Below are 72,089 nucleotides of genomic sequence, written 5' to 3'. Positions count from 1 at the left end.
AGAGTGCTTGCCTAGCATGAATGAAGCCCTGGGTTTGATTCCTCAGTACCACATACACAGAAAAAGCCAGAGGTGGCACTGTAGCTCAAGTGGTAGAGTGCTAGCCTTGAGCAAAACAAGCTCAGGGACAGGGCCCAGGCCCTAAGTTCAAGCCTCAGGACTGGAAAAAAAAATGCTTACACAAATAGACTGTGATGCTGCATATGTGTAATATAGCACCTACAGGAACCACAACTTAAAAAACCTATGCAAAAATGCATTAAAATTCTATTAATAAATCAAACAAAATTCTAAGAGAGTTTAATCTACATAAAGGCAGGAAAAGAGACATAGAAGAATAGAAAATTGAGCAATTCATTCAATTTATTACATTGAGTAGTTTATCAAATTATTATTTATTAAATAATAAAGTGACCTAGTTTTGCTCAATTAGTTCACTAATTACATTCAATGTAAGTGACATACATATACAAATTTTTTTAAAAAGCTTGACAGAATGGATAGCAACAAAAAATATGCAACCAACTATACATTGCCTACAAGAAATTCACTTCAAATATAATTATATATGAAAAAACAGATATAATTATATAGATAAATTGAAAGTTAAGTGATACAATGTATTAAGCAGATACTAATGAAAAGAAGGCAGATGTGATTATATAAATATAACTATTAAATAAGGTGGACCCAAGCAAATAAAAATACCAGACACACAGAAAAATATAGCATAATGATTAGACCAAGAATACATAGCAATTCTAACTGTGTACACACCAAACTACAGTGCCCCCACACATATGTAGGAAAAGCAGATAGAACCAAAAGGAGAAATAAACAAATCCATAATTAGGACATTAGTATCTTTTTTTCAACAATTACAAAAACAACTAGATAATAACTTAGGAAGGACATAGCTGAAGGACATAGCTGAATTCCATTTAAAAATAAAGGTCAATTGACATTTGCAGAAAACTTTACAAGATGAAATCTGTAATCCCAGGCTTTCATCCATATGAAATATAGTCCTGTGTTTTTGCCTAGATGTAATCTGTGTTACTCTGCATAATAGAAGTTCCTAAATAGAAAGGGCGGAATATATTTCAATAAGGGCTGATTTTTTAAATTAATTATTTGCTTGTCCTCTGTGGGCATAGGAAAATTGGGAAAGGCTGTGCCCAACCATTAGTCTGAGAACCTTTTATTGAATAGTGGAATCTCTTAGTGGGACAGACAAATTATTTAAGAAAATAATAGAACTCAGAAGTCACTCCAGCTGCCCGCAGCTAATGCCAGCTAGAGCATGCCTGAGGGCCAAGATCCTGCTAGAGCTACCTGCCAAATTCACATGGATACATCAGAAACAAATCTGGCCCCATCAGACCAGACAGTGAATGCGAAAACATCAGTACTTGTATCAGACTTGGCTCTAGCACATTGTAGGTTCTCAAGGAATACTTGTAGAACAAAGGAATGAATGGGTCCAGCTCTGCTGTTTTAGTCTTGAATGCCCTATGATTATTTTCATACCTCTATATGCACTTCCCCAAATGGTTATAGTGCCTCATAAGGGCACAAGTCCCATCTGAGAAACATACCTGGTATGATGATTAAGGCACTTTATAGTGCTGAAATGTTACCCTTAGACCCTGAGTCATTTAGTGGAGGAGAAACACTTTCCAGTGTTTGTTTAGACTGACATGTGTGTGGGAAGGGATCCACTTGGACCTTCCATTCTCTGGTTCTGAATTTTTACTTGTGATAGGGAAGGGGTAGATAGGAAGAGTATGGACAGAGATTGCTCAGTTCTTTTTTTTTTTTGCCAGTCCTGGGGCATGAACTCAGGGTCTAGGCATTGTCCCTGAGTTTCTTTTGCTCAAGGCTAGCACTACCTCTTGAGCCACAGTGCCACTTCTGGCTTTTTCTGTTGACATGGTACTGAGGAATCAAACCCAGGGCTTCATTCATGCTAGGCAAGCACTCTACCACTAAGCCACATTCCCAGCCTCAGTTCACTTCTTACCTACGAATATATACGCTTATGATTTAAACCACACAGTTCAGGGGTTCCTGAAAGGTGGCCTGTAACAATGTGTGACCTGTCTTTCCTGGTGTCTTCCTTGTAGTTCCTGTTCTTCTCTCTCTCTGTCTCTCTGTCTTTCTGTCTCTCTTTCTATCTCTCTCTCTGTCTCTGTCTCTCTCTGTCTCTCTGTCTCTGTCTCTGTCTCTCTCTCTCCCCTTTGGTTGGTCATGGGGCTTGAACTCTGGGCCTGGACATTATCCCTGAGCTCTTCAGTTCAAGGCAAGCACTCTACAACTTGAGCCACAGTGTCACTTCCAGTTTTCTGGTGGTTAATTGGAGGTAAGAGTCTCTCTCACGTTTCTTTGGGCTTGGCTTACTTCACTTAATATAATTTTTTCCAAGTCTTTCCATTTCCTAGCAAATGGGGCAATGTCATTCTTTCTGATGGAGGCATAGAATTCCATTGTGTATATATACCACATTTTCTTGATCCATTCATCTACTGAGGGGCATCTGGGTTGGTTCCATATCTTAGCTATAGTAAATAATGCTGCAATAAACATAGTTGTGCTGGTAGCTTTAGTGTGGTCTTGTTTGTAAACCTTTGGGTAAATGCCCAAAAGTAGGATTGCTGGGTCATAGGGGAGCTCTATGTGGAGTCTTTTGAGGAACCTCCATACTGCTTTCCAAAGTGGTTGAACAAGTTTACACTCCCACCAACAATGAAGTAAGGTTCCCTTCTGTCCACATCCCCTCCAGCATCTGTTGTTATTAGAGTTCTTGATTTTCGTACGAGTCAAGCAGAAAAGGTCAGATAAGGTGATGTTAGGAAAATGAACGCTAAGATATGTATTTAAATGTTTTTTTCTTTCATGCATTTGTTTCTAACACATTTATAAGATTATTTCTTTGTTGCTTTGTATGTCCCTCCCCCTGCTTTCACTGTATTTGATGTCGGTATAATTTGTGGAGGGGAAGGGGAAAAACAAGTTGTTTAAATAAGGATACAGGTGGACCCGTTGCAACAATGAGAAGTACAAGTTGTCATGTCGAAAACAAACTTTACAACTTTGGTGGGGGGACGGGGAGGATTAGGTGGGGGGTTGGGGGGAGGCTGGGAAGGGATGGGAAGGGGAAACAAAGGAGGAGGCTACAATGCTTGATAAGAAATGTACTCATTATCTTGCCCGTGTAATTGTAACCCCTCTGTACAGTATTTTCACAATAAAAAATAAAAAATAAAATAAATAAATAAATTTTAAAAAAGAGTCTCACGGACTTTCCTGCCTGGGCTGGCTTTGAATCGCAGTCCTCATCTCTCAGCCTCCTGAGTAGCTAGGATTACAGGCGTGAGCCACTGGCACCCAGCTCTATTCTCCATTTTTTTTTTTACATTATCCATTTTGCCATTGTCCAGATTCAAAGTAGAGTGAGTTGATTGATGATTACAACTGATAACTTGGGCTGACTCTCTGAGGAGAGCTAACTCATTTCTCCCCAGGAGGCAAAACAAGAGCCTTTGTATCCCCTTACCCAACCTAAATCACCTAACCTAAAACCAATGTCCAGCAGTGTGTCTTCATCAAACTGATAGAAAGGTGAGAAATGAAGAAAGAGAATAAAAGTATTCATAAGGGAAGCAGCTTAGAAGAGTGTATAGGGGCTACTGACCATAAGCCAAGCAGTGCCCTAAATGTGTTTTATACAACCAAAGGAATCCTAGAAAATATTGCTATTATTCATATTTCATAATCAATCATAATTAACCTGTATTAAAGGCTCCCTGCATGTCAGGCATTATGTTAAGTTTGTTGGGTGCATTATTTCATTTAATTCCAGAATATACTAAACAGTAGGTATGTATTATTTCCACTTTACAGATGGGGAAAGCAAAGCACAGAAAATCTGTGGAATTTCCCAGTCAAACAACTAGTAGAAAGAGGAACCAGGATCTGAACCTAGATCCTCTGGCTCCAGTTCTCTCACTTTAAACCACCTTTCTACAACTTCTTCTATACGAAGAAAGCATTGCTCTGGGCACTTATTTGCTAATAGTCACACAAAGCTATAGAGCCCCAACTAAAACACAGGTCTAATGCAAAGACATGGGCTTGACTATAAGGGGAATGATCCAGCAAATTATTAGATTTCTCTTATGACCCAGGCCTTGGACCTATTATGTTGTGTATCTGTTTAGTCTCCAAACATGGGAAGTAGGCAATAAGACCTACATTTTTCAGCTGACTATACTGAAGTTTTGAATGAGTCAGGCACCACCATTTATTGATGTTGTGTCATCCATTCTCCAGGCTCCCATCTTCCTCCAGTGCTCCAGTGTTTTCTAATTCTATTCCAGGCATAGACAGGCCAGGGGAGAGGCAGCTGCTGTGGTCCTGCATACCCTGCTTTTCCAAACAGCCAGCATTTAGAAAGGTTTCTCAAATCAGTGCCCACCCAAGCCCATTGCGTTGACTGTGATGTGAGCATGTGGCAGAAAGTGAAAAAAAAATTTAAAAAAAGGTCTTGTATCTCTCAGACTATTGTTTTTTTTGGGGGGTGGGGGGGCTGGTCATGGGGCTTGAACGCTGAACCTGGACACTATCCCTCAGCTCTCCAGCTCAAGGTGAGCGCTCTACCACTTGAGCCATAGTGCCACTTCCAGTTTTCTGGTAGCTGATGGAGATCAGTCTCATGGACGTTCCTGCCCAAGCTGGCTTTGAACTGCCATCCTCAAATCTCAGCCTCCTGAGTACCTAGGATTATAGGCATGAGCCACCAGTGCCAGGCTTCAGTTAGACTTTTAACCATGTAATTCAGGGACAGAAGTGGTCTAGGTCAAAGCAAAAATGATGGAATCCCCACTCTGTGACAGAGACAAGACTTCAGCTGTATTGGACTTAGAGGAAAGAATGCATTTCTACCGCTTTGGTAGTGATCAGATCCAAATCAAGTGGCTGTTACCTTCCCCCAGGGCAGGGCTCTCAGCCCAGCCTTGGAGATGTAATCATGAACTGTGGGCTGCCAGAGAAGAATCACAGATCTAGGCTCACACCTGTGCATGTGAGACCTCAGACAGGGTAACATACTTCATCATGATTCAGTTTCCTCACCTGTGAGTCACAACATAACCATATCCACTCCTCCTCCCTCCCAGTTCCCATCTTCAGTGCTTCAGTTGAGAGTCATCATTTCTTACCTACTTACTTTCTTACTTGGTTTTCCCACAGGCAACTCTGTCTCTTAGCTGCCCTTCTGAGTCCTCTCCTAAAGACCCGACCTTATTTATGGGTTGAATTATGTTATTCCAAAAAGATGTACTAAAGTCCTAACTCCCAGGACCTCTAAATATGAGCTTATTTGGAAGCAGTCTTCACAGAGGCAATCAAGTCAAGATCGTGATCATTATTGGGGCACCTTGATCCAAAATGGCTGTTATCAGAGGAAGAAAATGTGAAGAGAAGGTGGAGACATGAAGAGGCTACTGGAAACAGAAGAGACAGGAGTGATGAGCTGCAAGCCAAAGAACAACAGGACGTACTATCAGAAGCTGGGAAAGAGACAAGGAAGGCTTCTATCTTGAATCTCAGAGGAAGCACGGCCTTGCCAATACCTTGATTTCAGCCTCCTGGTCTTTGGGAGAATGCATTCCCTTGGTTTCTAAGCCTCCCACTATGTCATTTGCTTACAGTGGGCCTAGGAAACTAAAATGCCCCCTCCTTTGTGACTGGGCTGGAAAGTCTTCTGTTCTTGAAGGCTTTTCCTTATATTACTACCTTCTCATCACTCATACTCTCACCATCATGCCACTTTGTGCTCCCCCATCAGGCCACTGCCCAACACTCACCAAAAATATTGGGCATTGGTGGCTCATGTCTGTAATCTTAGCTTCTCAGGAGGCTGAGATCTGAGAATCATGGTTCAAATCCAGCCCGGCCAGGAAAGCCTATGAGATTCTTATCTATAACGAACCACCGGAAAACCAGAAGTGGAGCTCTGGCTTTCTTCTTCTTTTCATTCACTTAAAAACTAGGTGTTTTGTTGTTGCTGTTGGTTGTTTGTTTTTGCCAGGTGCACATCTATATAGAGGCAAGAGGATTGTGAGTTTGAGACCAGCCTGAACTGCATAATGAGACTTTATCTACATACACACAGACCCCTAGTATTTGAACAACTGAGTCAAGCATTGTGGAAGGCCCAGAGGATATGCCAGTAAACCATACAGACTATACAAGATGGCATCAAACTATACCTCTACCTTCAAGGAGTTTATTGCTCCCGGGGATGAGGGAGACCAAAGCCCCTAAAGACAAGAAGAAGTCAATAAGTGCATTTCAGAATCTATGAGTGCCATGGAGGAAAGTAATGGGGCAAAAGAAGAATGGGTCCTGGAGAGTAGGGAGGAGAGGAAGATGGGGGAGGAGAACTACAGTAGGATCATCAGAAGTATCTGCAAGTGAGAGGAGCTAGAAGCTAAGTGAAAGACGATCAGCTCTCATTCAACGCAAACAAGTATAGCTTAATGCCTGGGGGCGGAGGAGGGGGATGTAGTGAGAATCACAATGTCAGGCAAACACCAAAGTGCACTTACACAAATGTAGATGGCTGTCCTACTACATACCTAGCCTGTATAGTATTTATATATGGTGTAGCCGAAAGTTCCAAAGGCCACAATGCACAAATGAAATTAAATCAAGCATTAGAAAACATGGTACAGGGCTGGGAAGGTGGCTCAGTGGTAGAGCGCTTGCCTTGCATGCTCAAGGCCCTGGGTTCGATTCCTCAGCACCACATAAGCAAAAAGAAAAAAGCCGGAAGTGGCGCTGTGGCTCAAGTGGTAGAGCACTAGCCTTGAGCTCAAGAGCTGAGGGACAGTGCCCAGGCCCAGAGTTCAGGCCCCACGACCGGACCCAAAAAAAAAAAAAAAAAGAAAACATGGTACAATCAGGATGAGATGTAGTAAACATAAGATTTATGAGACTTCTGACAATGAAACCCAATATATTCTCTGTGTGTGTGTGTGTGTGTGTGTGTGTGTGTGTGTGTGTGTGTGTGTGTGTGTGTGTGTGTGTGTGTGTGCTTGTACTGGGGCTTGAACTCAGGATCTAGTCACTGTCCCTTAGCTTTTTCAAACCACCACTTAAGCCACATTTCTATGGCTGGCTTTTTGGTGGTTAAGTGGAGAAAAGAGTCTCCCAGACTTTCCTGCCCACGCTGGCTTCAAATCTCAATCCTTAGTTTTCAGCCTGTTAAGTAACTAGGATTACAGGCATGAACCATGGGTCCAACTGGCTGATTATTCTATGACCAATGGAAAATTTGTCTGGTAAACCTTAATTGCACAGATTTCACCCTCTTGAGGAGCTAGAATTACAGGCATGAGCCTCTGGCACCAACCTCACAATATTCTATTTGACAGTAACCTTTTTCCTTTACATGAAAATAGTGCGCTCTGAATCAATGGCAGCGATGGGAGGGAGGAATGAGAGGGAAAGAGGGAACAGGTGACACTAAGCAAAAGGAAAGAAACAAACATTTCACCTGATGTAGAAGAAATAGTTGTATTGTCAAATCCCATAGAATTCACAAACTTTATAGACCATGATAAAGACAATTTGCCCCATGAAGGTTAGAACGTGTTTGTGACTTTAACTAAGTATCACAATCTCACAAGACTATGAACTTGGTGCAATTTATGTACTCACCTAATCACAATAAAAAAAATTATGACTGGGGGAGGGAAAGGATAGTGGGACAACAATTAGGGAAGGGGTAACATTGACCAACAAGTAATATACTCATTGCCTTACTCATGTAACTGTAACTCCTCGGTATAGCATCTTTATTATAATAAAATAAAATTTAAAAAAAAGTAGTGTGCTCTGAAATAAAGATATAAGATCTACCATAGTAACTATCCAAACCAGTGCCAAGGTGGTTTATTATCACTATTGAGTATTATATAGGGTATGTAATTGTGTGTGCTGTTCTTACAGTGTAAGAGGTACATTCACCCCAGACTCATCACAAAATCATGAGTGATTTGTTATCCTACTATGTTCCCCAGCTGCCATGACCCAAGAGGGAGGAAATGTTTAGCTCCTTTGCAGTCTTGCAGCACTGATATCATATATGCTGTTCATCCCTCTGAAATACCCATCTATGATGCAAGACAGTATACACTATATGGATTGGAGATGCTGTTCCCAGCTTCTATGACTTCCTTGAACCAGCCACCATCCTCACCCGGAGCAAGTGTTCGGTGAAACAATGGATATGTTATGAGAAAAGAGAAATTGCAGAAAGGGTCTAGTATGCCATAGGTGTTCCATAAATACTCCCCCACCAAAGGCAAGGTTGGGAGTACAAGCAAACTTGGAACATATTGATCTGTAAAAGTTGTTCATCACCTCACCAAGGAGTCTGACAACTCATTCAACATTTCTGCCATTTCTACCCACAGCACCAGACAGAAGTGTCAATGGTTTGCAGTGCAAACATGAGTGATCAACAGTCATGCTAATCATTAAAAAAAGGTCAGCTATGCACTGGTAGGTATGCCTATAACCTTAGCTACTCAGGAAGCTGAGATATGAGGATTACAGTTTGAAGCCAGCCCAAGAAGGAAAGTCTGTAAGACACTTATCTCCAATAAACTACTCAGAAAAAGCTTGACACACAGCACTGTGGCTCAAGTGGTATGGTGCTAACTTTGAACAAGAAAGTTTAGGGACAGCACCCAGGCACTGAGTTCAAGCCCCAGGACATACACATGCTCTCTCTCTCTCTCTCTCTCTCTCTCTCTCTCTCTCTCTCTCTCTCTCTCTCTCTCTCTCTCTCTCTCTCTCTCTCTCTCTCTCTCTCTCTCTCTCTCACACACACACACACACACACAGTGCTGAAGTTTGAACTCAAGGGGCCTAGGCATTGTTCTTTAGTTTTATTCTGCTCAAGGCCAGCATTTTACCACTTGAGCCACATCTCCACTTTCACCCTTTTGGTGGTCAGTTGAAGAAAAGAATCTCCAGTTAACTTTCTTGCCCCAGCGGAACCCTAACCTCAATCCTCAGATCTCAGCCTTCTGAGTAGTTAGGATTACAAGCATGAGCCATTGGCACTGGGCTCTCCATCATTTTTATATATAAAAAAAATCCAAACTAAGAAAAAGGTGGATTTCCCCTAAAATTTCCCTGTAGTAAGTAGTAGAACTCTAGTTCCAAATTCTCTGTGCCACCCCACACCACAAGCAGGCCAGAAAGGAAACATAGTTCTACATTTTCCAAACTGAGGAGGTCTGAGGGGGAAATGTCTCTCAGACAGAAGTTACAGGTGTCTGACATTCAATGATCCTCAGCAAGTTCTGTTGGTCAGTGGTTACAGTTCTGGAAGCTAGGAAGATTCCACCAGATTAGGGTTTAGAAACCAATGGAGGCAACATTCTCCAACATATGGTTTCTATTGCCTGGGGGCACCTCAGAATCTGTTGATTCCTCTTTGGTGTATAAAACAGAGTAACAAAATTAAACAAAACAAAGAGAAAATAATGGAGTTGCCTTTCTCCATCACAGGGAAGCTATGAGGATGAACTGAATCTGGAAAGTGGTCCTTAAGTATAAGTCTTTTATCTCCACACACAGGAGAAGAAAGGAGGAGGAAGAAAAAAGGGGGAGACAGCCAGAGATCCCCTCTTCCAGACAATCCTGAGAAAGAAAAGAGAAGAGGGGCTGGTTCTACAAAGAGCAGTGTTCCGCCCCTCCCCTCCCCCCCCCCCCCCCCCCCCGCCGGCCCATGTAATATAAATTGTAAACCACTGACCAGAACACAGCTGGGATCCCAGGTCAGGGTCAGGAATAGGAGTGGGTGTGGCTCCTCCCACTGTTACCCTGCTTATCCACAGCCCACCTTTTGCCCCATACCTGCAACTTTAGGGGAAATCCATCCTTTTTTTTAGTTTGGATTTATTTTTTTATTTTAATTTTTAAAAATTTTTTACTATAAAAACTGTCTCCACGAGTTCAGTCCTGGTAGTCTTGAGATCTTAGGCCCTAAGGGTGTCACAGGTGACTCTCACCATAGAGGCTCTGTAGAGAGATGGACACTGAAACTCACCTGGCCATATGAACTTCCCACTTCAGAGAATCAACCAACAAAAGGTCAGAGTGCTGTGATTGAGCCCACCTGTCAGGGGAAATCAAGTCAGCTCCACATGGTAGAGGTAGAATGGAGGCTGCCAAGGAGTGCCTTGCAGGACTCCTAGACATCGTGATAGATTTCAGAGAGAAATGTGCACATCACTGAAGATGGAACTGATTGTAAAGACCAGATACCACAACAGGACCAGCTCCAAACACAAAATGGCAAGACTTGTATTTCTCCAATATCTTAAGTAAACTTGCTTGTGTAGATTAATTTTTACAACCCTCTCCCATCCACCTAAGATGTGTTAACAACCATGTTTGTGGCTGGGAAGGTGGCTCAGTGGTAGAGCGCTTGCCTTGCATGCTCGAGGCCCTGGGTTTGATTCCTCAGCACCACATAAGCAAAAAAGAAAAAAGCCGGAAGTGGCGCTGTGGCTCAAGTGGTAGAGCGCTAGCCTCGAGCTGAAGAGCTGAGGGACAGCGCCCAGGCCCAGAGTTCAGGCCCCATGACTGGACCCAAAAAAAAAAACAACAACCATGTTTGTGATATTTAAGGTACAAAATATTAAAGGAGGAGTGTGACATGGCTCTGAGAAGAAAGAAAGACCATCTGTCAAGGAAAGGCATGTATATTTTGTGTTTTACTGCTTGTACTGAGGGGAGGAAACAGAGCATGTTATCAGTTGGGTCTGAAATAGGTAGTTGCATGTTGGGCTTCATGAACATATGACTCATTTCTCTTTGTTAAATTAGGTTCGCAAAGATATCTGGATGCAAATCCCTTTCCTCGCTGTTTTTGGTCGGGGTAGATCATAGGAAAATTGTGCCTGAATTTTGGGCCACACAAGTGCCGTGGTAGAAGTGGTAGGTATAAGCTGCAGGGTAACAGGCATTGCTGTCCTACCTGTGCATTGCCACTTAACTGCTGACAGTCCTGCAGCTGCCCTACTTCTCCTGAAGCTTTTCCAGCTCCCAGCCTGGCATGTTTGAGTCACTGAAAAAGGACACTGGCTGCAGTGCAGGAAGATGTGAGGGGCTTGTTATGAATGGAATTACACGCTGCCAGCATTCTTAGGCTGAAGCCTTACCTCCTATGTGACTATGTTAAGCCCTGGGCCTTTAAAGAGACCAAATCAACAGACTTCAGGGTAGACCCTAACCTGATAGACTGGTGTCTTTGTAAGAAAGATAAAAGGGCTAGTGATGTAGTGTGGTGATAGATTGCTTGTTTAGAATGCACAGGACCCTGAGTGTGATCCCCAGCATCACACACACACACACACACACACACACACACACACACACACACACACACACACACCATAAATAATAAGTAGCTGGGCTCAGGTAGCTCATGCTGGTCATCTTAGCTACTAAGGAGGCTAATCTCTGAGGACCATAATTTGAAGCCAGGCCAGGCAGGAAAGTCCATGGGGCTTTTATCTCCAATTAACCACCAAAAAAGCCAGAAGTAGAGCTGTGGTTCAAGTGGTCCACTGTCAACCTTGAGTGAAAAAGTTAAGGGATAGTGCCCAGGCCCTAATTCAAGCCCTAGTACCAGCACAAAATAAATCATTGGATAAATAAATAAATAAGAAAGAGCCAGTAAGAGAGAGGTGACCTTATAAAAATAGCATGTAAGGACACTGAGAAGGGAGCCAAAGAGGCCTCAGGAATAAACAGTCCTGCCCGTATCTTGTTCTTGGCTTCCAACCTCCAGAAATGTGAATGATCATTTTCTGTAACTTGTGCCAGTTTGGGATTTTTTTTTTTTTTTTACTATTGCAGCCAGAGTAGACTAATGGAGCCTAACATAGGTTCCAGCTCTTGCATAAAGATCCCAGACGGTATTTGATATTCCCTACTAAGTTCATTTCTATTCCAAATACGGTGGCTTTCAAGCTCCAGCAACTGGGAGTCAAGCCTTCTAGAGACCACTAACCTTCCACAATGACAGAAGGTCATGTCTGATAACAAACGCCAAGGTCAGCTTCCTGTAAACCTGGCTGATGGCATAGGTCCATGTAGATTAAAACTGAGCTGCCTTAGAGGGAAGTACCAGCTAAGGATATGGCCTATAGACAACATGTGTTGTAAGTCTCACTTCCAGCTTGGGCAAGAAAGAGCCAGCCTGTCACCAAGACTCTTCCCAGCCAGCTCCAGGAGAGAGAGCAGGAGGAAAGTGATATGAGCAGATAGGGCTAGACCTGCACCAAGTTTGCTGAGCAGATGCTCAGCACTGAAAGCTTCTGGGCCCTGAGAGAACAAAATAACAGCACCTGTGCACTAAGCAGCAGAGCCATAGCATAAAGCACAGCCCCTAGAGCCAACTGCTACCTTTCATTTAACAAAGCCCAGAGTCTACCTCTTCCAGGGATTGGAAAGCACTGCCTTCAGTCACTAAGGGGTTAAACTACTGATGGTTTTCCTCCTCCTTCACAAGTACTTTCATCATCTTTCCCTATGGGTCTTGTCTTCAGAAGGTTCAAGGACTTGGGCAGACTCACCTTTGGGAACTCTAAAGGACACACGGTCTCCGAGATCTTGCCCCAGTCCCACTTCATCTCCTTTACCTTCTCTGGACCATTTCCTGTGAAGCACAGGGTGAAATGTGCTTATAGATACCCATTTGGCCAGAGGAGGCTCAGAGGGCTTGGTGGAGTAGGACTATTCACAATGCTAGAAAGACCATGCCAAGTACACTGATCCAGACATTAGAAGTGAGTTTCTGAGCTAGGAATATAGCTCTAGCAAGATTCTAAATTCTATCTCCAGCACCAGGAAAGAAAAAAAAAAGTTTCTAAGGAAATGGTGCTTCCCTGGCCCTCTCTCCCAGCCAGCTTTGCTCCCGCTGCTCTCCTGAGAGGCATCAGAAAACATCATGCTCCTAATCAGTTCTGGGATGCTGACCTCCTGCGCAGAGGATGCTCTTCATGGGCAGAGGTTTCTGGGTCCAGGATGAGGTGATTGTGCTATCCTTGGATGCCTGTGCTGATTTCTACCCATGCAGTTTCCTTCCATATTGAATCACTAAATGAACACTTCCCTTAAATAATTATAGAGCATTTCCTGTCACCTGTCTCTGCATAACTGTGTGGTCTCACTACTCCCTGGAGATGCCCTGGAAGCATAACATCATTGTTCTCATTTTCCAGGAACACAGCTAGAGAACAGTAGCATTGGAATTTGAACCCCTGTGAATGACAAGAGCAGTGTGCTATACTTACCACTCTACCACTTATGCCACTCTTCCACTTCTGGTTTTCCCCTCACTTCCTCCCCTCCCTCCCCTTCCAGGCTGATTAATTGGAGATAAGACTCTCATGGACTTTCTGCACAGGCTGGCTTCAGACCTCAATCCTCAGATCTCAGTTTCCTAAGTAACTTGGATTACAACTGTGAGCCTCCAGTGCCTGGCTTGTCTGGCTGTTTTGTGTGGAGCAAAAGCACTGATTGGTTCTGATTTGGTAAACTCTTCCTTGTTTCATTTAAGAGGGGTTTATTTGAGAAATAGATTACTTTTCTTTTTTGGGGGGGAGGGGTCCGGTTGTAGGCCTGAACTCTGGGCCTAGGCACTGTCTCTCAGCTCTTCAGCTCAAGGCTAGCGCTCTACCACTTGAGCCACAGTGCCACTTCCAGCTTTTTTTTTCTGCTTATGTGGTGCTGAGGAATCGAACCCAGGGCCTCATGCATGCAAGGCAAGTGCTCTACCACTGAGCCACCTTCCCAGCCCCAAGAAATAGATTTCACAGAGTGGAAAATAAATAAGAAGAGGACTCCATGGGACAGAAAGATTGGGATCTATGCCAGTCCACCAGTGCCAGTCAGAGGCCCCAGTCCACTTTGGATGAGAATGATTTGAGGAAGAGTAAAATGAAGGACTCCCCATGGCAAGAGTTCCTGGGGAGAGCCTGTGTACTATTCCCGCCAAGGTTCACTTGCCTCTCCCTGAACACTTCTAGCTGGAGGAGCTCCTCCAGAGGGTCAGCTCTCATGGGCTGGATTGGTAGAAAGCCTTTCTGCAGGCCAAGTCTCCCAGAGACCTCTCAGACCTCACACCTTTAGCCTCCCTCTGTCCTCAGAGACCATTTGGTGACTCCAGGCCAATCATCTTCTGGATATTTGCAGGCAGGCAATGGAGTCCCGCCAACAGTCTAGAGTTTGTTTTCAGTCTATGGCCCTGGCACCTATCATTACCTCCTCCCTACCCTCAGAATGTTCTGGCAGAGTTTAAAATTTAAAGTTAATTAAATTTACATACGGAATTGCATAACCTCTACCATACTTAAATAACTAAGCAATCATCATCATCATTGTCATCATCATCATCATCATCATCATCATCCCACCACCCAGTCTGTCATCTGAGTAGCACCTCACATCCTTCAGAGCATTCTGTTGTTTGTTATTTCACATGTTCTCCCCAGTGTCTAGAGAGCTATCCCAGTGAGAAACTATTATTTTCATGTCACAGAAGAGGAAGGAAGACACAGGAAAGTCGAAGTGTCCAAACTCACCTGCAGGTGAGTGGTAGGAACTATAACATTAGGAGCTCCACTTCCATGGTGGGTGGGTGCTCTTTCTACTGCTCATTATCAGAACTAATGCCAAGTTGTATTTTGTTTTTGTCTAATTCTCTCTTTTTTGTAAATATTTGTATTGCTATTATAAAAGTGGGATTACAGAGGGATTACAGTCACATTAACTCAGGTAAAGAGTACATTTCTTTTTGGACAATGTCACTCCTTCCCTCCCTCTCTTCCTTCCTCCCTTCCTTTCTCCCTCCCTCCCTCCCTCCCTCCCTCCCTTCCTTCCTTCATTTCTTTCTTTCTTTCTTTCTTTCTTTCTTTCTTTCTCTCTCTCTCTCTCTCTCTCTCTCTCTCTCTCTCTCTCTCTCTCTCTCTCTCTCTCTCTCTCTCTCTCTCTCTCTCTCTCTCTCTCTCCCTCTCTCTTTCTTTCTGTCTTTTCCTTTTTCTTTTCGGTGGTGGTTCTGGGGTTTGAATGCAGGGCCTTGTGATTTCTAGGCAAGTGCTTTACCACTGAGCTATGCACCCCCAACCCTTTTATCCATTTCTGAGAATATACATCCTTGTGTTACAAGGATGATAATCACATTACACACAATTATCTGCCAATGGCTGTTTGCAACCAATGTAAAACTGGTTGAAAATTGTGGAACAACTATCATTGGAATTCTACACAGCTTTTAACACCAAGTAGTGTATCCACAGGAGATATGTGCACGCTGTTTGGCTGATCCACAGAGTGGTAAAAGAAACCACATCTCAACTCTGGTAGCTAGCAGGACTCATCTTCTTGCAGGCTGTCAAATTAAAGGCGTCGAGTAGCCTTCAGTTTCTTACCATGAGGTCCTCCCCACAGGCCAGCAAGCAACACAATGAGAGAGCACATTAGCAAGATGGAAGTTACAGCCCTCTATAGAGTAATCAGGGAGTATTCAGTGCCTTTGTGCAAGGAAAACAATGCCCCAAAACAAAGCACTGTGGAGCTAGTGGTCAAGGGGACCATTAGAGACTATCCTCATGGGGTCGGTCAGTTTTTTTCCAGAAAAAGCTAGAGAATTCCTCTTTTGAGATTTATAGATCAGACAGTATTTGTTATAACTACTCAGCTCTGCTTTTGTAATAGAAAAGCAGGCTCTATGGATTATATATAGACAACTGAATGTATTCAAATAAAACTTTATGAACACTAACATTTGAATTTCATATAATTTTCACATGTCATAAAATACTATGCAATTTTATATGTTTTTGCCACTTAAAAATACAAAAAAAATATTTTTTAAGCTGGCAGACTATACAAAAACAAGTAGTAAGCTAGATCTGGCCCGTAGGCATATAGCCTGTCAAACTCTACTGATTTATCAGTTAGAAAAATGCAGTTTCTGCTTTTCAAGATTTCTTATTTCAAGTTACACTAGAATAGGAAAAGTTGGGCAGGAGCTGTGCATCGAATCAACTTCTGCTGAGTAAGACTGTTCAGTTTAGAAACTATGTAACTGTTGGGTTCTTTGTTTTATTTACAGGGGAGCAGTACTGGGGTTTGAACTCATAGCTTGAGCTTGTTCGGCAGACACACTACCAAGGGAGTTGCATCCAGTCTTTAGCTTTAGCTTTAATTATCTTTAATTATCTTTCACATAGGATGACAGTTTTCACAGAAACCAGACTGCATTGTAATCCTATTTACACTTCCCACACTATTAGTTGACATGAGGTCTCAACTAATACAGACATTTTGCTCATGCTAGCCTCTGAGATTCTGCCAATACAAGCCTTCTGAGTAGCTAGGAGTATAAATGTGAGCCACCATGCCCAGTAACTCTTGATCATTTTAAAGGTGATAGCTATTCTCTACATTCACTGAATCTTAAGTCCCTCTTCAACTTTACCACAGTAGGTTAAGAATGTGAAAAGACTCATCCTAAACTGACTGGTTCAGGGGCTAGAAAGTGACCTTTGATCAGAACAAACAGGCCCCAGGGGAAGACACCCAGGTCCAGGTGCAAGGGCCTAGGAAGGTGCCCCCCACCCCCCACTGCCAAGGATGGGGTTGGATATCCAGCATCTTAACTCCCAGTCCACCATCTTCCTGTCTTACTCTTGTTCATTCCATGTACACGTGTGTGTGTGTGTGTGTGTGTGTGTGTGTGTGTGTGTGTGTGTGTGTGTGTTTGTGTTCTTGACTTACCTCTGATCTTACCTCTAATCCATCAGGCTGATCTGGTGCATACAGAGACGGGCAGAATAATTTCCTGTCTCTTCTTTCTTCTCATGTCTGTTATTTCTTCTCAACTTTGCCAGTAAGATGTTTTAAAGAATAAATCCAGCCAGGAGTGTGTGCCTATAATCCTAGCTACTCAGGAGGCTGAGATCTGAGGATCACGGCTCAAAGCTAGCTTGGGCATGAGACTCTTATCTTCAATTAATCACCAGAAAACCAGAAGTGGTACTGTGTCTCAAGCAGTAGAGCTCCTACCTTGAGCTGAAGAGCTCAGGGACAGGGCCCAGGCCAAGTTCAAGCTACACAACTGACAAAAAAAGAATAAATTAATGTTTATAGGCAATATTGTTATTGCTGCTGTGATATGAAATCAGAGAGGGAGAGGTTCTCATGGAGTCCAAATGAAACCCAATCAGGGATCTATCAAGAAAGCATTTGCAAATTCCTCTTCTATAGAAATGTTTCTTTCCTTCCTACTTGCCTTCTTTCCTCTCTCTCTCTCTCTCCCTCGTCTTCTTCCTTCTCCCCTCACTCCTCCCGCCTCCCTCCTCCCCCCCCCCAACCTCCTGACCCAGGCTGGCCTCAATCCCAAGATCCTCTGCTTCCACCTCTTAATTGCTTGGTTACTTTGGCACAATACCTAGGATATGTCCTGATTTCATTCATTTGTGTATGTGTGTACATGTATTGTTTTGTGTAGTTAAATCACATGTAAACCATCATCACAGTAAACCAGAATCACTCTATCATCATGGGGCTTTCTCACACTACCCCTTTCCCAACCAACCCCTGATCCCTGGCAACAAAGATTCTATATAAATGGAATCATATATATGCTTTGTGTGTGTGTGTGTGTGTGTGTGTGTGTGTGTGTGTGTGTGTGTGTCTGTGTGTGTGTGTGTGTCTGTGGCCCTGGGGTTTGAACTCAGGGCCTGAGCACTGTCCCTGTGGTTTTGTGCTGAAGGTTAGCACTGTACCATTGAGCCACAGCTGCACTTCTGGCTTTTCGATAGTTAATTGGAAATAAGTCTCATGGACTTTCTTACCCAGGCTGATACCACAATCCTCAGATCTCAGCCTTCTGAGTAGATAAGATTACAGGTGTGAGCTACCAGCGCCCATAAATATATAAGCTCTTGAATTTGGCTCCCTGTTTTCACTAAGCTTCATTCTGAAAAGCATGAAGTTCTTCTGAAAATCCATGGATATCTTATGTATCAATAGTGTGTACTTTTTCATTGCTCAGTAATATTGATAGGATAGACATAGTATAGTTGGCTTAATCATTTACCCAGTGCAAAAAACTTGGGTTTCAATTATTCCTTATAGAAGTAAAAAATTAAGCCAGGTATACTGGTACCCACATGGGAAGCTAAGTCAAAAGGGTTTCAAGTTCAGAATCCCCCTGGGTTATATAGCAAAGCCCTTTTTTAAAAAATGAGTAATACGTTTTCTTAGCATCAGTGAACAATTCTTGTCTTACTTTGGAATTGTTCTTTCTCTGATTAACATGTAACATGGACAATGATTCACAGATGATTTATTATAGGGCTGTAACATACCTCATTTCATTGGAGGTTATTAGCACCTAGGCAGTATTCAGATTGGTGTTCTCATTTATGGATGAGCAGGACTGTTTTGTTTTTGTTTTTAACTCCAAATCTTCTGTCTTTCCCTTTGCACCAATGCCACTTGCTTGAGGAACTGTTTGGAAATCCAAAATCAACTTAAATGTATCCCACTGTCCAGACTGAATTCTGTTCCCTCCTCTAGGGGGAGCTGTTACCCACTCCAGCGCCAGCCAACTCCAAGAGGCTAATTAGCACTGCTTTAAAAAAACTCAAAAAACTCAAGATGGACTAAGAGAGAAAAATGATTCTGCTGGTTGTTGCTCATTTGCGGATGTTTTTCCTGTAAAACCACATCAAAGCAAGGAAGCCCACCATGGACTTGGCCGGAAACCAAAGCTCACTGGCCAATCTGAGAAACAACAAGTTCTATCAGGCAGAAAACTATTTTATCTTCTGGGCCCAGATTCCTTGCTTTGAGCTGGTGGAGGTGGAGCATCCCCCTCGTAGTAAAGCTCTTCCTGAGCCCCCAGTTGGCTTAGGAGGCCCTCTGTGGGGGAGCCTCATCCTGCACACGCCTGACTGGGAGGGGAGCAGATCCCAGATGGTCACTGAGTCTCTAGCAGGTGCAGGGCTTTGGGGAGTGGTCTCATCACATTGCAGGGCCTGAAAAAGTTAAAATGCCTTTTAATCTTCTTGAAAGGCATCATGGGACATAGGTTATTATTGATTTTTTAATTGTGCCAGTCCTGGGGCTTGAAATCTCAGAGTCTGGGTACTTGCTGTCCCTGAGCTTTTATACTCAAGGCTAGTTCACTACTACTTGAGCCACACATACACTTTTAATGCTTTTGGTGGTTAATTGGAAATAAGGGTCTCGTGGACTTTCCTGCCCAGGCTGGCTTTGAACTGAGATCCTTAGATCTCAGCCTCCTGAGTAGCTAGAGTTACAGGTGTAAACCACTGGTGCCAGGGCCCAAACCTTGAATTAATTAGATAATTGATTAATTTAGATCATGGGGCTTGAACTCGGGGTCTGGGCACTGTCCCTGAGCTCTTTTGCTCAAGGCTAGCACTCTATCACTTTGAGCCACAGCACCACTTCCAGTTTTCTGGTAGTTAATTGGAAATAAGAATCTCACAGCCAGGCGACGGTGGCTCACGTCTGTAATCCTAGCTACTCAGGAGGCTGAGATCTGAGGTACTTGGTTCAAAGCCAGCCTGGGCAGTAAAGTCTATGAACTCTTATCTCCAATAAACCACTAGAAAACTGGACTTGGTGCTGTGGCTCAAGCAGTAGAGTGCTTGCCTTGAGTTGAAGAGCACAGGGACAGCACCCAAGCCCCGAATTCAAGCCCCACAGACTTTCCTGCCCAGGCTGGCTTTGAACTGAGATCCTCAGATCTCAGCCTTCTGGGTAGCTAGGATTAGAGGTGTGAGCCACCAGCACCCAGCTAAATATTTTTTATTGGGGGTTTTTGGCCAGGAGCCTAGATTATATCTGAAAGAAGGGAGGGGGGTGGAGGAGGAGGGAGGAATGGGGCAGAAGATTGCTGGGGGACAGAAGAACATTTTAGCATGAGGGAAACCTGACTATATATGCTCCCCTTTCTCCAGGTGCAACTGCGGTCAGTGCTGTCTCCTTGGCTAGAGGAGGCAGGTGCTCCTTGGTGGTGAGGTCCATGGCTTCTTTATACCCCAAGTGTCTGGCACCTTACCAGGCACACTGTTAAGAACCAATGCTCTCTGAGTGAATGAATGAATGATAGGTGGCTCACTGTACTTGTGATGGAGATTTGTTGGGGAGCTCTCAGCTGTGAAGGTGACTCCATTTTTCATAAAATTTTAGATCACCTTGTCAGCCTGTGTAAGCCTCTGCTTACTGTGGGTTTAGGTTGGAGTCTTCTTGGTCTCAGAGCACAAGGCAAGCAAGTCCCTTCCATCCTTCCTCCTCCCCAGGTTTATCTCTTGTCCTGGAGATAAAGACTCCATGCCATGCTCTCTGAATTATAGACTAAGTGAGGCAGTGACTTCACATGCACTGTTCCTTACAGAGACTTTCAGACGTGATAAATGTTATCACCACGTGTTAATTCATTCCATGAAGAGTCGTGGAGGACTTTGGGGGTGTAGATATTTGCCAGTTCTCAAGCCTTGATTCTCTTCCTATGCTGGAAGGACTCTCGAGTTGTGAATTTGAGTGAGAAAAGGCCATCACACACTGAGACAGAATTCAAACAAAGCACTTACCCCGCCTTTCTGCTAGTTAGAGTGCTGTGAGGGCCCAAATACTTCAATCACATGCCCCCACCCTTCTGACCTCAATGGAAAGCCAATCACACTTGTCCCACATCATAGCTACCAGTTTATTAGAGGCCAAACACCTCCCAGGGAGGGCAGGGAGGGGCAGGAGTCACTTCAGAAAGTGAAATCCAGAAAACACACAGCAGACCAAAGGACCCCTCCTTCCCCTCTGCCCCAAGTCCAGTAGCTGCAAGCCACCCTGTCCTAAGAGTTGTCCTAAGAGTTGAGTCTCCTTTCTAAGAGACCCAAGTCAGGGGCAGAGCCTTTGATCAACAAGCACACTCCTTGATTCAATCTTTCAGGCTCTGGATAATTCTATAGTAAAGGCTAGAGGACTTAAGAACTTTCTTTCCATGCCAAATTTTTTCCTGAATGTTATAAACTCTTGTGACTGTTTCACAGGCGATGGGAAGTTGGAATCATAATGAAGAAGTTAGAAATCTAGACCCCAGAATATAAGAAGCCATGATTTGGCTCTGAAACTTACTAGCTTTACAACTTTGGCATGTGGTGAGTTCAGTTCACTAGGGAAGGGAGACTGTGGAGTCAGGAGAGAAGAGGAGGAACAACAGAGAGAGGCTGACTCCAAGAATCACAATGCAAGCCTGGCTGAGGGTTGCCGTGGAAAAGGGATTCCATTTACTCTGTGGAGTCCTGAGGGCAGAAGAGGCCAAGGGAGGGAACTTCATGGTGACTAACTTGGCCTCATTCATACAAGACTTTCTCAGAATAATCCAAAGGTATGCCAGAGTTGCTCAGGGGAAAGCAAAGCTCCAGTAAGAGAAGGTTTTAAGCCCAGGCTGGAAAACTATTAGAAGATGTAACCAGATGCCGTACAAGCAATGAAACCTCCTTTTTTAAATGAAATACTCTGGGAAATCACAGCCAATGCTGAGATCCAAAAGGCTTACTTACGCATGCGCAGGACACCCACTTGGTATGAACACATACAGCCACTGAACAAATACAGTAAATATATGTCAATCCCCAAACCTGGAAGCCAGCTTATTCAGTGCCAGCAATCAAAACTGAGTTGTGAGTGGAAGTGGGGCCATGGAGCCCTTGTCAGCACTCAGGCACAGTGCTTTGAAAAGCTTCATCTGTCCCAGAATGAATTCTTTTTTTAAAATATATTTTAAAATTTTTATTTTATTGTAAAGATCCTGTACCAGGGGGGTTACAGTTACATGAGTAAGGTAATGAGTACATTCCTTGTCCAACATTGTCACCCCCTCCTTTGTTTTTCTCCTACTATCCCTTCCTTCCCCCACCCCCCCACTCCCTCATCCCACCCCCACCCCCGCCACCAGAAGTTGTAAAGTTTGTAACAGGCCAAGGCAGCACTGTTGTTGTGAAGCAGAAGCAAGGCCCCCAACCAGCACCCCTAAAGTTCCTGCAGGGACTCTGAGGACCACAGCACATCATGGAGGCCTGTCTGAGTCAGGATTCCTTCTCTGGGGCTGTGTGAGGGTTCTTTCCATCTTTACATGCAGTTTCTACTGTGGTAGTCTTTCCTTCTAATTTGCTTGGCAATCTGTTCCATATGTGTCCCTTGCCTGTTATCTTAACTCTCACTGCCTTTCTTGGGGCATCTCTATTATTCTTATATGACAGATGAGAAAATGGGTAAATCGTGTGTGTGTGTGTGTGTGTGTGTGTGTGTGTGTGTGTGTGTGTGTGTGTGTGTGTGTGTGTATGTGTGTGCTGGTTTGGAGGGCTCTTTTTTTTTTCAGGGCTCTTTTGACTTCTTTGTTAACAGCTGGTGCTCTACTACTGGAGTCATTTGAGCATTTTGCTGGTCAATTAATTGGAAATGGAGTCTCTTAGACTAGCTTCCAGTCTCAGTCTTCAGGTGTGAGCTATCAGCACGCGACTAAAACATTTTTTTTTGCTCATTTTGTTGTGGTTTTTAACTTACAAAGAGAAAAGATTTATTTGCCTCACAGTTATCTGAATCCAGCACCCATTGGTTTGACCTCTGATGTGACAATGGGCAGAGGGCAGCAAAGGGGAAAGGGCCATTCAATTTTTCCTAGAGACTTTCTTTCTAAGATGAAAAAATGGACAAAAGAGAAAGTAACCAATATCAAGTCTCAGCCACAATCCAGTCATAGTCTGTGTGGGTGATCTCCTTTACTTGAAACAAATCCAGTGATGATACTATTTTATCCATAAATGTTTCCTTATCTTCTATCCATCTATTTAATACATTTATTTTTGCTGGTCCTTGGGTTTGAACTCAGGGCACTGTCCCTGAGCTTCTTTTACTCAAGGCTAGCATTCTACCATGTGAGCCACAGCTCTATTTCCAGCATTTCTGGCAGTTAACTGATGATAAGAGTCTTACAGACTTTCCTATCTGAACTGGCTTCCAAACATTAATTCTCATATCTCAACCTTCTGAGTAGTGAGGATTACAGGCATGAACCACAAGTGTCTGGCTTCCACATATATGTATTTTTTAATTAATTTTTTTTGGTCAGTCGTGGGGGCTGAACTCTGGGCCTAGGCATTGTCCCTCAGCTTTTCAGCTCAAGGCTAATGTCCTACTACTTGAGCCACAGTGCCACTTCTGGCTTTTTTCTGCTTATGTGCTGAGGAATTGAACCCAGGGTCTCATGCATGCAAGGCAAGCACTCTACCACTGAGCCAACTTCCCAGCCTTCACATATATTTTTAAAGGTGAGGATTCTCTCTCTCTTACACACACACACACACACACACACACACACACACACACACACACACACACACACACACACACACACATATACACATACCCAGAGCCACAGTGCCCACAAAATTAAATATAACTCTTTAATATTATCATATATCTGGTTAATGCTCACATTTCCAAATTGGTAACTGCACATCTTTTCCCATTAAAAAAATATAAAATATAAAAATAAAAATCAAGAAATAACACAGCAATTTGTTAGTTAAGGCATTTTGTGGTTGGTTTTTATGCCAGTCCTGGGGCTTGAACTCAGGGCCTGGCCATTGTCCCTAAGCTAGCACTCTACCACTTGAACCACACCTCTACTTTTGGCTTTTTTTTAGTTTTATTGGAGATAAGAACCTCACAGGCTGTCCTAGCTGGCTTTGAACTTGGCTTTGAACCACAATCCTCAGATCTCAGTTTCCTGAGTAGCTAGGATTACTTGTGTAAGTCTCTAGTGCCAGCCTGTTGGTAAGTTTTAAAATAAAACTCTGTGATACCTCCATGGGCATCACCAACCTATGGCAAATATTCAGAAGTACAAGATTGAACTACATTTCTACTGTAATTCACTGTTTCTTTCTTTTTTTTTTTTTCTTCTCAGATCACGCTTTTTTTTTTTCTTCTCAGAATTCACTGTTTCTTGTATCCTAAGTATTTCTTCTATATCATATCAATCTTCATGAATCCAGAAGAAGGAAAATTTCTTTTTGAATCAACAAATAATGATTATATAGTTATGTGATACTATGTGATGTTTCATATATGTTCATATTGTGGTATGTTTATCACCTCACATACTTAGATGTTGAAATATACATATTATTAACTCTAGTCAGCAGCTGTGTAATCTCTAAAACTTACTCCTCCCTATAATTGAAATGTTTTACCCTTTGGACATTTTCTTACCTCTCCTTACCCACTCTCAGCTGTTAATAACCACCTTTCTGCACTCCTCTGCTATCAGTTAGACATTTTTCAGAATCCACATATAAATGAAATCTTTATGTGCCTATTGGTTTAAGTGTCTTTGTATGCCTAAATTATTTTTATTAGCATAATATCCTTAGATTCGTCCAAGTTGTTGGCAATGAATTTCCTTTTTTGCCAGTCTTGGGGCTTCAACTCAGGGCCTGGATACTGTCCCTGAACTTCTTCTGCTCAAGGCTAGCACTCTACCACTTGAGCCACAGAGCCACTTCCAGCCTTTTCTGTTTATGTGGTACTGAGGAATGGAAATCGGGGCTTCATGCATGCTAGGCAAGCACTCTACCACTAAGCCACATTCCCAGCCCAGAATTTCCTTCTTTTTAAGGCTATATAGTATTCCTTTGTATTTCTTCCACATTTTCTTCATTCATTTATCTATCCACTAATCTATCAGTGGGCACTTGGGCTTATTTTACATTTTGGCCATTGCACTGGACATGAGAGAAAATATCTCTTTCATACGTTGATTCCAATCCCTTGGATATGTTCCCAGAAGTGATTGCTAATCATATGATAGACCTAGAGGAAGGTTTTAAAATAAAAATCTGGTTATGTACTTCTAAGCCATGTCTCAATCATACAACTACAAAGCCATATCGCCTCCAAATGAAGAAAGACCTTTGGCTTCTAAAAAGTTAGGAGCAGGAGCTGAGGATGTAGCTTAATGGTGAAGTGCTTTCCTAACACATGCAAGGCTCTGGATTTAATCCTCAACACTGAAAAAAAAAGAGAAAAGAATAGGAAAGAGAAGAAATAAGTTAGGAGAATGATCTGAACAAAATGAGATGATCAATTGCTAATAATAACAATAGAGTACTACATGAATATTGCAAAATAGGAAATTGTTTCTCCTTTGCTATATATACTTAACTTGCAACACAAATAAAATACACAAGTGGATTTGATGTTGCACTTGATAGCAAAGATCAAGACAGCTACCTCGACCTTACAATCAAGTGGAAAAATAGTTTTAGGTTATTGCCAAAAGAATTACTTCAAGCCAAGTGTGATGGCACATGCCTATAACACCAACACTCAGGATGCTGATGCAGGAAGATCTCCAGATGGAGACCACACTGATCTACATAGCAAGACTCTGTCTTCAAAAGCAAACAAGTAAATCCAATTAAAAACCTCCCTATAGATCATACTTCACATGAACACATATAGAGTGCATATTTAGTTAGCTATTAACAAAACTTAGTTTTACTTCTAGAATTTCACAACTCTATTCTAAACATAGAAATCGCCCTTTGATAATTCCTTGCTGTAATTTATCTAGGAGGCCATGTTTGGTTGCTTGGTGTACTCCAAGAACAGCCTTGGTCTTTTAACCATTTTAGTGTTACTCAACACATTTTACTCATTAGAAGCAATTCACGGTGATGTAACTTGGGGGAGGGGTTCATTGCCTGGGAAGCTGTGGGAGGGAAATGGGCCCATGGGGTCTGAGACAGCAGAAGGAGGCCTTCCTATCTGCCTCTTCCTAAATGTGAGCACTGAGGCAGGTTCCTCCACCTCACCAGGTGTCCGCTGACTTGAGCATATGGGCAGACCCCCTAAGCCCCCTTCTTAGGGGAGGAGTCAGTAGTTCTAATATACCAAGAGGCAGCATGAAGGAGCAGCCCACAGTGTGTAGGGCTTTCTTACTGCTCTGAATTTCTCCTTCATGGCCCCTGAAACCTGTTTCCCTGACTACCAGAGTTGCATGGGGAGCCCTATTTCCTCCATTTGTCATCTGGCTTCTCCAGGACTTCTGACAGCAACTGACCATCTCTTTTCCAACCCCTTGCTTGTGCCATCATAACTTAAAATACATAGACAGACTCCAGCAATCCTCTCTCTCTCTCTCTCTCTCTCTCTCTCTCTCTCTCTCTCTCTCTCTCTCTCTCTCTCTCTCTCTCTCTCTCTCTCTCTCTCATGCTCTCTTTCTCTGTCTCTCTCTCTCTGTATCTGTCTCTGTGTGTATGTCAGTGTCTGTGTCTGTGTATCTGTGTGTGTCTATCTGTCTCTCTCTCTCTCTCTCTGTCTCTTTCATGCTCTCTCTCTCTGTCTCTCTCTCTCTCTGTATCTGTCTCTGTGTGTATGTCAGTGTCTGTGTCTGTGTGTGTCTCTCTCTTTCTCTCTCTCTCTCACACACTCTTCCAGCTTTTGGGGGTTCTGCCACAGACAGCTCTCAGCCCTCAACCCTGGTAGAAATTGTCTCAGCTAAACAACATCATCTAACCAGGGTCCACCTTGTGCAGAAGCACACAACCAATGCCTGGCTGATCCGGGATAAATGCTACCCCCACACCTGTTTTTTTGTCCTTTCTAGGAAGACCATCTAGATTCCCCATTCTCTGTTGCCCACCCATTCACTCACTCAACTGCCCTGCCCCACCCCCACTGAGCAGCTCTGTTCTTCCCATGGGGTGTATGTGTTTGTGTGCGTGCATGCATGTGTGAGTATGAAGATATTGCACACGCGTGCGTGTGTGTGTGTGTATGTATGTGTGTGTGTGTGTGTGTAAAGATATTGGAGCTTGAACTCAGGGCCTGAGTGCTCTCCTTTAGCTCGAAGCTGGTGCTCTATCACTTGAGCTCCTCTTCCAGCTTTGTGGTGATTAATTGGAAATGAATCTCCTGGACCTTTCCCCACTGATGCTTGCTTTGAACCACGATCCTCAGATCACAGCCTTCTGAGTAGCTAGGATTACAGAAGTGCGCCACCAGTGCCAGGCTTCCCACATTGTTTTCCAAAAGACTCCCAAGTCCAAACCTTCCTTCAACCTTTCTATGCCCAAGCTGCTGTTTTGTTGAGTATTTTTCCACCTCCTTGGGGAAAGGAAAAGAGGGAGAACCCAGAAGAGAGGCAGGGCAGGAAACATCCCAAAGAATGGGAAAAACATACCCGTGCATTTTATAAAGCCCACTCTAGGTGGCCAAAGGGATTTAATCTGCCTTGTTTTAGAAAAGAAGAGCTACTTCTCCCTCTAGGCTGTGAAACTATACGGGGCCTTCGTTTTCCTTTTGCTCCTTTGCTTTCCTATGTTGTCAGAAATGATCGTTTTTAATTAATTTATAAAGAACAAATTACTGCAGAGAACAAAACTAAAATCATCTTAAAACATTTTAAAAACCATATTTAAGAAGGAAGGGAGACCATAGGCTGGAGGTCTTGACTCTTGGTCCTCCTCCAGCCCCTCCCTCTCCTTAGCTCCCCACTCCTTTGCCCCCAGCAGTCCAGTCCTGGGTGGCAGTGGGCAGAGGAAGTAGGGCTGGAGCTCAGAGGCAGCTCAAAGCCCAGGATTTCTGGCTGAGCAGATCCTCCCATTCTTAGCTTCCAACCCCAAATCCCATGCTTACTTAACTTCACAGCTTCTACTTTTAACCTGCCAAATGCCACTAAATCTGCACATTAAACCTCTGATTACAGAATTTCTTTTGATGTTAAAAAAGGTGGGGATTTTTAAATGTAATTATTCATACACTAAGATTTTAATTGTGCTTCTTCTCCCTCTCCCCTCTCTCCCTCCTCTCCTCTCTCTCCTTCTCTCTCCTCTTTTTTTTTTTTCCTTCAGGTGAGGTGATTCCCCTTCATTGGGCCTGTCAGGGCAGCACCAGGCCCCCGGTGCAGGAAGGAGGCTGCAGGAGTTTGTCCATCTAGATGCTTCATTTCAGGGAGGTGGGAAGGGGCTGGGCTAGCAGCTGGCCATCCCAGGCTGACACCTGGAGGCCCCCCCCCTCAAGACCCCACCTCAGCAACAAGTAACAGCCAAGTGCAAAGCCACAGCTTCGGATCCCCCCTAGGGAGCAGCCTTGCTGCAAGGAGCTGTGGGAAAAGTCTGGCTCCTCCTCTCCTCTCTCTCCTCTCCAAAGATCAGACAGATCTCCTTGGTTTTCAAATTGTCATCAACTAGATCATCAACCCTCCCCTCTGGTACCAGCCATGTCCAGCTCTGTGAATGCACCCTGTAGTTCTAGGTGCCTCACTTAAGCAGAATCATGCAGTATTTGTTCTTTCATGTCTGCCTTTTTCCCTCAGAGTTCCACCATGTTAGAAATGTCTTCTTTTTTAAGACTGAATATTATTCTACTCTATACACCTATACCCAACGTATCTTATCTTTTATCCATTGATAGACACTTCAGTTGCTTCTATCTTTTGGCTATAGTGAATAACACGGATAGGAACATGAATGTATACATATCCGTTCGAGTCCCTGCTTTTAATTATTTGTACACATACCTAGAAAATGAGTAAGCACAAACTGATCATCATTTTTATTAATATTATTAGAAGTACTAGGTTTGAACTCAGGGCCTTCTGCTTGCTGGGTAGACACACTACCACTTGAGCCATGCCCCCAAGCCATTTTGCCTATATTATTTTTCAAATAGGATCTCATGTTTATACCCACGCCAGCCTGAAACACAATCCTATTTATGCTGAATAGCTGGAATGACTGATAGGTATGTACCACCTCACCCAGCTTTCTCCTTGCTCTAGATGAGGTATTGTGAACTTCTTCCCAAGGGTTGGCCTCAAACTATGATCCTCCTGATCTCTGCCTTCTGAGTAACCAACATTATAGAAGTAAGTCACTGCATCCTGCTCAGATTGATATTTTAAATGTAAAAGTTAAACCATTTTATTTCACTGTTTAGAATAAAACTCAAGACCCTCTTGGAGTCTACCAGGGTCTGTGTGATGGGGTCAAATAAGGAACTCAACCCATCCCCCTATCCTTAAGTACACAACCAAGCTTCCCTCCTTTAAGAGCCTCCAATACCCCATGTCTTCCCCTCCCATCGACTTCCCCCTGGAATGTCCTTATGTATGGTTCTCTAATTTATCAGAGCCCCAATCACCACATGGAAAGCTGGTCCTGCCCTCTACCCCATCTCCATCACATGTTCACCCTCTGTGTGCATACCTTCACAGCTTTAGGACAATCAAGCTATTTATTTCCTTCTCCACACAAGGAAAGTCCTTGAGGAGCAAGAGTTCACCTGTTGAGTCCATGTGCCTACAGCTGTGCTTGCTTAAAGCCAGGGCTCTTTAAGAAGGTTTGTTAATGTGAGAATGAATGAAAGAAAGAATGAGTCCAAGCCCATGCTTTTCTAAATGATTGGAATGGGGAAAATAGAGGTAGGGGCTATACTAGACCATTGATATTTTTAGGTGACATACATTTTTATTTAAAACCTTGAGGAAACCAGACATGGATGGCTCATGTCTGTAATCCTAGCTACTTAGGAGGCTGAGATCAGGACTTTCCAGCCTGGGCAGGAAAGTCCATGAGACTCTTAGCTCTGATTAACCAACAAAAAGTCCAAGTAGAGTTGTGGCTCAAATGATAGAGTGCTAGCTTGAGTGATAAAGTCAAAAGACAGCATTCAAGCCCTGAATTCAAGCCCTGAATTCAAGCCCTAGCACTGGCAAGGAAGAAGAAGAAGAAAGGAGGAGGAGGAGGAGGAGGAGGAGGAGACAGAAGAAGAGGGAGGTATAAATATACATGAATAGCTTAAATGCAGAGAGCCTTGATACTTACTTAACCCCCATTAACCACAGCACCACCAGGACAGTTGGAATATGTGGTCATGTCTCATCCTGAGACCAGGGAGCCAGTGCCTTGTCTTTGGTCACTTGACTAGCCTCAGCAGAGTGAGAGCAAGGACTCAGAATGCTTTCACTTTGGTTCAGATGGGGTTTTGTGAACTTTTTCTTTTTTCTTGTGAACTCTTGCTTCCTTACCCAGGGCACAGGCCCTTATTGAATGGAAGTAAGGATCCCCAGACACTGAAGTGGAGAATTGAACACAGACTCCTGGCTGTGTTGCCTTAGAAGATAGAAATGAGGAAGGCAGGATGGGTGGGGAAAAATGGACCCTCACGGAACCACAGTAGAGTCTGCAAACACTCCACAGGGAGCACAGAGTTGGGGTGATTCTTCAGAGTTGTCCTTTGCTTCCTAGCCTGGGCTCCTGACCTCCCAGGAGCCATCTTAGCAAAGGCAATATCCAGCAAGGGACGCAGCTATAGGTGGGCAGCTGGCACCCCTAGACATTGGAGGAGGTAGATAGAGGTATGGACAGACCTCAGGTACATAATCCCTGAAGAAGGTTCTGGACAGAACGCTCAAGATATGTCCAGAACAAATGAGAAGCGCTCAGGGTAAGCTCTCTTGGATATAGATTTCCAAGACTAGCATGGGCAGAGGCCCCATGGAGAAATACCAGATCTGCCCAACTGGGCGGTGGTAGTGATGACTGATGAGACAGTGTCACTTCATGAGGAGAAATTCTTTGTCACCTGGTGCTGGAGGCTACAAGTTCAAGAGCAAGGCATCTGCAAAATTGCTTGCTGCTGAGGGCTGTGAAGTAGAACCTGTTCTTGTGGATGGCTTTTTCCTCCCTGTTCTCACATGCTTTTCAGTCTGTACACGTCGATGTCCAAATTGCCCTTCTTATAAGGATATCAGTCATAGTGGTTTAAGGCCTTCCCACAATTATTATTAGACCTCATTTTACTCTAACTGCCTCTGTGTGTGTGTGTGTGTGTGTGTGTGTGTGTGTGTGTGTGTGTGTGTGTGTGTGTGTGTGTGTGTGTGTGCATCAGTACTAGGGCTTGGAATTAGAGCCTGAGCACTATTCCTTAGTTTCTTTGCTCAAGGCTGGTACTCTACCACTTGAACCCCAGCTCCACTTCAGGCTTTTTGTTTCTCAATTATGGGGCTTGAACTCTGGGCTTGGGAGCTATCCCTGAGCTCTTCAGCTTAAGGCAAGCACTCTACCACTTGAGCCACAGTGCCACTTCCGGTTTTCTGGTGGTTAATTGGAGATACAAGTCTCATGGACTTTCCTGTCCAGGCTGGCTTTGAACCATGATCCTCAGATCTCAGCCTCTTGAATAGCTAGGATTACAGGTGTGAGCCACCAGCAACCAGCAACTTCAGGCTTTTTATTGGTTAACTAAAAATAGAGTCTTATGGACTCCTCTGGCCAGGCTGGCACCCAACCTTGATCCTCAGATACCAGCCTCCTGAGTAGTTAAAAATATAGATGAGAGCCACCATGCCCTGGCTTACATTGACTTTTTTGAGGGGTCATTCTGGGGCTTGAACTCTGGGCCTGGGCGCTGTCCCTCAGCTCTTCAGCTCAAGGCTAGCGCTCTACCACTTGAGCCACAGTGCTACTTCTGGCTTTTTTCTTTTTGCTTATGTGGTGCTGAGGAATCGAACCCAGGGCCTCAGGCATGCAAAGCAAGTGCTCTACCACTGAGCCACCTTCCCAGCCCCGATGTGCCTGGTTTATAACCAAAGCACTAGAAATGGTAACTCTCAAACATCTGTTTCCTACACACGAAAGAGTATCGCTGTGATGTCTTTAAGTACATGCAATAAAATACACGGAACGAAGACAGAAAACCAATGCTATGGAAGGACAGTTAACAAAATATTTTAAAATGCTTCTAGCATTGAAATGCATGTCCTTTTATTGGTAGTTAAATAACACTATGTCAAGCCTAACAATATTTCAAAGTACACATAAATGTTCACAGTATTTTGACATATTGCTTGTCACGTAAAAATGTCTGTGAAGTGGGGTATTGGTGGCTCATGCCTGTAATTCTAGTTACTCAGAAGGCTGAGATCTGAGGATCGTGGTCTGAAGCCAGCACAGGCAGGAAAGTCCGTAAGAGTCTTATCTCCAATAAACTACTCAGAAAAGGATGGAAGTGGTGCTGTGGCCGTAGTGGTAGAATGGTAGCCTGAGCAAAAGAGGCTCAGGGACAGTGCCCAGGCTCTGAGTTCAAGCCCCAGCACACACATACACAAAGTCCCAGATACTTAGCAGATGAACTGATTGTGGCCAGTATGCATGCATGCATGTATGTATACATACATCTCTATATATGTTTATATGAATACATGTAGGTTATACATACATATACATATATGTATGTACACAATACACATATGTATATATATATATGTATATCTGGCTTGAATTCAGGGGCTGGGTGCTGTCCATGAGGGTTTTTTTTTGCTCAAGCCTCATGCTCTTCTACTTTGAGCCATAGCTCCATTTCAAGTTTTTAGGTGGTTGATTGGAGGTAAAAGTCTCACGGACTTTCTGTAAGGCAAATTAAAGTACATAGCTAGTCGACAAATGGGAACTCCATGTGGTATTCAGGCAGGAGAGAGAAGTTTTATTATCACAGAACTGCTGCCCATGCCGTGTGTGGTGGGGACCACATGGCTGTAAGGGGTGTGCCAATGTCCCACCTGGGTTAATTAGGGAAGGGGTGGGGAGAAGGTGCAGGCAGGTATGGCCAGGCTGGGGGGAGGGGAGGCCACACTCAATGCAGATGTGACCTCAGAGCCCGGGACCCTCTTACGGTCTGATGGGAGACATGACCAGGCCGGCCCAGGATGTGAGCTGGGAGGAAGGGGAGGTAACTGCTTCCAGGTGTGCCAGTTACCTAGGTGACTCAGGAACTGGGCAGAGACTTATGCCGGAGGTAGGGAGACAAGGGCCTTCAAGGCCCGGGGCAGACCTTACACTTTCCTTCCAGGCTGGGTTGGAGCAACCACAATCCTCCAAACTCAGCCTCCTGTATAGTTAGGATTACTGGTGTATAAGTCACCAGCACCCAGCTCCAGTATGTATATTTTGAAGCAGAGTAAAGATGCAGTTTTTCCCTTCAAGTTCTTAGACACCCTGAGTTCCATCCATGGACTGAGTTCTATCCCCAGGACTGGCAAAAAAAAAAAAAAAAGTTCTCCATCAATGATGTGGGTTTTTTTTTGTTGTTGTTTTTCGTATGTGTGTGTGTGTGTGTGTGTGTGTGTGTGTGTGTGTGTGTGTGTGTGTGTGTGTGTTTGTTTGTGTGTGCTGGTCATGGGGCTTGAACTCAGGGTCTAGGTGCTGTCCCTGAGCTATTTTGCTTAAGGCTAGCACTCTACCATTTCAACCACAGTTCCACTTCCAGCTTTTTGGTGGTTCATTGGAGAGAAGAATCTCATGGACCCTTCTGGGTTGGCTTCAAATCTTGATCCTCAGATCTCAATCTCCAGAGTGACTAGGATTACCAGCACATGATGATCATGTGTTTTCTGTGTGATTTTCGTCTGAGTAGTTTTTTTTTAAGTCTATATCATCAGTCTGATCACCTTAAATTACGTTTAGCTAGGCTCCAGCTGCTTGTAATATAATCCTAGCTAACCAGAAGGTTGAGATCTGAGGATCAAGACTTGAAGCCAACTCAGAAGAAGGATCTATGAGACTCCATCCATCTAAATCTGGGTCTGGCACTACTCAAGTCGTAGTTGTGAGTGAAAAGTTTGAGTAAGAGTGCAAGGCCTTCAAAACAAGCCTCAGTAAAGGCCCAAACAACAAACAAAAAAATTCCCACAAAGCAGCAATTATGTGCTGTCTTTGTCCACAATGTCAGCATTTGCATTTGCATTAGAATTGATGATTACAGGCAAAAACATCATGTTTAATTTCCTAAGACAATAAGAGGACAGGACACACACATACAGGACACACTGGTGCCAAGCAATGAGACATCACATCTGCCACAGCAAGGATGCTTCCCCAGAGATGGAACACATAATACATGGAGGAGGAGCATTATATATGCAGCACATAGGGGAGAAGAATGCACTAAACACAAGCAGCTCTTGTTGTAGGAGGGAAGTGACAGTCACTGGGCCAGAGAATGGAGGGCTATGGCTATATCACAAACAGTCTCTTTTGACTTGACCTTGTTTGTTGATTTGTTCAGTGGGAAAGTGCTTGCCTACCAAGTGTGAAGTCCTAGGTTCAATCCCCAGCATGGAGGAAAGATGGAAGGAAGGAAGGACGGAAGGAAGGAAGGAAGCAAGCAAGCAAGCAAGCAAGCAAGCAAGGAAGCAAGCAAGCAAGCAAGGAAGGAAGGAAGGAAGGAAGGAAGGAAGGAAGGAAGGAAGGAAGGAAGGAAGGAATTGTTTCCATCCTCACACACATCTATCTTCATGGGTTCTAATTTCCAAGAGCAAAACAGAGCTCAGACTCGCATACATCTCAGGTTTGGGATGCATATAGGACCAGGAGGCCTTTCACTTCCAAGGGAGGCCTTTGAGTGTGTTCTGCTGCCCTCTGCTGGCCATGTGGATCATGGGCTGGGCACGTCCTGAGCTTTGGAGGGAAAATGGAGCACTTGTTTGTCCAGAAGGGAGCAGGAGGTAGCAACCCACAATGACTTTTGTTTGCAGGAGAATTGTAGATCTGATTGCCAATTCATCTCACCTCCAGAGTCATAAGTAAGTGCTGTCCCCGCTTGGGAGTAAGCCTTGGATGAGGGATGTGGAGAGGGCAGGGATCCAGGTAAGAGGAAGAGGTGATCTTTCACAGACACACACACACACACACACACACACACACACACACACACACACACACACACACACACACACACACACACACACACACACACACACACACACCTGAGAAATAAACCAGCCTGCCTTAAACTTTGTTGGTTTATTTTTTGCTGTTATTAGGGCTTGAACTCAAGGCTTTGCAGTCTTGCTTGACTTTTTCATTCACTTGAACCCTACATCTCCACGTCTGGTGAATTGGAGATGACGCTCATGAATTTGACTGCCTGAACCGGCTTTGAACTGAGATCTTCATACCTCAGCCTCCTGAGTGGCTGGGATTACAGGTGAGAGCCACCATCACCTAGCCTGCTTTGGTTCTTGACTTTGCACCTGCTATAGACTCTTCAGCACTGGTTACATAGCTCCTCAGCATCCATCTGAGGAAGGAGGTCCATTCCTCAGCTGCAAAGGCACTTCTGACTGCAATGGGAAATTCCACTTGGTGCCTGCTCCCGTGCTTCAGTTTCTAGCAGGGCTTTGTCACGATTAACCCATTGGGGGTTGAGAAAACTAGATCTGAATTTAGAAGGCTCCCCTTTGGTGCCCAGCGGGCCCTGGGACCCAGCTCAGTCCTCTGACACACTCTCAGCCTCCATCTGGGCCCGGAAGCTCCTCTAGTAGCTAGGTTCCCAGCCCGTGTTAACTGGGAAGGCCATGTTTGGGGGATAGGGTCTGGGTTTATGGGTATTTGACAGTGACTTCTGGGAAATGCCTAGCTAGAGGAGAGCCCAGTCCTAAGCTGACTGCTGTAATACCTGGTCAGGGATGAGATACAAGGGAATGGGGATGCTGCAGAAGGCTGTCTGGGTGCCCGTATGAAAGGACCACCCCTCACAGACTTGGGCAGGACTGGACATCGCCAAAGTTTCCAGCTTCCAGCTTCCACACAGACACTCAGACACACAGACACAGACACAGACACACACACACACACACACACACCCCTCCCCGCTGCATGTCCTAACCTTTTCCATCTCTGTAGATGCTGTCACCATGTTGTCACCACTCTCTGCCCAGCCCCTGACACCCATTCAGACCATGGCACAAAGGACTGACGGGTAGATCCAGAAAGGATGTGTCCGGAAATGAACTTTCCTGGGCAGAGGCAGCAAACTCCAGGCACAGAGGGGTCAGCTCTGTCCTCTTTCCAGGAGGTGAATGGTTCTTTCCTTGTATCTGTTGTAAGCTGAATTGTCAGAGAAGCCACATATTTGGCAGATGGAAGTTTGGAGTGTTTATTACACAGCAGGCCATAGATAGCCAGTTATTCCAAAGGCCTGCAGCTCCCAAATACACATAACACAGGTTGGAAACATGTTAGAGAGGGGGACAAAAAGAACAAAAACAATACCAACAAGCCAATTCAGCTCTGATGGAGAGCTGAACTGGGATGCTATGATGACCAGAGATGAGCCACGAGACAGGACACAGGACATAATCACGGAGACACATGTGGCCTGGCGTCCTGATGCCTATGCCGTTCCATGCCTAAATAGGGTCAGGCCAGGGGGCCTGGTAACAGGACATTCACAGTCCCAGACACTGTACTGACAGGTTCAGTAACCTATCAGTCAAGTGCCTGCCCCTGCCTCCAGGGATCCAGGTATGCCCAGCCCCTAAGGGAGGGGGCATCGCTCTCCCCACCATGAAAACAAGGTAACATCTGCATTCTCTGAAGCAGAGCCCTCCTAGCTCACCTTGAGCCAGGCATCTGCATCTCAAAGGATGGCTTGTCTCACCTCTAGGCCTTGGAGCTGGGTGGACAGCGCCCATCTCCTGCCTAGACACCAGCATGGCTACAAGAAGTTATCTTGGCTCAGCCACCCTTACTTCCTATCATTTACCCAAGCTTATTTAGGAAACGGCAAACAGCAACGGGTTCCAGGGCTCCCCACCTTCCTCACGCAGATGCTCAGCCCAGCCTGTGGGTCTTCCTGGTGGGGCTCAGCAGGCTGGGCCTCCTTACCAGCAGCTGGGAATTCCACAGAAGCTCTGTCACCCCCTCTTAGCGACATCCACCCCCCTGAGGAAGCATGTGCTTCCAGCCATCCCTGAAGCGAGGCTCTATGTGGGAAACCAGAGCCAGTTTCATGGTTCCATGCGTCTTCTCCAGAGTAGCCATTTATCACCTGCTCTGCCCTCTTCCCACCCCTCCCACAAGCCTTCTTCCCCAAACCTCACACACCACCATCTCCCCATCTGGCTTACATGCTGTCACATTCATTGATTTGGAAAAAGGAGGCAACTGTCCTAGTAGTAGAACACAGTGATTAAGTCCTCAGACTCTACATTGTGCCTCACGGCTCTTCTCTACTACTCACTGGCTGTGTGGCATTGGACAGTTGCCTAACCTTTCTGAGCTGTGCTTCTTCATTACTACCATGAAGATCCCAATAGAACTTGCTCGTATAATTCCCATGGGGATTAGAGGAATCAGTTCTGGAAGGTGCTTTACAATGGGCTATCATCGATGCTCAAGAAAAGGAGAGATTTCCCTCATTGTTTTCATCACTGCAAATGAACCAGACTTCTTAGCAGGCTAGCAGTGCCACAGGTGTTTAGTCTGTGCCATTTGGCATCCAGATAACCCCAGCAGATTCTGTTGCTGGGCACTTTGGCTGGGCCAGGTCCATTTCCAATCCTGTGCCCAAAGCTGCATTAGCATTTTGAGGGACCACAAAATAACTTTATCCCCAAGGAAGAGGCAACCTCCTGGCAAGAGAAGACTCAAGGTAATTAGTTTAAAATAACACAGGATAGTTTAAAAGTACTAAATTGTTCGGTGCAGGCTATAATTGTGTTAATAGGAAGAACCATTTGTATAGCATTTGAGAGTTTACCCAGCACTTAGAAATCCATTAGCTCATGTAATCCTCAAAGCAAAGCTGCAAGGTAAGTATTCTGATAAGCAGGAGAGGAAACTGAGGCTCACAGACATGAAATCACTTACTTGTACTCACACTGCCAGGAAGTGGATGAAGTGGAAAAGACTTCACTGGAGTCTAATTCACTTGTTCATTTCCATTCAGTGGTATGTGTGTATTATGTGTGTGTGTGTGTGTGTGTGTGTGTGTGTATGTGTGTATACAAGTATACTAGTCAGCTTCAGCTGACATAGCAGCATATCACAGACTTCAACAAGCAGACGTTTCTTTCTTCAGTGTTGTGGAAGTCCAAGATCAAGTTATAGGCTCAGGTGGCTCTCTCCCTCTCTCTCTCTCTCTCTCTCTTCTCTTTCCTCTTTCTCTCCCCTCCTTTTCTCTTCCTCCCCCCTCCCCTCCCCCACCTGCTGGGGACATATTCTCTGGGACTTCACTGTCTTTCCTGGTGCCTGCACCCATCTGGGCCCTCATTTCCTCTATTTATGAAGACACCAGTCTGGTTGGATTGGGGTCCACCCTAAAGACATACATTTAACTTCACTACCTTTAAAAATTCATTGTGCATTACAACAGCAACAGAGTCATTTGGGGACACACTTCACCCCATCATGGGGTGTGTGTGTTTACAGGGTCAGTGAGTCTTCAGACTACATCTCCAGGCCTCCTCCTCTGTGTCCCACAAGACTCCGTTAGCAAGTGTACCCCATATTTCCTGTTTCCAGTCACTTTCTGCTGTGTCCACCGGCTTTATTCTGAACCCCTTTCACAGGTGTGGAGGCCTCTCAGAGGCCCAGAATCATCCAGAGGACAGGGAGGTTCCTGGTAGCCTTCAATCCTGCCCTGAGGTCCCCAGAAATGTGGCGGTGAACAATGGGGAGCCATAGCTAGGTCTGCCTGAATCACAGACCAGAAAAGCCCTGTGCGCCCCCCTCCCCCTCCCCCCTCTCCCTGCACCATGTGAGCCTCCTAGAGAGACACCACCATGTTCCCAACTCATCCCAAGCCAGGGATGGAGGGGAAGAACCAGGAGGGGATCATGCCAGGAAGGGTGAGCGAGGCTGACAGCAGAGGGCGCTCCGCAGCAATGCTAGGGTCTATACAGGAGGAGCTAGGATGCAACTCCTAGCCACAATGCTGTGTCGTCTCTCCACTCCCTAACAGTGGCACCCTGGCAGATCACCTCACCTCTCAGGGCCTTGGACTCCTCACCTGGAGATAGGGAAACAGAAGGGCTCACTCCACTTGTCATCATCAGGATTAAATGATTTTTTTTGGTAATGTGTCAACTGGCCGATAGTAGGCACTATTAAGGATACATAATGACTTTCGTGGGCCTTTTCCTCTATTTTTTTTTTTTTTTTGTCGGCGTGGGAATTGAACTCTGGGCCTGGGCGCTGTCCCTTAGCTCTTCAGCTCAAGGTGAGCATTCTACCACTTGAGCCACAGTGTCACTTCCGGCTTTTTCGGTTCATATATGGTGCTGAGGAATTGAACCCAGGGCCTCATGCAGGCAAGGCAAGCACTCTACCACTGAGACACCTTCCCAAACCTGGGCCTTTCCTTCTTTTTTTTTTTTTTCCTTTCCTTCTTTAAAAAACAAAAAAAAATTTTTTTAAAGTATAGTGGCTCATACCTGTAATCCTAGCTACTCCAAAGGCAGAGATTGGGAGGATCATAGTTCAACAACATTCTGGCAAAGACGTTCAAACAACTCCATCTCAGCTAATAAAAGCTGGGCACGGTGGTATGTACCAGTCATTCCAGCTACATAAAAAGCATAAACAAGCTGGACACCAGTGACTCACACCTGTCATCTTAGCTACTCAGGAGGCTGAGAGTTGAAAATTGCAGTTTGAAGCCTGCCCAGGCAAGAAAGTCCAAGAGACTCTTATCTCCAATAAACTACTCAGAAAAAGCTGGAAGTGGTGCTGTGGCTCACGTGATAAAGCGGTAGCCTTGAGCAAAAGAAGCTCAAGGACAGCTCGCAGGCCTAGAACTTAAGCCCTAGACTAGAAAGTGTGTGCACATGCATGTACACACATGACACAAGCACACACACACACATGAACACACTTGCGAGTGCATGCACATACACATACACACACACACAAAGCATAAACAGGAGGGAGGATCCTAAATCAGACCAGTTGGGGCAAAAAGCAAGACCTTACTTTTTTAAAAAATGAAATATATAAAAACTAAAAGCAAAAAGGGCTGGAAATATGACAAGTGGTAGTACAAGTGCCAGGCCCTGACTTCAAACCACAGTATTACCAGAATGTATATTGTACAACAGTGTCAGTTTATAAAAATTAAAACATCTTCATTGGCCTTGAACAGTATGTGACCCCCTAAGCATTAGGCCTGTTGTACCTTAGCATAAAAGGCTCCAGGGGTTCCGTTGTTGTCTGCTACTGTGGATGTCAAGGTCTTTTAGAAACTGTCAAGTGTTATGGCCTGTAAGGGGTCACTGTCATCTGGAAATGACAGAGGATCAAGTGGTAAAGCACCTGCCTTGCAAGTTCAACCCTAGTACTGTAAAAGGAATAGACTCATCCCACCCTCTAAGACCCAGGACACTGCCCACCCCTCATGGTGCTGAATTCCAAGCTTTCCAGCTTCTCCCTTCCTCTCTGGACACCACAGAGACACCAGGCAGAGATCAGATCTGGGACAGGGAAGGGTCTTTTAGGCCAGAGTTTCAGTAGGTAGGATCACAGCAGCCCTAAGGATGGGGCAACAGCATCTTCAGTAGCAAAATCAATCAATCAATAAATGATAGATGGATCAATAGATAGATGATAGGTAAACAGATGATAGACAGATGATAGATATGAAGATAGATGACAGATAGATAGATAGATACATAGATAGATAGATACATAGATAGATAGATAGATAGAAGATAGATAGATAGATAGATAAATAGATACCTTCACCATAGATAGATAGATAGATACCTTCACCCTTTCCAGAGGTCCAGGACCCCCAGCATCCAAAGCACAATCCTGACATTGATATTCATGGGTTTTCGCTTGGCCTAAAATGCTCCTTGGCATCCACAGGATTTCAACCTGAACCCAGTAACATAAATAAGCAGCTGCCAGCCAGCAGCTGACAAAAGAGAGGGCAACCTGACTCACTTTATCAACTTGACTTGCATGTCACTGAGGCTTTCTGTCCACACAGCATGGATCTGGGGATCCCCACTTTAATCCTTGTCCACATCACAGGCACCGGGACCCCCTTCTCCCACCTGCTCCGCTGCCTCCATAAAGCCAGGCAACCTGAGCAGCCACACACCTCAGCAACGCCACTCCACAGCCACAGGGCTGCAGAGATCTGAGAATCTCGTCAGACTGAACAGCACACTTATTCTTGAGATTCTCATCATTTCTGCTGACAAGACAGCTTGCACATGGCTTGGGAGCCAGATAAACTCAAGAAGATAGGCACAAGGCCTGTGTTAACAGCCTCGGGAGAAAGGGTCCCAGGTAGCTCAAGGGCGCCCCCTCCTGGGAACAGAAAGTCCAAAGAAAACCAACTCCAATTAAGACTATTCCTAGGGCATGACTGCCTGACCCTTCCACCTCTGGCTCAGGGCCTCGATGGTGTCCCGAAGCATCTGTGTCCAGTTATCCTCTCTCCGCATTGGGGTACAGCGTGTCTCCTTATGCTCCAGGGCTAGGATCTCCGCAGGTGGGCTGGGGCTCAGCCCTGCAGCGAGGACTGCTTCTGGGAACTTGGCTGCAGAGGCAGGGGCCAGGCAGCACCGGGGAACGCTGTCAAGGGATGGGGCAGGCGTGGGCAGGAGGATAGGTGAGAGACGAGCCAGAGGACAAGGAAGGAGGAGGCAGAAGAGAAAGAAAAGGAATGAGGGACACAGGAGGAGGGGAGGGCATAAAGGGGAGACCAAGGGACCGTTAGTACCTTGAACTTGCCCCTACCTGGCAAGGTGCTCTTGGTTGAAGGCTTAGCTCACCAACCAGCACACACACACACACACACACACACACACACACACACACACACACACACACACACACACACACACACACACACACACACACACACACACACACACACACACACACACACACTGTCCAAAGCCATCATCCACAGTTCCATCCCATCTCCTCACCTGGGAAAGAGGAGACCCCTGAAACTCAAAGCCTTCCCCCCCCCTCCCCCCATGTACCCAGACCCCGCACGGGATCTATACCTGGGCTGTTGCCTGTCTGTCTGCTGGTAATGGTAGCTCACAGCCACGGCAGAATGAGGGCACAGCTGGTACTGGTTCTCCTCCCAGCAGCGGGCCATGGCCCTGGTGATGGCTTCATCTGACACCGACTCAGATGTCACCGCCTCTAAAAGCTGAAGATTACCAGGGCCAAAGAGGTGGGTGTCAGGGCTACAGAAGTAGGGAAAGAGGGCTAAAAGCCCGTTCTACACAACACAGACCAACACCGGTAACACAGCTGAAACCGTCATACTAAATAGCTGACTCTGTTCAGGATAAAAATCAGTTGCCTGATGTCTGGGCTTTTTGGTTTGTTTTGATGTTTGAGATAGAGACTTGCTATGTAGCCCAGGCTGGTTTTGAACTCAATCTTCCTGCCTCCACTTCCTGAGTGCTGGGATTACAGACAGGAGCCACCATGCCTGGCTAGTTTCCCAAGTCTGAGCTGATTCATTCATTGAGTTGTAGGTCAATGTATCTAGTTGGAATTTGGCTCACAAATCCAATTAGTTGCCAATAGTCTGACATGGACTAGGTCAAAGGCAGTCAAACATTTTCACCATTTAGTGGGAATATGGTACTGAAAATTAAAGGTACTTTCAGAAATCCTATATTTTATACATAACTAACCATCAGTAGGTTGTATTGAAATAAAAGCAGTCCTTTCTAACCAGATTCCTAAAATAAATCAATTTATTTATTTTCTAAATAATAAACTCTCATTCTGAAAGAAAGAGAGACAATGGAGAGGGTGGAAGAAGAGTTCCACAGGAGCAAGTCTGCTCAGACTGGAGGGGCACAATGGCTTTGAACTTGTTTGCCAGTTGTAATTACTGGAAATAAACAGCCACAATAAATAAAAACAATGTTACTGGATCAAGTCATGAATTACCAGGCACTCTACAAAATGCCTCACAGGTATTATTGGGCTTAAAGCTCCCCATCATGAGACAAACATTTTTATCCTTGTTTTATGATGAGGACGTGGAGAAGCATAGTTTAAGGAAAAGTCCAACATCTCCAGCTGAATTGAGGTTAGGTCTGGCTGACTATAAACCACATTTCTATTGCCTCTTCATTACATGCCTGTAATCCTAGCTACTCGGAAGCTGAGATCTGAGGATCCTAGTTTGAAGCCAGCAAGGGAAGAAAAGTCTGTGAGACTCTTATCTCCAATTAATCACTACAAAGCCAGAAGCAGAGGTATGGCTCAAGTGGTAGAGTGCTAGCCTTGACCTCAAGCTAAGGGGCAGTACCTGAGTTCAAGCCCCAGTACACCCACCACCACCACCACCACACACACAATCAACACAAATAAGGTGACTGTGAAAGTGTTTGTTTCATAGTAGATGTAAAAAAACATTAGATATCCCCTTCCCTTACCCTAACTTCTAACCTCTCAGTCCATTGTATGGCTACATCCTTTGCTTTCCCTATGCTGTATAGATAGGGACCAACCTTGCTGTGCAGTTCCTTGGGTAGAAGCAGAGTGTGGGTGCTTTCAAATTTCTCCATGAGGCTTCTTGTCACCTGGCTGTTACAGCCGGAGTACAGCCAGAAGATTCTCTCCATGTTGTAGGGTACCTGGGCAGAAAGGCAGAGTCCCTCCCAGGTCATGCTGATTTCAGCTTTCATCCAGTCCCACCCCACTAACACTTGAGTCAAGCTGTCCCTTCCCCGTCAGCCCACCTGGATGTCCATTGCTGATGCCAAGGTTGGTGTGACCGCTTCAGACAGAGAGAAGTCTCCCCGCTGGATGGTCCTATGGATGATGTCATTGTGGTTCACTCCCACCACCAGGCGGATGGGCAGGCCCATCTTCTGAGCAATGCACCCGGCTTGAGACAGCACAGGAGACAACAATGTTTCAGAAACAAAAACAAAAACAAAATTGGTTAAATTTGGTTTCATCAAAATGGAGAGACTTTTGTTAGACTTGTGTTTCCAATGACAGTTATTCTGAAAAATCAAGGTACAGATTGGGGAAAGAATTGACAAATCATATATCTAATCAGAGATCTATATCCTGGATATATAAAGGACTCTTACAACTAAACAATAAAAATACAAGTAACTCAATTTAAAAAATAAAAGATCTGAAACAGAAATTTCTCTAGCCTAGAGTCAGGTGCCAGTGGTTCATGCCTATAATCTTAACTACTCTAGGAGGCTGAAATCTGAGGATAGTGGCTGGAAGCCAATTTGGGTAGTAAAGTGCACGAGATTCTTATCTCCAACTGACTACCAAAAAAAGCTGGAGATGCCACTGTGGCTCAAAATGATAGAGTGCTAGCCTCAAGTGAAAAAGCTCAAGGACAGCATCCAAGCCCCAAGTTCAAGCCCCAGGACCAACATCAAAAAGAAAAAGAAGAAAAAAGAAAAGAAAAAGATAAACAAATGATTTTCTAGATGCTGGTAGCTATATAATGCTGGTAGCTATATGCCTATAATCCTAGCTACTCAAGAGACTGAGGTCTGAGGATTGTGGTTTGAAGCTAGCTGGGACAGACAAATCTGTAAGACTCGCTCTTACCTCTAATTAACCAGCAAAAAATTGGAAGTGGAGGTGTGACTCAAGTGGTAGACCACTGGCCTTGAGGGAAAAGCCAAGCAAGGGCATGGCCCTGAATTTAGCTCCAGTTACCAACACACACACACACACACACACACACACACACACACACACACACACACACACACACACACAATGATATACAAATGTTCAAGGAGCATATTCAGCATCATTAATCATCAAGGAGACACAGACCAAAACTATGACCTATCACAGCATACTCACTAGGAGGCTTATAAAATAAAAAGCCATATTGTTGGTGAGGATGTGGAAATACTAGGAACTTCCCTAGTAGGGAACTGTTCCCTACTAGGAACCGGTAGGAGTATAAAATGGCATACTCCTTTGGAAAGCAATCTGGCAGTTCTTCAGAATATTCAACACATAGTTACTATATGTGTTGTGGTTCTCCTAGTAGGAACAAACTCAAAGGAACTAAAAGCACAGGTCTACATAAAAACTTATACGCAGGTGTTCACAGCATCATTAATCACAGCCAAGATGTAAAACAATTGAAATGTCCTGCAACATACAATAAATCCATGCAGCAAAATAAACAGTGACAGGGGCTACAATGTGGATAAACTTTGAAAATACAATAAATAGATTAAAGAAAAGCCATCAAGTATGGGAGTCCAGTTCTATAAAGTATCTAGAACAGAGAATTCAGAGAGACAAATAGCCGGGTGGTTGGCATGGGCTGATGTGGGGCATGGTCAAGGGCACATGGGAGTAGCTGTTACCGGGTTCAGGGATATAAATGTTATACAGCTGATTACAGTGATGGTCACACAACTCTGGAATATACTAAAAGCACTGTACAGTTTAAATGTGTGAATGATACACAAATCAGAACAAAACAATGGAGGAGAGAGGGACAGAGAAAGGAGAGAGGAAGGGAGGGAAAGGGGGAGAGAGAGAGACACACACAGAGAGCATATCACCCTATCCCACTCTATGTGCCAGCCACCTACCAGGTACCAATGCACATGTGCATTCCTGTGAGACAACCCATTTGTGGAAGCGGAAATGAAGGTACCAAGGGACTGGAATGTCCTGTCCAAAGACCTTCTGAGTGGCAGCATCCAGGTTCAAGGTTCATCTAAGTCCTAGCCATGCATTTCCCCTAAATCAACCTCACAGAAGCTGTGGCTGTGGATGGGGCCTAGAGATACACTGAGGAAGGACAGAGTGGCACCTCTTGTTTGCATGGAACTAACAAGGAATTCCTAATCCTGAGCAATGGAACACCCTAAAATGTGGCTTAGCCTTAGGAGGGCGGAGCCTTCTTCCATGGGTCTTCCTCTGGGGACTGGTTAGGGGAGTTAAGGATACCCACACCACCCCAGTATCACGCTCAATTTTGCAAAGCACATTCATATTCTTATTTCTTTTGATCATCATGAAAACATATGACATCCTTAAATAACAAGAATAAATGGAAGGGCTAGGAATGTGGCTTAGTGGTAGAGTGCTTGCCGAGCATGCATGAAGCCTGGGTTCGATTCCTTAGTACCACATAAACAGAAAAAAGCCAGAAGTGCTGCTGTGGCTCAAGTGGTAGAGTGTTTGCCTTGAGCAAAAGAAGCTCAGGGACAGTGCCCAGGACCTGAGTTAAAGCCCCAGGACTGGCAATAAATAAATAAATAAATAAATAAATAAATAAATAAATAAATAAATAAATAAATAAATAAATAAATGGAAGCTCAGCTCAAGAAGCTCCAGAATGCTGGGTGTCAGGGGCTCATGCCTACAATCCTCGTTACTCAGGAAGTTGAGACCTGAGGATCCTGGCTGGAAGCCAGCCTAAGCAGACAAATCCAAGAGATTCTTATCTCCAACTAACCATCAAAATGCTGGAAGTGGAGCTGTGACTTGAGTGGTAGAGTTCCAGCCTTGAGCAAAAAAAGCTAAAGGATAGTACCTAGGCCCTGAGTTCAAGGTCAAGGCCAATCTACGTCCCCACCCAAAAGAAGGTTACAGATGCTAAAAGATAACCAGCTTCCAACAGAGCAATTCTAGGCAGGAACATCCTTGGCAAATGTTGGTCATATGTTTTCTTTATGCCAGGTGCTGTGGAGGGTGCAGGGCTGCAGAGAACCTTAGCTTCACAGCTGTAAGCAGCACTAGGCGCTGAAGGGTAATATGAAGGAGAAGGGTAGACTTCACCCCATGGGTGGTAAAGAAGCCTATGGCCCGTGATTAATCCCCACTCCACTAGTGGAAAAAGTGGAGGAGTTTCCTAACCACTAAGTTGCTTTCATGGTATCACCTCAACTATCCCAGGTGCACCCTCTGAAGAAATGCCAGAGACAGAACTACCAAAAATAGTAATACCATAAGCCTTGTGGGCTGTTGAGGACATATGCTCTAAATCACCCAGGCTGTAATCCTGGCACTGCTACCGACCAGCCATGGTACCAGGGACTAGCTGACCTTGTCTTCTCCTCTAGTTCTTCATGAGAAAGTAGAAATCAAACTATATCTGTGGGCTCTGAATCTTCAGATTCAACCAATGATGGATGGAAAATACTCAATAAAATTGTCTGAACATGTAGACTTTTGTTCCCTATACTATATTATTATTATTCCCTACACTATAAAAGTATAACAATGATTTAGATAGAAGTTCTATGCTGATAAGTTATCATAACTCATCTAGAGATGATTCCAAATGTACACACACCTTAGATAAAGGACTTGAGAACATCAGTGAATTCTGGTACCCATGGGGGTCCTAGAACCAATTTCCACTCATAACAAGGAGCGACTCTCTCATCTTCCTTACAGGTCTGCATTTTGTAAGGATGAATTCATTCATTACAGGTATTTAGCACTGTTCTCAATATATATACAAATGTTTATGGATATTTATTATTACATGGGAAATTTATTTTAAGGGTATGCAGCTATAAAGTTTATCTTTACAAAGTTCATTCACACACCAAGAATCTTGTTTGCTCCCCGCAGAAGTCAGAGATATATGATAAGTGATTCACTCTTTTTACAGCCCCAGAGCATCTGAGGGACCGCCATATCGCCAATCAACTAGCAAAGGGCAGATCTGGGGCCAGAATCCTAAGTCCAGAATGCTTTCCACCTCACGTGGTATCTGGGTAGTGTCCAGGAGAGGGAACGCATCATGCCACGTAGCCACCGCCCCCACAGCAGGCAGCTGACTGGGCTGGGAATAAAGTCCATATTTCTGGGAGGATATACTGCCAGACTCCCCAGCTGAGCCTTCACTTTGTTTCTCCACACTCTGCTGAAGGAGAATGCAAGGTCAAGTTGCTAAAGCACCCTGGGGTAAAGCCAAGGCAGCAAGAGTCTAGGGTGTCTATGGGGCAAGCACACACACACACACACACACGCGCGCGCGCGCACACACACACACACACACACACACACACATATACAGAGCAGGAAAATCTGAGACATTCTTTGTGGTTTCCTGTCACTTTCAGAACTAGGACATGACCTTCATGCTCTTTATATTTTCAGCCAGAGGACAGCAAGAAAGACTGAATGTTTATCTGAAAAGTCTCCCTGCTCCCTGGGGTCTCCTTACCTGCAAGGTTACCGGCAGCCCCTGTTGGCACAACCACTTCCACAAGAGGGAGGGGGTGAGTGTCCATGGAAGGGGTGCACTGGAAGTAAGCGAAGAAGTGGTGAGCTATCTGCACAAGGACCCGAGACCAGTTGATGGAATTCAAGCTCATCAGGTTGTGCTTCTTGACAAAAGCCACGTCGGCGAACACATCCTTAATGGGCTCATCCAGTTCATCGCTGTTTCCCTCCACTGGGGGAAGAGAGAAGAGGGTGGTTCTCAGAAGCAAGAAGCCACCATAGGCAGTCAGCACTGGACTACACTAGTACCCTGGGAGCTGAGCCCACCCACCTGAGACCATCGCTAAACCTCATGGCTTAGCCATGACTTTCCAGACTCAACAAGAAGCTTCTCAGGGATACTAGCTATAGCTCATATTCTGGTGATCCTAGATATCTTCCCTTGCTTATGATAAAAGAAAATGTAGCCAGAACAGTTTGTAATAGTTCTATCATTATATAAAGTAAGATATAACATGGCAGCTTTGGGGATAGTGGAAAAAGTATTTTGCTTCATATTCCATGCTCACTTCTCCCTGACTTCTGTGAAGGAAGAAAAGTGTTAGCCAATGGGAAGAGTCTGAGACTCTGAGAGGAAGGTCCTTCACTCTGTACTTCTCCCTGGGTTGGAGGGAAACGGTCGCTAGTCCCCTGTGGTCTGCCCTCATTTAGGTCACAAGAGTGAGTGTCCTTTTTTCTGTTCCATGTATCAGATAAGCTTGCTTGGTAAAGACTTCTCTCTGAACTGTTATACATTAGCTTAATTTTTTTTCGGGGGGGGGTCCAGTCGTGGGGTCTGAACTCTGGGCCTGGGCGCTGTCCCTCAGCTCTTCAGCTTAAGGCTAGCACTCTACCACTTGAGCCACAGTGCCACTTCCGGCTTTTTTCTTATGTGGTGCTGAGGAATCGAACCCAGGGCCTCGAGCATGCAAGGCAAGTACTCTACCACTGAGCCACCTTCCCAGCCCCATTAGCTTAATTTTTTTGTGTGTGAGTATGCCAGTCCTGGGGCTTGAACTCAGAGCTTGGGCATAATCCCTGAATTTTTATCACTTGAACCCAGTTCCACTTAATTGGAGATGAGAGTCTCATGGACTTTCCTATCAGGGCTGGCCTCAAATCCTGCTCCTCTGATCTCAGCCTCCTGAGTAGCTAGGATCATAAGCATGAACCACTATCACTCAGCCATTAGCTTCATTTTAAGTGAATCATTAGGCAAATTTGTCAGTGACTTGTTCTCTAGTTTAACAAATGTCCCCCAAGATAGCAGAACCAGTAATTAGCCAATACTGATTCTTATGTGACACTTGGGCCTTTCTCCATTGGATCCATCCAGGAAGGGTAGGGAGTGAAATTGGCTGGGGGAAGTGCTAGAGCAAGCAACAAGGTTGTGAACCAGTCTCCCCTAACCACTGTGTAATAGCAATGAGGCTGGGGGACTGACTTCAGGTTCAGATGTCAACCCCCAAATGCTGGATCCAGTTATAGTACTCCTTTATCTTTGCCAGGACCAAGCCAAGCATTTTTGTGAAACCAGGAACTGGCACCAAGATGGACATATGATAAATTCAGGCAGCGAGAGGCGAAGGGACATATACATGAAGTTCTAGAGAAAGATTCACTGCTCCTAAGGAAGAGTCACTGCAGCTCCCAGGCCCTGAGTTCAAGCCCCAGGACCAACACACACATGCATGCTTATGTGCATGCACACAAACACACACACCTCTATATTTCTGAAAATATGCTTTATAACCATCTAATACTTCCTGAATAAAATTAACTATAATCAGAGAAAAAAGGAAGAGCCATAGAAAAAGAGAGAATTGGTTACCCAGAATCACCATCATGTGACCACAACAGGAACAATGCTCAGGAGTGGGAAAGGTAGAGAAAACAATTGCAAGAACTGGTTTCCTAAGGTACCACTGAGCTACTGACTCAACCAAGGAAGAGCACACACCACCTCTGGAGGACAAGTTATAGAATCTAGGAATTATTCTTCTTTAAGTTGGTTTGTATTTTCTGTTATTTCCTGCCAAAAACATCTTGAATAATAGTATTAATTGAGATCTAATTCTTGCTGTTTTAACACATCATGTCCACACATAATAAGCCAGCTGATCCATACTGACTGCTCACCAGCCTAAGGGAAAGCATTTATTTGTTGTTAGTTTCTGAACTTAGACACATTCTCCTTGAAACAAAAACAGTAAGCTCTGGAAAGGAAAATTTGAACAGTGATGTTTATAAGCAACTTTGATTTGGTTATGCATTATTTTCTTTTTTTTTTTTTTTCTGTCGGTCGTGGGGCTTGAATTCTGAGCCTGAGCACTGTCCCTCAGCTCTTCAGCTCAAGGCTAGTGCTCTACCACTTTAGCTACAGCGCCACTTCCGGTTTTCTGGTGATTTATTGGAGTTAAGAGTTTCATGGACTTTCCTGCCTGGGCTGGCTTTGAACTGAGATCCTCAGATCTCAGCCTCCTGAGTAGCTAGGATCACAGGCATGAGCCACCAGCGCCCAGCTGCATTATTTTCTTAAAATTCGAAATATATCCTCAGCGGACACTGGTAACTCATACCTATAATCTTAACAATGCAAGAGGCTTGAGATCTGAGGATCAAGATTTGAAGTTAGCATGGACAGATAAATCCAAGAGACTCTTCTTTCCAATTAACCAGTAGAAAGCTAGAAGTGGCTGGGCATGGGTGACTCATACCTGTAATACTAGCTACACAGGAGGCTGAGATTTGAGGACAATTGTTTGAAGCCAGCCCAGGCTTAACACATTTGTCAACGACTTAGAATAAAATCCAAATCATTTGGCTTAGCTGCAGCTCTGCCTTATTTCCTACACACAGGCCACTAGCAGGTAAAACCTACTAGGAGGTGGCATTCTGTGAGGTATGGCATTAAACCTGCACTTTCTAGGTTGAGCTGTTATGAGTTCATGCATCTGTCACCTCTAGTAGTTGAGAAGATTGCTGAGTCAGAAACCTTCGCAGAACTACACCAATGCATTTATATCACCTATATCAGAAAAGGACTGATAGAGAGAGAGAAAGAGGAGTAAGAAAGATGCTCAGTAGTGTGTCCTAGGCCATCTGCAAAAACAGACTCAGCCAAGGCAGGACCTGATGCTCTGGAGCCTCTGCCCAGCACCACCCACCTCCAAACACGTGAACATTGTCCTTCACCACTGTTGTCATCTGGAGTTCCTGGATCTTTGAGCAGTGACCTTTGGGCAGTAGAACAATGATGTCAACATTCTTTGCCCCTTGGACACTCTCAATGGCAGCACTCCCAGTGTCCCCAGAAGTTCCTGGATGGGAAGAAAGGAGACATCTCCCCTTTAGAAGAAGGGAGAGGGGTAGAAAAGGAAATAAGCGGCCCTTAAAGTATTGTTGCCAAATTCAGTAACAATTCCATTTAGGATCCACTGATCCATAGCTAAAATGTGTGGAGTGTGTGTGTGTGTGTGTGTGTGTGTGTGTGTGTGTGTGTGTGTGTGTGTGTGTGTGTGTGTGTGTGTGTGTGTGTGTGTGTGTGTTTAGAAGAAGGGAGAGGGGTAGAAAAGGAAATAAGCGGCCCTTAAAGTATTGTTGCCAAATTCAGTAACAATTCCATTTAGGATCCACTGATCCATAGCTAAAATGTGTGGAGTGTGTGTGAGTGTGTGTGTGTGTGTGTGTGTGTGTGTGTGTGTGTGTGTGTGTGTGTGTGTGTGTGTGTGGATTGGAAATAAAAATCTCACAGACTTTCTTATCTGAGCTTGCTTCAAACCTTCTCAGATCTCAGCTTCCTGTGCAGCTAGGATTACAGGCGTGAGCTACTGGTATACTCCTCACAATCTTATGTATTCTTAAAAACATTACTAGCTGGGAATTGGTGGTTTACACCTGTAATCCCAACTATTCAGAAGGCTGAGATCTGAGGGTCATGGTTTGAAGCCAGCTTGAGCAGAAAAGTCCATAAGACTCTTATTTCCAACACCTACTCAGAAAAAGCTGGAAGTGGAGCTGTGGCTCAGAGTGGTTGAGCACTAGCCATGAGTACAAAAAGGCTCAGGGACAGTACCCAGACCCTGAGTTCAAGCCCCAGGACCAGAAAAAAAGAAACAAAAAATATTATTTTGAGAAGCAGCCATAACCTCTACTAGCATGACAAAGGGTTCCCCAGTGCCAAAACAGATTAACAATCTTGTTCTAGAATTGATTCCATAAGAGACTCAATTGAGAGCATCCTATAGGTGGACACTACCATCAGCACTAAGGGACCCCCACTACATACCTACAACCACAACGACATGCTTCTCCCTCTTTTCTAGGAAGTACTGCAGAAACTGAGCTGTGCAGCTCAGGGACAGGTCCTTAAAGGCAAATGTGACTCCATGCCACAGCTCCAATACATTCAGCCCATTCCTCAGCCTGCACAAATGAACCACCTCTTTGTGGTGGAATCTGCTGAAGGCACGGTCAATCAGATCTGTTAGGACAGTGGGTTAGACAGTGGATGAAGGGCATTATATCTTCCTTAAAGTTTCCTTTCGGTCTCATTAGCATTCCAAATTTAAAGATATCATCTGCTGCTACCAAACCAAAAGAAAAAAAAACAAACAGAAGCTCTTTATCTCAACATTTGTAACATAAATGTTTTGTTTTATCTGAACATTTATGAATACAACTTCATACACCTTGGAAAAAATCTGGGAAGACATGAGCTAAACTGTTTATAGATTCCTCAGAAGGATCCTCCAGTGACCAGAACTGGTTTTTGAAGACTTTCATTTTTCATTTAGTACACTTTATCAGAGCCTGGATTTCTTGTGAGCATATATTCCAATAGAGGCTAATTAACTAGTTGCATTTTTTTAAGTCAGTGTCTCATTCTTCTTATTTTCTTTCCTACAGGCAGAAAGATTTCATTTAGTTTTTGAAATACTGTTTTATATCATGCTGCCAGGACCTGAGCATGACTGATATACCATGACATCTATGGCAGAGTAGTCTAGTACAGAACTTCTCAAACTTTCATTGGCGGACCAAGCACCTGGGATGTGGTTAAAATACAGAATCTGTGGTGGTGCCTATTGGATCACATGCTGAATGGTTCACTTCTCCCAGCCCCCCAACCCCAAATACCCATATTATGGATTTCATTTTTGCTATCCAGTGTGGTCCATCGACCAACAGTACTAATCCTATCTGGGAATGTGAGAGAAATATAGAATTCTAGACCCATCTTAAACTATTAAAGGTGTCCAGGGGAACCTATTGGCACATTATAGTTTGTGAGCCACATCAGTACAGGGTATTTGGTAATATTGTCCTTTCTGAAATCCATTCAGGAAGAGAAAATAGCAATCTGAGGTTCTGGTGATTTATACACAAAGAGAAAATACCTTAATATTAAAGCCACTCAGGATGACTATAACATCTCTAGTCATAATAAAAAAAAATTAAATAAAGAAGTGCTCTGCAGATCATGTGGGCATTTAGCTCACTGGAGGTGGGAAATGGATGGAATAAATGAACTCTGTCAGGATAGTTCCAATTCTGAGATTTTTTGAGTCAGGGAAAAGTTCCAAGATGGGGAAATGCAACTAGAGACTTTCTAGCATTCAGGTGATGGGTTTACAGCTCTGGAGTAGGACTGCTGAGCTGGCAGAGACAGAGGGCATGGGTGCTTACCATGCAACTCAGCTCTTGGAATGAGCTTAGGGCCAATGAAGAGGGAGCAGAGCTCCTTCACCAGGCTGGGATAGGAGAGCTTGCTCCAATGATGCAAGGTGTCTCTGTCCAGCTGTGGGAGCTCCTCAGGCACGTAGAGACCCCCATCAGGTGCATAGCCAGAGAAGAGGGCTCCTTCAAAGTCGACCTGTGGGGCCATCCCCCTGGTGCTGGTATACCACATGATCCTGGAGGCCTGAAGAGGGAACAGTTGTAGAGGACCTGGTCTTCAAGCCCCAGCACACCACAGGGTAAAACTCGAACAGCCACAGCCCCCTCAGCTGGTCTCTGAGCCACCACTAACTGAGCTGTCTGTCCCAGACCTGCAGACAACAGATCTAACTTGAGTCTCTGGTACTATTCAGATTATGAACTTGATTCACTACCTTAGAGAACAGTACTGGGAAACGCTGGGAAAAGAGAAAGCTCAGTCCACACCAGTAGTAAAGTCTATCTCCAAGTACAAAAATACAGGTTGGTATAGGATATTTGAAGAAATAGGCAGCTTTCCCCTGACACCCCCAATACTGGAGTGTAAACTCAGTCTCGTGCTTGCTCAGTTGCTTAGTGCTTTTCCACTTGAGCCATGCCTCCAGCCCAGCTTTTTGTGCTCATACTGGAGCTTGACTGAGGGTCTGGGCGCAGTCCCTAAGTACTTTTGCTCAAGGCTAACACTCTACTACTCGAGCCACACCTCTACTTCTGGCTTTTTGCTGTTTAATTAGAGATAAGAGTCACATGGACCTTCCCGCCTGGGCTGGCTTCAAACCAGGATCCTCAGATCTCAGGATTGCCAGCATGAGCTACAAGCTTCAGACTAGCCACCTTTTGATGATTATTTTGGAGGGAGAGGGTAGAAATCTTGTAAGAGCATAAGCTGGCACTGGCCTAGAATAATTCTGGCTTTGTAGAAGATGTCCTTGACACCTGTGGAACCAGTGTGAGTTCTACATGGACTGTCATATGCCAGTCCTCTGGCATATGATATATGGTTCACCCAATTTAGAGCAGAGATGAGCTTAATCATCCAAGCCAGGAATCTGTAGACAGTGAAAAGGAACAGGGGGCATAGGCATAAGATATATGACCCCCTAGTATAGAAGTCGTTGTTAAAGAAAGGAAGTCAAGGTAACACCAAAAGACTACTGCAGTGGGTACGCAATGCAAGCACAATGTCCACACACAGAAGCAGGGTGGGGAAGTCAGGGGCTAGCAGTGCCTTAATAGAGGAAGGTAATTCTTGGCAAGGGTTAGTGTCCAGCAAGCTGTCTGAGAACCTGGAGTAGCAGGAAGAAAGTCTTGTGAGTTCCCTTGATAGAGCTGGACTAAATAAAACCATGCAAATGAGCTGCCCAAAACACTTCTGCACACGTGTGGCCAGGGGCAGGGGCATGTGGGGCAATAAGGATCAGCGGCAGGAAATCTTTTCAGAGCACCTGAGTGGAATGGACCACATGTGCTCTTGCTCTGAGCTCCCCGCTCAGTAGGATGCGGGCAAACTGTCCAAGAACAAAGGTCAGGGTTGATTCCAGCTCTGCCCGTGGGAGCACAGTGCTGGACTGATTAGCCACGAACCCAGGCTCTTTACCAAGCTGGGAATTGTCCATGTTCTGTCCACCTGCCGCAGAGGGTAAGCATTCCCAGGCCAACATAGCAAAAACTACAGAGCAACACCGCAGTGCACTGCAGAAGCCCAGGGAGAGAATCTGCTCCCGCAGTGGCGGTGAAGTTGAGGAAGAATGGACTGATTTATAGGACCTGCAGGCACCGGCGGCAGGACTGGCCTGGGTAAACCTTGGGGCTTACTGTGGTAGTCATCTTCCCTGCTACTCCTCTGGAGCTTAATCCAGAGCAGAAACAGAGCAGAAAACTGCAACAGCTGTAACGACCAGGGTGAAGAAGAGGCCAAAGCCTCTGGAAGGCCGCAGCGAAGTGGGGAGGGGCGCGGACGGGGGGGGGAGGGAGGTCCTCCCTTCGGGGACAGGCCTGCAGGAGCACGTGGGCCTGGGTGGAAAGTTGGTCCCGGGAGGCCTGAGCTGCTCGCCGGGGCCTAAGCCTCCGGGCACAGAGCATCTCCCCAAAGTCGGGGTTCACAGCCGAACCCCTACAAGGCAGGCGGCGCCCCCTCCCTCACTCCCCCCTATCCCCCCTCCCGGCTGCTCCAGCTTGGAGGTCACAGACGCAGCTAGCGCGGACTTCGAGCCGGGCAGGGCCGGGCTGCGAGGGCGGTCAGGGCCCAGACACGCCACCCAGGGCCTCAGCGAGGGGGCAGCGGGGCCGCGCGCGGTTACCGGGAGCGGCGCGCGGCGCAGGGGCAGCGGGGCTGGGGCTTCGAAGGCGGCGCAGCAGCCCGGACCCACAGCGCGACTTCCGGGAGGAGCCCGGGATTTACGCATTCAATGCCCAGAGCAGGGGCGGGGGTGAGGGGCGGGGCGATGGGGCAAGGGGGCGGGGAAGGGGGTGGGGAGAGGGGGGGAGAGGGGAGAGGGCGAGGGGCGGGGCAAGTGGCAATGGGCGGGGCGGAGGCGTGTGACTGGGAAGATGATGATGAGAGTTGTCTGCAAGAGAGAAATCTCTCGCTGGTGACTCTGCTAAAAGCTTTATTCACACCCAGGCTCTTAATCTTTGCCAGGAGGCTGAATAAGGGTAAAACCCTCATTTTTCACTTTGATAAAAGAAGGCAAGATAGTAGGAAGGACTCTTGGTCTCTGTCTCTCTAGCTGTGTGTGTGTGTGTGTGTGTGTGTGTGTGTGTGTGTGTGTATCTCCCTCTGTCTCCCTTGTATTGGTTTTAGGGCTGAATTCAGGGCCTGGGCCCTATCCCCGAGCTTTTTTACTCAAGACCACAGCTCTACCATTTGAGCCATACCTCCACTTCTGGCGTTTTGCTGTTTAATTGTAGATAAGACTCTCCTGACTTGGCACCCGTGCCTCAAAGCCAGTAATCCTAGATACTCAGGAGGCTGAGATCTGAGGATCACAGCTCACAGCCAGCAGGGTAGAAAAGTCTGTGAAAGACTCATCTCCAATGAACTAAAATAAGGCAGAAGTTGGACTGTGGCTCAAGTTGGTAGAGTGCTACCCTTGAGCACAAAGAGGCTCAGGGACAAAGCCCAGGTCCTGAGTTCAAGCCCCAGGACTGGCAAAACAACAACAACAACAATAACAACAAAAACAAGAGTCTCCTGGATTTGTCTGGGATGACTTTGAACTAAAATCCTCAGATCTCAGCCTCCTGAGTGTCTAGGGTTCCAGGCTTGAGTCACTGTGGTGTGGCTGGCCCTTCTCTTTGGGTTGCTCCTCTGAAACATCAAATAGCTGACTAAACTGGGACTAGAATCCACTGCATGGGTGCCCTGACTTTACTAAAAAAGAAAATCTGTACATAGACCTATTCTAGGCAAAATTTTGCCTCCCAATTCATTTTGAAGAACGAATGCTAGAACCTAGAAAAAAATATCCTCCTGATACAGCCCAATTCTCGGGATTCACATTCACACTCTTCTGCCCCATTCAGGCAGCAGTTTGAGTTTCTGTGCTGGACAGGTGCTGTCTAAAATTTATTCCTGGGACTGGGCTGAACTTAGTCACTATCCCAGATGGACCTGTTTCCTCCTTGCTTCTACGGATGACATTTCTCTAAAACTATGGCCTCTGTTTGATCCAATTACCTACTATCCAAACTTTGGCACACACATGGTGTCCACCCAGCATGCCGCACAAGTCCATGTGGCCACCACTGCCTGATTGCTCTGGTGAGGCTCAGATTCCAAGGTAGGGAGATACCAAGGGACTGTCACTGCTCAGTTATTGGACTGGCTTTTCAAACACAAGCTGAAGATAGAGACTGGGCACTGTCACTTAGTCTTTTCACTCAATGCTGGTGTTCTACCACTTGAGTCACATCTCCACCTCCAGCTTTCTAACTCAGAATCCAGGGAAACTGAGGCCTGTGCCAAAAAATAACAGATTTAATCGTGTTTGCTATACGACTGTGTGTGCAGGTGTGTGTTGGTACTGGAGCTTGAAGGTAAGGCCTGGGCACCTACTGCGACTACATTTTCCACTCAAGGCTAGAACTCTACCACTTGAGCCACACCTCCACTTCTGGCTTTTTGCTGGTTAATTGGAGATAAGAGTCTCATGAGTCATACAGACTTTTCTGCACAGCTCAGCTACAAACCACAATCCTTGCATCTCAGCCTCCTAAACTGCTAGGATTACAGGCATGAGCAACCAGTCACAGGCTTGTTACAGTATTTATAACCAAGCCAATAAAGTCTTCTTAACCATCCAAGGGCCACAGAGCTTTCCTCAGGGCTCTTTCACCAGGCTCACATAATCCTAGAACACTCCACCATCCTATGGGCAGAAAGGCAGCAGAAGCACTTCTGTGAACTGTAGTTTGATTTCTGAAAGAAGGCTAGGACAACAGGGTTAATCATTAGGAGTTGCTGCCTAGAACACTGAGACTAGCCGGTGCATAAAATACAAAACTTCTGCATGGCCCAAGAGAAAGAAATCTCAGTGCAATCAGGAATAGTAGGGGTAGAGAGTTCTCAGACACTTCTGCACTGTAACAACATGTAATTTTTGTGAGGATAAAAATCCCCTTGAGGGGCTGGGAAGATGGCTCAGTGGTAGAGTGCTTGCCTTGCATGCCTGAGGCCCTGGGTTCAATTCCTTAGCATCACATAAGCAAAAAGAAAAAAGCCAGAAGTGGCACTGTGGCTCAAGTGGTAGAGCGCTAGCCTTGAGCTGAAGAGCTGAGGGACAGCGCCCAGGCCCAGAGTTTAGGCCCTACGACCGGACCAAAAAAAAAAAAAAAAAAAATCCCCTTGAAGCTGGGTGCTGGTGGCTCATACCTCTAATCTTAGCTACTCAGGAGGCTGAAATCTGAGGATTGCAGTTCAAAGCTAGCATGGGCAGGAAAGTCCTTGAGACTAGTATCTCCAATTAGCCATCAGAAAACTGGAAGTGGAGCTGTGGAGCTGAAGAGCTGAGGGACAGGGCCCAGACCCAGAGTTAAAGCCCTATAACTGACCACAACAAACAAACAAACAAAAAACCTAAACCTCCCCTTGACATTGATTAGAATGTTTAGCTGCCTGTGGCTTTGAAGCCAGACTTTGAAAAGCCAAAATAAGCTTGAGGGGAAAACCCACAATTAGAAAACTGATATGTCTCAAGTTCAAAACCAAGTGTAGAATAAAAATGACATAGTACTAAAGTAAGTGTAAGAGGTGCTTAAAAGCTGCCAGGCTCTAGTGGCTCAAGCCTATTCGCCACGCCCCTGAAGTCTGCATGAGAGATTGCTCCAGGCAAAGCATAAGCTTCAAGGAAGCATGCCTGCAGGAAGGGGGTGTTGGTTCAAGTCTTCCTATACACTTGGCTGCACCTTTATTGCCTCCACTTTTATTCTTATTATATCCTTCTTGGTAGTACATTAGTTGCCTTTATTCTTGTTTTGGCTATTTTTCTATTGATCCACAAATAGAGCTTGTTGTTTCTTTCCAGTCCAATAGAGACGGCTTCTCTGAATAATAAAGACTAGGACTAAAGATTAAATGTGGACAATGCCCCAATCAATATATCATCTGATATGACACTGCCTCCAGAAGCTCCTGCAACTTCACAAGCAGTTTTGCTGCTCACTCATAGTAAATTTAGATTTTCCAGATATGTTACAACAGGCAGAATTAATAAATTAAACTAAATCAGAAGGAGTTATCCCAAAAGCACAGAGAGTTCTAGAAAAAGGGACCCCTGATAATAAAAGGAAAAGAAAGATTCCCCCAACAGTTATGACTAAGTTTGGTCCAGCTTACATTATAGGGACATCACATTTCCTGAGCCGACCGATGAACCATTGCCTTATACAGGAGTTTATAAAGATAAAAATAGATGGATTAATGTAAAAGGAAAAAGACTATCTTGGTACTCATTAGATTTTATGCAAAGACTAGGTAGATCTAGACCATTATGGTGTTTATTATTAAAACAACAACAAGATAGTTTAAAATAACAATTAGAAATTTATGTGAACAAATATTGGGATTAAAATCATAGAAAACAAAGAATGCCTGACTCAACCAGGGAGTGGTTTTTAGGATTGTTTCAAAAGGACTTGAAAATATATGGAAAAAATAAAAAGAGTACAATATAAGTACAGCGCTGTCTTAGGTTTGTTAATTATTAAACATAAAAAGGCTGAATAGATGATGCATTGTATTAAACAATATGCTAGACTTGTTTCGCACCACTTAGCTTAAACAGTTGGTGGGATAGTCATCAATTTTCATGTAATCCATTAATGCTTTGCTTTTCTTAAAAATTGATTATGTGCTTAAATAAACAAAGAATCTATGTCACAATCACACACTGTATAAAAATGTTAATTCTCCTCAATAAAGATACACTCAGATGCAACTCTTTTGAGTCTGTGTCTGTCACTTCACCAACTCCTTGCCCACCTTTCCCGAGATCCCTGTCCCATCAGTCCCAGTGCTCCGGCTGAGCTGGTCCGTCACACCTATCATCCTAGCTACTCAGGAGACTGAGATCTGAAGGATCACAGTTCAAAACCATATGGAGCAGAAAAGTTTGTGAGAATTCCATCTCTAAAATCACCAGCAAAAAGCCAGGTTTAGACATAGCTCAACTAGTGAAATGCTAGCCCTGGTAAGCAAGGTGAGTAGTATGCGCAAGGTCCTGAGTTCAAGCCTTTTAGGCTGCTAGTACTTCTATCTTCTCTTCCTCCCCTTCACAGAGAGATTATTCATGAAGCAGATCTCTTCCAGGGAAAGGGGGACTTAACTATTCAAATTTCTTGGGAAGTCTCTTTTAAGTAGATGCTTTCTCCAGTTTCCAGGCCTTGGTAATTCAAACATTCACTTTGTTTAAAAGCCCTGAACCATTAAAAAGTATAGAATCTTCATAGAGAGATTTGTCCCAACTCTTAGGGGCTTGCATCTTGAGGAAGAAGGCCACAAACTACTAGGCCACAGGTGGCTCACACCTATAATCCTTGCTATTTAGGGAGGCTGAGTTCTGAGGTTGGTAGTTCAAAGCCAATCTGAGCAGGAAAGCCCAGGAGACTGTTATCTCTAATTAACCACCAAAAAGCTGGAAGTGGAGCTATGACTCAAATGGTAGAGCACAAGCCTTAAGTGAAAAAGCTAAGGGACAGTGCCCAGGCCCCTAAGTTCAAGCCCTACTACAGGCACACATACACAAAAGCCACAAATTAATAATAGAGAGCAGGAAAGTAGAAGGGCTTGGACCTTTGTGGTTTCTTTGAGCAAGCTCAGTACTTTTGCTTAAACCTTGGTTTTTCTGGCTAGATGCTAAACAGTATACTAACCCATAAATTTCTTCTATCAGAAACTGACAGGCTTCAAGAGAGGCAAAAATAACAATATGAGAGGGATAATTATTGCAAAACTAGAAGATGGAAAGAAGAGGTAACTCTATGTGACATTCATTATACAGAACTCGCCATTCTCTTCTCTCCCATACCCCTCACCCCCGCCCCGACTCTTCCTGCTTTTTGAATGGCACTACCCTTGGGCTCAGTTGCTCAAACTCCTAAGAAGTCACTCTTAATTTTACCTTTTCCCTCATCATCCAAATCCAGTCCATCAGCAAGCCCTCTGGCCCCTAGCTACAAAATCTAAGGTCCATTTTCTACAATTCCATCTTCACCTACTACCATGCCACCAGCTGCCTCTTCTTGGCCCTTAAGGCCTGTTCTAATTCCAACCCACCAGTGACGAAAACCTTAGCAATTCTGATGGGAATAGTCTCAAACCCATGTGACCTGGAGGGCTTTCTCAATTCTCACCTTCTGTGATGACCAAGCCAAGACTTTTCCTATCTCTGGATACCAAAGTTCCTCCTGACCAAATGTCACTCTCTCCATTTCCCGCCATGTCTGAATCTCTCTCAAAACTGAGGTATTGACACTAATATTAACTTTCCTGATCCATCTTCCTTCTTTGTTTCACTTTATCAAATAGTTCTGTTGCTATACAGAAGGTTTTGTTTTTTGTTTTTGTTTTTGTTTTTGGTGCCAGTGCTGGGGCTTGAATTCTGGGACTGGGCATTGTCCCTGAGCTTTTGTGCTCAAGGCTAGCACTCTACCACTTGAACTATAGCTCCATTTCAGGCTTTTTTTTTCTGGTTGGAGATAAAGGTCTTATGGATTTCCCTGCTCAGTCTGGTTTCAAGTGGCAATCTCCAGATTTCAGCCTCCTGAGTAACTAGGATTATAAGAGCAAACTGGTGCTTGGCTCTATACAGCATTTCTGAGTTTGAACTTGTCACACTTATTGTATCAATATGTCCACCTCACTCCCATTGGACTATCATCTACTTGACCCCCAGCCCCATTCACCAGGGCCTAAGCTTCTGGGCCAAGTCCCAGCCATGGGAGCTGTTAGTGTTGGTTGATTTGGGTGTAACAGTTGCTGTTTTTTTTTTAAGGAAAGAGACAATAGCTGCCATTCTACAACTTCAGAGGTCCTTGGCACACTCCAGGAGCAGCCTTCCATCCCTCACTTGAACCTGTCACCATCTTACTATTTTCACAGCACTTAGTGCCGTCAGACTCTTGCACTCATTGGCTGTTCTCCTTTTCTATTCTAATGAGGCCACTCCCCTATACCAGTGTCTGGCAACATTCAATACCATCACGCCTTGCTATGTGTGGGAATTGGTTCCAAGTCCCTTGTAAATACTAAAATTCATAGCTGCTCAAGTTCCTTATTATAAAATAGCATACTGTTAGTGTGTATCCTGTGTACATCCTTTCATGTCTCCACGTTGCTCAGAAAGTCCATTGCAATGTAAGTACCATGTAAATAACGGTCATACTGCATTGTTCAGGGAATAAGAAAGAAGTCAATACATATTCAGTACAAATGCAATTTGGGTGAGAAATAGAGTGGAGCACAGGAAGAGGCCAGGCAAGATGAGCCCCCAAGAACATCATGTCCACCCACCCAATCAGGCCCCATATTCCACAATTCTACCACCTCTCAATAGTCTATTCAAATTTTGGACCTATCAGTGGATTAAACTATTAGCTCTAAGTTCTCAGGATCTAATAGTCTCTGGAAAGTCCCTCACAGACACACCAGAAGTGTGCCTCCTAATCTCCTAGGTATTTCTCAATCCAATCAAGCTGACAAAATTGACCTCAACACCCACGTAAGAAATTGGGTCAGGGGCTGGGAAGTTGGCTCAGTGGTAGAGCGCTTGCCTTGCATGCCTAAGGCCCTGGGTTCAGATTCCTCAGCACCACATAAGCAAAATGAAAAAAGCCAGAAGTGGCGCTGTGGCTCAAGTGGTAGAGCACTAGCCTTGAGCTGAAGAGCTGAGGGACAGCACCCAGGCCCAGAGTTCAAGCCCCACAACTGGACCCCCCCCCCCAAAAAAAGAAATTGGGTCAGCTATTCCAAACACAATGTGTTTGAAATATAAATATATAAGAGATATGTCCAGGATATTCTGGACCCAAAGATAAAATGTGTATAAGACACTTGACAGAAAAGACATAAGGGAAATAAGGGAAGACTTCACAGAGGCTGTGTCTAGAAGGATGAATAGGTTAATGGATCTGACCAAAGGGAAATAGGTAAAAGGAAAGCATATGCAAGGCAGAGAGGTGTGACAGTAAAAAGTTCAAGCGACTCCAGCAGTGAGGAAAGGATGGGAGTGATAATAAAGCTAGAAAGTAGACCTAAGTCCAGTCAAGAGAATTTCAGGTATCCCTTAACATTCGTTCTGAAGGTCCCCTCCTCTCTGAGTTGAAGTGAGGTAGATCTGCAAATCATCTCCATCTAGAGTTCTAGTCTGTGGTTGTTCCTAGTTTCCAGTCTCCCCAGTGAAGTAATAAGAAGTCTAGTGAAAAATGAAAACCTGCACAGGATGCAGGAGGAAGGTAGTTAAGCAATCATGCTTAGCCCAGCCCTTCCAAGATCTTTATTTTGCAACCAGGATTATCTTTCAAAGTATCTTGGTTGCACAAATGTTAAAATAGGATAAGAACACCAAGGACCATATGGTCATAATATGCCATAAATAACAGCAGCAAAGCAGAAAAGATGAAGTCTCAGCACAGAGACTATGGCCTACAGCACAGGCCACCTGCCTGTGATGTTCTACAAACCCCTCTCAGTGTTAAGAGTAGGTATTGTAGTCTGGGAATGAGAATGACAGCAGAGAGCAGGGTGTGATAAAAATAATATCTTGGGCAATGGATCCTCACATGTGTGCCCCATAGCCAAACCATCCTCTCCCCGTCATCAGCACCCCTTGTAGCCATCCACTCCTGTGGACTGTGGTCAGGAATCCTGTGGTAGCATACGTGTCCTTGTGATTGGCTCTCAGCTTCAGTTTGCTCTTCCTAGCTAAGAACTTGGCCCTGTGACCATTGACCATAAGCTTCAGATTCTGCTAATCACATTGTGATTAGGGAAGCAGCACAAACCAATGGCTCCTTTGATTAGGCCTCCACGGATTTGCAATCAGCACTTAACCCAGAGGTCTCCCATGACATTGGAGATATTGGGTGGCTTCTATGCGAATGAAAGGTCACCTCAGGTTTGACAAAGATGACTGAGACCTTTGGACGCTTACACCTGCACAGTTTGTCCTACTTTTTCCTAGAAAACCAGAGTTTTCCCACTCCACACTTTTTGGTGTATGAGCCCATAGAGAGGAGAAGGAATTAACACCATGGACATTATAAAATTCATTAGGTGAGAAACTGTACTTGTCTAGAAAGGTCATTTTTTTTCTGTCTTTTGGTAGAGCTCAGATCACTAAACCAGGCTGATTCATTTAAATATCTTGATAGTGTATGAATTAAGTGTAACACTTTTGAGATGCTACTCTTTCTTATTTTCCTGGATGTTTTTGGTACCGTAACACTCCCACTTAATACTGGTGAATGAGAGATTTTCATCCTGCTTATATCTGTGAAGCTAGTGACCAGCTAAAAAGTTGTGTGAAGTGTCTGTTCAAGTATGAACTCAAATGAAACAGAAATGGAACAGGGGAAATGCACGCAAGCCTAATAGTTCCCCAGCTTATTGCCTTGAGGGAGCTTCTATAACAGGAGGAAACTCAGTTAGGATGATAGATTATCTGAGTTGAGGAAAGAACAGAGATCCCAAAAGACCAAATCTTCTCAAGTGTGAAGAATAGAGTACTGGAGAGGAAAGGGCTACAGGGTAGTGGACTCCAGAGAGCTGAAGCAATTGTTCTTCAAGCAGTCAGCAGAGAACTGACTGGCAAGGGGTCTACCCAGGCCAAGGAAAGAACCAAACAAACAAATTAGAAGAAAACAATGCCTGACTTACACACACAAGATCAGGAGCAGTGCCTATTCTTACTAGTCAGGATGGAAAAAAACCTCATGATTTCTGGAACACTGAATATATTGCACTGAGTAATGTATTAACTCTAATGAAATCACTACTCCAGTCCTGCTTACCAATTCTCAAGAATAAGACCCGCAATTATCAAAGTATTCAAAGTGACTAAACTGCATCCCAGAACAAAGGTAGAGATACTTCTAATATTTAGCCAGGTGCTATTGGCTCACGCCTGTGAGCTACACAGGAGGCTGAGATCTGAGGATCACGGTTCAAAGCCAGCCCAGGCAGGAAAGTCTGTGAGACTCATCTCCAATTAACTACCAGAAAACCAGAAGTGGTGCTGTGTCTGAAAGTGATAGAGTGCTAGCCTTGCACAAAAGAGCTCAGGGATAGCACCAAGGCCTTGAGTTCAAGCCTGTCAACTGGTTAAAAAAAAAATCTACTATGACATCTTATAAAAAAAAATTACCACACATAAGAGATAAGAAAAAAGGAAAATAAGAAATAAATAAGGAAAAACAACCCATAAAAAAGAAAAAAGTCAATTAATTGTAGCTTCTCAGGCCTGACATAGATATTAAAAGGCAAAGACATTAAAAATAGTTATTATATTACATTCTATATATTGACCATGTTAAATAGAGCTGAAAAGGATATAACTAACCAACAAAGTTACATTGAACTTCTAGAGATGAAAACTGCAATGTTTGAAGTCTGACATGCAAAATGAGGTGGTGAAATTAAGAGATTAGATACTACAAAAGGAAAGATTGTGAATCTGAGGATGTAGTGATAAATACTAAACCAAATACAGAGAAAATCAGAATTTAAAAAGTTAAATAGCCTATCATTGAGCTGTAGGATTTTAAGCAGCCTAATGGAAGTATGATTGGAATCCTCAAAATAGAGAATAGAAATAAAATATTCAAAGAAATAATGACCTCCCCCAATCTGTTTTATTAAAACTGTTATGCAGCTCAAAGAAGTCCAACAAATCCAAGTACAAAAATGTACCTATTTCATCAGAATCATATTGTTTATAATCAATGATAAAGACAAAAATATTTAAAGTAGCCAGAAAATAAAAGATAAATTACATAGGATAACAAAGGAAGAAGTGCTAGCAGACTTCTCATAGGAAACAATGCACACTCAAACAATGGAACATCTTCAAAGAAATAAAAAGAGGAGGAGGAGGAGGAGGAGGAGGAGGAGGAGGGGGTGGGGGGGGAGGAGGAGGAGGAGGAGGAGGAGGAGGAGGAGGAGGAGGAGGAGGAGGAGGAGGAGGAGGAGGAGGAGGAGGAGGAGGAGGAGGAGGAGGAGGAAACTCTGCAACATTGAATTCTACAGCAGTGAAAACATGTTCTAGAAATGAAGGCAATGAACAATGTTTCAGACAAAAACTGGTAGAAATAATCAGCATCAGACTCACATTACAAGAAACACTGACAGTCCTTTGTGAGGGCATGTATGACCTTTATACATTTCTTCTCTTATTTGTATTAGCATATATTAATTGTACAAAATAATCTGTTTCACTGTGACATTTCCATACATGAATGTAACATATTTTGATAACATTGAACCCCACCCCACCCCACCCTATTGCTCTCATTCAGTCCCCTTCCTCTTCTCAAATAATTTTTCTTCTACTTCTATGTCTTGTTAAAAATCTGGATTTTCCAGGAAATGGAAATGAGATTTTTTTCCATTGTTTTTGTTTTCTTTTCTTTTCTTGTTCGTTTATTTATCTGTCTTTGGAAGGGTAAGGAGGAGCACATAAATAGAAGGCAAAAGGTGAGCAAATGCAGCAATGGTACTCACTAGACACTATGTTGAAAGTGAACTATACAACTTGTGGGTGGGGACAGGAGGGAAAAAGTGGGACAGAGCAAGGGAAGGGGTGACATTGTCCAAAAAGTAATGTGATCTTGGGGCTGGGAAGGTGGCTCAGTGGTAGAGTGCTTATCTTGCATGCATGAGGCCCTGGGTTCGATTCCTCAGCACCACATAAGCAAAAAAAGAAAAAAGCCGGAAATGACACTGTGGCTCAAGTGGTAGAGTGCTAGCCTTGAGCTGAAGAGCTGAGGGACAGCGCCCAGGCCCAGAGTTCAAACCCTACGACTGGACCCCCCCCCAAAAAAAGAAATGTAATCTTTACCTAACTGTAACCCCTCTGTAACATTTTTTAAAAGCAGAAAAAAATAGGGATTCTATATATGATGCATGAGGTAATTTTCCTCCTGAGTCTTCCTTAGTTCACTTACATGATTACCTCTAATTCTATCCATTCTTCTAAAAATGACTTGGTTTCCTTCTTCTATCTTAATCCACTCACTTACTGATGGGCATCACGGCCAATAGTGCCATAATAAATACATATAACTGGGTTCAATTCTTTGGGTATATACCCAGGAATTGGTATGGCTGGATTATGGAGTAGTTCTAATTTTATTTTCTTTTTGAGGCTGGAGATTAAACCCAGGGCTTAACATAAGCTAGGAAAGCATTCTACTGCTGAGCTATATAATTTTTTTTTTGGAGGAAATCTCCATACTGTTTTCCATACTGGTGACCCAATTTACCAATTCCCACCAACAGTATGTAGGTTTTCTTCCATTCCCCATCCCTACTTCTTAGTCCTGGAACCTCACCAGCGTTTACTGTGTTTTATTTTCTTGATAGTAGCCATCTGACTGGGGTGAGATTGATTTGCATTCCTAGGTTGGTTAAAGGGGTTAAGCATTTTTTCCATAAACTTATTGCTCATTTGTACTTTTTTTAAAAAACTGTCTCTTTTATTCATTTATCTATTTATTGATTGGATTATGTGTTCTTTTAATGTTTAACTTTTTGAGCTCTTTACATATCTTGGATATTGATATGCCATCAGCCAAATAGGTGATAAAGATATTTTCCCATTCTCTAGGATGTCCCTTCACTCAGGTACTTGTATCATTGGCTGGACTGCACTTTTTTGATTTGATGCAATCCCATTTGTAAATTCTTGCTATTACTTATTGAGTTACTGAAATCTATTGTCATTTCCTATGACTTCAAGTATTTTCCCTTAGAGGTTTCAAAGTTTCAGGTATTACATTAGCATTTTTATACATTTTAAGTAGATTTTTTTGTATAATGATAGGGATCTAATTTTAGTCATCTATATGTGAATATCCAGTTTCCCAGCACCATTTGTTAAGAGAGCTATCTTTTCTGGAACCTTCATTGAGAGTAAGATGTGTGGGTTTATTTCTGGACCTTCTATTTTGTTGCTCTACATGTCTGTTTTTGTACCAGTATCAAGCTGCTTTTGTTATAACTCCTTAGAATAATTGAAATCCAGTATTGTGATACTTCCAGTATTGCACTTTTTGCTCATGATTTTACTTTGTCTATCAGGATTTTTATGCTAACTTACGAATTTTAGAATTTTTTCTGTTTCTGTGGAGAATGTCATTGGAATTTTTATGAAGATTACATTGAACCTGTAGATTGCTTTGGCATGTGTAATCATTTTCAGCATATTCTGCCAGTCCAAGAATGAGAGAGAGAACTCTACCTTCTAGTGTCTTCTTCAATTTCTTTTTTCTTTTCTTTTCTTTTTTTCCTCATCAGAAATGAGGCTTGAACTCTAGGCCTGGGCACTGTCCCTGAGCTCTTAAGCTCAAAGCTCACACTCTACCACTTGAGCCACAGTCTAGTGGTTAATTGGAGATAAGAGTCTCATAGATTTTCCTGCCCTGGCTGGCTTTGAACCGTGATCCTCAGATCTCAGCTACCTGAGTAGCTAGGATTAGAGGTGTGAGCCACAGTTGCCCAGCTCTTGAATTTCTTTATTGATTCTGTCACATGCTCCTTTTGTTTGTTTGTTTGTTTGTTTGTTGTTGTTGTTTTGTCAGTCTTGGGGCTTGAACTCTAGGCCTGGGCACTATCACTGAGCTCAAGGCAAGCACACTACCACTTGAGCCACAGCACCACCTACAGCTTTTTTCTGTTTATGTGGTACTAAGGAATTGAATCCAGGGCTTCATGCATGCGAGGCAAGCACTCAACCACTAAGCTATGCCCTTCCCATGTGAGATTCTTATCTCTAATTAATCACCAGCAAAAAATCCAGAAGTGGGGGTTGGGAAGGTGGCTCAGTGGTAGAGTGCTTGCCTAGCATGCATGAGGCCCTGGTTTTCTGGTTGTTAATTGGAGATAAGAGTCTCACAGACTTTCCTGCCTGGCTGGCTTTGAACTGCGATCCTCACATCTCAGCCTCCTGAGTATCATGAGCCACCTTGCCCGGCTGCTACTAGGTTTTAAGTGCTGATTTTTTATCCTGTTACTTTGTTGAGTTTATCAGATCTAAGAGTTTACTGGTGGAGTCTTTATTGTCTTTTAAATATAGGATCATATCTGCAAATAGAGTTTCATTTCTGCCTTCCTTATTTGTATCCTTTTTGTTTATTTCTCTTGCCTTATTATAATGACTATGTACTCAAGCACTGTATTAAATAAGAGTTGAGAGAGTAATCACTTGTCTCAGTCCTGATTTTTAAAGGAAATTCCTCAATTACTGTAATGTCAGCTATGGGGTTATCATATACAGCCTTCATTTGTTTACCTATGATCTTAAGATTTCTAGTTTTTTCAGGGCTTTTACATGAGGGATGATATGTATATTGTGGGGGGAGAGTTCCTGAGGCTTAAACTCAGCACCTGGACACTGTCCTTGAGCACTTTTGCTCAACATTAGCACTCTACCACTTGAGCCACAGCTCCATTTCTGGATTTTGGGTGGTTAATTGGAGATGAGTCTCATGGACTTTCAAACTCATCTTCAGATAGCAGTCTTCTAGCTAGGATTATATATGTGAGCTACTGTTACCTAATAGGATGTGGTTTTGTTCATTTGTTTGATTGTTTTTTTATTTTATTTATTTATTTTTTGGGGTCCAGTCATGGGGCCTGAACTCTGGGCCTGGGTGCTGTCCCTCAGCTCTTCAGTTCAAGGCTAGCACTCTACCACTTGAGCCACAGCACCACTTCCGGCTTTTTTCTTTTTGCTTATGTGGTGCTGAGGAATCAAACCCAGGGCCTCATGCATGCAAGGCAAGTGCTCTACCACTGAGCCACCTTCCCAGCCCCTTGTTTGTTTTTTTAATGAGTCTTTCACATCTCTTGAGACGATCCTGTGCTTTTTTCCCCCTTTGATTTGATTCTATTTATGTGCTATATAATGTTTATTGAGTGACATATGTTGAACCATCCCCTTTCATCTTGGTAAGGAGAGTAACTTAATCATGGAATATCTTTTTAATGAGTTGTTGAATTTCATTTGTTAGTATTTTATTAAGAATTTTTTCACATTTATCCATCAAGGTCTGTAGTTACATTCTGTTCTTATCCAGTTTTGGTAATAGTAATACCAGCTTTATAGTATGAGTTTGAATGTGTTCCTTCCTTTTCTACTTTATGATATTATCTCAGGGGCAAAAGGCAGTCCTTTAAAAAGAAGGAAATTACATCAGATAAAGTCTGTAGCTATACAAAGAAAGAGGAGCAGAGGAAATCATCACTACATGCTGATTTTTTTGGGGGGGCGGGGGGTCCGGTCGTGGGGCCTGAACTCTGGGCCTGGACGCTGTCCCTCAGCTCTTCAGCTCAAGGGTAGCACTCTACTACTTGAGCCACAGTGCCACTTCTGGCTTTTTTTTCTTTTTGCTTATGTGGTGCTGAGGAATCGAACACAAGGATTCACGCATGCAAGGCAAGCACTCTACCACTGAGCCACCTTCCCAGCCCAATGGTAAGATTTTTAAGTATTATATAAATCTCTTTAAAAGATAACTTGCGGGAGTTCCGGGAAGATGGCGGAGGAGAAGCTGGAATCTGAACAAGCTCTCGCATAGAAAGCAGTTTCAGAGTTCCAGTGAACAGTCCTAAGCCAGAGAATCACACCAAGTGTGCCATCACAGGACAGAGTTAGACAAGAGAGGGGAAGCCAAGACAAGGAGACACATCTGAGCGCCTGCCAGCAGCCGCTGCTGCGGCGGCGGCAGGGTGGCAGCGGCGACCGCAGCCGCGGCCATACCTGAGCGCTCACACAGAGAGTCCGGGACGAAGGAGCCAGACGCAGTGGGCGAGAGGATTCTACTCAACACCAGCAAGAACCGACAAGGAGCGGACATCTTCATCCTGCAGTTTGCAGACCAGAGATGACCCAGGATCCAAGACTCGGCGTGAGTACAAGCCCGACGTCCTCACTCCTCAGGGAGCAGAGGAGGGAAGGCCACCCCTCCCCCCCCCCCAGCACCGGTGATCTCCATCTTGGATACCGACAAAGCTCGGAGGAGCTGCCAGCCCCAACTCAGGCCTTGGAATAAAACGAGTCATTTAGCAGGTCACAAGAACTTAATGGTGAAGTGACCTGCCAGACTCAGCTCCATCCAGGGAAAAGTCACCCAGCTCAGGCACCAGCCATTGGAGTGGCTTTCCTCACTGGGTAACCAGAGCCAGAGGCTGCCCCTCCCTCTAACAGCCTCCACAATCAATTGAAAAACAGAAACCCTGAGAATGGCTCCAGGCTGGGCTCTGTGAGGTTTTCACAAAATAGCCCTAGGGAAAAGCTACTGTTTGTTGAAAGGCCTCAACTCTACCAGAACCTAGCCTCATCACCCCTCTTTTGTGATTCTCAAAGCAGATCACCCTCCCAGAAAACTAACCTGGGAGGGGGATCTCAAAATCTTGGGTAAAGCAGAGCATTTTTCTGCCTGTTCGAACAAACTGAC

The 72,089-nt window shown here is 44.4% G+C and overlaps 1 protein-coding gene across 2 annotated transcripts; it reads right to left on the bottom strand.

The window, feature by feature from the left end:
- Positions 1-38,196: 38,196 nt before the first annotated feature.
- LOC138825236 (threonine synthase-like 2) lies at positions 38,197-56,298 on the bottom strand. Of its 2 annotated transcripts, XM_070019648.1 has the most exons (9): positions 56,219-56,298; positions 53,889-54,123; positions 52,489-52,683; positions 51,368-51,520; positions 48,163-48,393; positions 43,712-43,860; positions 43,481-43,606; positions 42,005-42,156; positions 38,197-41,564 (listed from the first exon to the last, which is right to left on the bottom strand). In XM_070019648.1, exons 2-9 carry the CDS (start codon positions 54,109-54,111, stop codon positions 41,345-41,347), a joined length of 1,449 nt encoding a protein of 482 aa, XP_069875749.1. In that variant the 5' UTR covers positions 54,112-54,123; positions 56,219-56,298; the 3' UTR covers positions 38,197-41,344. The 2 variants fall into 2 exon arrangements, with proteins under 2 accessions (XP_069875749.1, XP_069875750.1); XM_070019649.1 differs by lacking the exon at positions 52,489-52,683.
- Positions 56,299-72,089: the final 15,791 nt, after the last annotated feature.

Source organism: Dipodomys merriami, unplaced genomic scaffold (genome assembly GCF_024711535.1).
Source record: "Dipodomys merriami isolate MVZ:Mamm:240054 unplaced genomic scaffold, mDipMer1.0.p SCAF_136, whole genome shotgun sequence".
NCBI classification, from domain to species: Eukaryota; Metazoa; Chordata; class Mammalia; order Rodentia; family Heteromyidae; genus Dipodomys; species Dipodomys merriami.
Note: the sequence above shows the minus strand (reverse complement) of the source record. Positions and strands in the feature narration are given on the sequence as shown.

Coding starts and splice junctions, on each gene's coding strand:
- LOC138825236 (XM_070019648.1), bottom strand. CDS start 54,111: ATGTGGTATACCAGCACCAGGGGGATGGCCCCACAGGTCGACTTTGAA. Junction 52,684..53,888: donor TCCAAGAGCTGAGTTGCATG/GTAAGCACCCAT, acceptor CTGTCCTAACAG/ATCTGATTGACCGTGCCTTC. Junction 43,607..43,711: donor CATCAGCAATGGACATCCAG/GTGGGCTGACGG, acceptor CTTTCTGCCCAG/GTACCCTACAACATGGAGAG.